The sequence below is a fragment of the Euphorbia lathyris genome, chromosome 4, assembly GCF_963576675.1.
Source record: "Euphorbia lathyris chromosome 4, ddEupLath1.1, whole genome shotgun sequence".
In the NCBI taxonomy this organism is placed as follows: Eukaryota; Viridiplantae; Streptophyta; class Magnoliopsida; order Malpighiales; family Euphorbiaceae; genus Euphorbia; species Euphorbia lathyris.
In genome coordinates this window covers 52,653,361-52,725,449 of record NC_088913.1, presented here as the reverse complement: position 1 = coordinate 52,725,449, position 72,089 = coordinate 52,653,361, and the positions used below count along the sequence as shown (strand labels likewise).

The following is a 72,089-nucleotide window of genomic DNA, read 5'->3' as shown; positions in this document are numbered from 1 at the left end:
CAATGACTGATTTGGCATATCATAACACTCTCTATCTTTTTTCGACTTGTCCTTCTTTATGCAACGTGCTGTCTGCAACGAATTGTTTGTTTTATTTATATATAGTTTAATTTGTCGAGTTTTGGATCCTGTGTGAAATTGCAAAAATTATAGAACCCTAGTTCTCTGAGTTAAACGGGGGTATTACTGTGCTAGTCACTATAGCCACCCAATCCCATATGACTTGACTGCCCAAGATTGAAATATTAATCAGCTTAAAAATCATGAATTGATTAGTTTTGCCTAATGATATTATAAACGTGTTTCTATCCTCGCTGCTCCACTTAATTTTAACTTTCTCCCATAGAATTGTATATTTTAGTGAAAAATGTGGTATCTATACCTTTGGGAAGTAGTTGTTTTCTTTGTTTTCGTATTTCAAACTTCAGATTTGCTACATATACAACAATAGTTTTCTAAACCTGATAAACGAAACCCACCAGGTACAATTACTTGATCCATAGAATGAAAATTTCAGCTGACAAATCATATTGCTAGTTTTATTGCTTGTAGGAAGTTGTGTTGGACTATCATTGATGTTCAATTTCAGTCATCCTAAGTGAACCATATCACCCATATTCTGAACCGAGCTCTTGTTCTGCTAGGGCTTATATCTCTAATATAGTTTCTCATTTAAATTTTTTTCAACTCCTAATGCCCCTTATCATGAATTATTTCAGTTTCCTAATTATCCTCTCCAGTCATATCATAGAAATCCACATTGCTTTGATCTTCTTAGGAAGATGACACTTTAAGTGCATAAGCAGTTTCTCAGTAAAGATATGAAATTTCTAAATTTGGTTGTTTGGTCAAGGCCCATAGGTCCAGGGTCTAACTCTATTATCTGGAAATTTTCAAGTAAGAAATTGTATGTTCATTGGAATTGTTAAATAATAGTTGTCAATTAATTAATTCTTAATAAAAATCCTAAAAATTCATGTGAACTATTTCAGAAAAGAAATTACTTAACCGTTATTTGAAAATTATGTTAGATATGCAATAAAGAAAGAAATTTCATGCGCTATCATCTGCTTTAATGCTTACCTTATACATTAGCTTATGTAACCAATCTTCCACTACTTTTTGTAACTAATTTATGGTACTATTTCTATGTGAATTACTTGTCATTAGATTGTCAAAAGAGGCTCATATATGCTTAACACTTCTTTCTTTGAGTACCTTTTGATAGGTATATAAGGTTTGGTGTTTTAATAAGTCTCATGCTTGAGAATGGTGTTTTGAGTGATTCGGATTATTAACTTTGATGGTTAGAGTTGGGCTCAGGCATTCTGTTTTAAGAACTCTTCCCTATATATTCTGATTTTTGTGTTAAGTGAATTCGATTAAATTGTGTAATGGTGGTGTTATTTGTATTTAGCATTTAAATGATAATGTATCCTTTGTCTGAGCAATTTGCTATAAAAAAATTACTTTTTTATCAAGATCCCACATTACGTTCTATCCATGTATATATCCACATGCAAGTTAATGACCTTTAAATGGATTACTTCGAACTGTGAGGAAAAATTGTCATTGGTTTTGATCATTAAAACATAATGGATCTAGTGGCCTCATTTTATTTTATTTTCTTGATGCTATTTTTCTTTGTTATATGCTTTGGCAAGTGTCAGTAGAACTTGTTTTCGGAAGCTGGACGCAAGGCCTTTTTACCAGCATCACTCACATTTAAGTTTGCCATGTCAAGAGTGTCTGATCTTGAGATAGCAAGATAAAACCATACTTCATCCTATTGGCAAGTTTGACTATATGGCCATGCATAAGCTTACAACTAATTTTAATTAGGCTTAATACATGAATGCACCCTTCAACTTGCAAAGCTTTTGCTCTTGGCACCCTCAACTTTCACTTGAACCTATTACACCCCTGTACTTGGCTAATTTGAACCTCCACCACACTGAATTGTAATACAATATTTGTACATATGGTGTGTGATCTTCACGCACAACTAATATTTAAGGTGTCAAATTAAAAATAGACATGTGGAATTAAATGGACACATCAATTAGAAAAAAGGTAAATTAGGGATTTGTTTTGTCTATAGTTTTATCATCTCTTACGTTGTTCATCTTCAATCTTCATCCCAAAATTCCTAACTTAATCTGCAGCAAATCTATCAAAGCCATCATCAAGAACCCACATTCAAAAACTGACCCAAACCCAGAAATCAAAGTTACCACAGTTAAAGCTACCAAATTGACAATTCCTACCTCCTCAATCTTTATTTGCGATTTTAATGGCCTACTAGAGAGCCAAGGCCATTAGGCTAGAAAGTAGGAAGAAGCTGAGAGAGTAAACATGGAAGGAAATAAGTTCCTCACCGATTGAAGAGCTGGCGAGTGCAGGGATGACCATTGACGAAGCTGGTAGGTACCATGTGAAACCAAGAAAGAGTGCTAATGAATAATTGACATCAATGTTGTACGAACACAGAAAAATGGGCATGGACACGGAAAAGGAAACGGACACGCGACATTATTTCTAAAACATAACCTTCGTAAAATAGTCTAGAAACGAAAATAGACACGGACACGAACACCAAACGCAGAAATGCTACTAACTAGAAGTGTCCTTGCAACATAGATTGACATTTACAATTCCATCTAAGGCCATAATCTGTAATTGGGTAGTGAGTTAATGGGTAGATAGCTAAAAAAAAGATAATTTTGAATGTTAAATGAATTGTTTGATATAGACATGTTAGCTGGGTGTGTAAAGAAATCAACAACAAAAATAAACAAAGAAAAAGAAGAGCATGAAAGGGAATTGGTAAACTCAGGCGCCACAATTTTTAGTGTAATTCCACATCGGCTATTAATTATGACAAATCATCAATTAAGTGTGCAAGAGGTTCAATTTAACCAAGTACAGGGGTGTAATAGGTTCAAGTGAAAGTTGAGGGTGCCAAGAGCAAAAACTTGCCAAGTTGAAGGGTTTATCTATGTATTAAGCCTTTTAATTATAGGGGAAAGTTCAAATAAAACCCCTGTGGTTTCACTAATTTTCAGATAAAGGACTGTGGTTTACTTTTTGTCAAAACGAGGACTGAGGTTTCGCACTTTTAATAATGCTATTAAAACTATTTTTAATGACCTGAAAATGAAATTTTTCAAGAATTAAAGTTGTTCAATGTCATATTTTCTATGGAACTACATTTTCGATTTTAGAAAATCATCTTTTTTGGAACTTTCTTTCTCTAAACATTAACTTTCTCTCTCTTTACCAAACATCATCTAAATAATCTCGAAATAAAAAAGTTGAAGAATTAAAGTTGCTTAGAATATTAGTAGTTCTTAAAATATGTCATTTTTGAAGTTGTTAAGGGTGATTTTAATAGTATCAATCGAAAAAGTCCTTATTTTGCTAAAGTTGAAAACCTCAGTCCTCGTTTTGATAAAAAGTAAACCACAGTCCTTTATCTGAAAATTAGTGAAACCACATGTGTTTTATTTGAACCTTACCCTTAATTATATGTAGGTTTCCTTTTTGAACTGTAAGTTTAGTCTGACACTCTTAACTGTAAGTAACTCTTTCCAAGTTCTCAGTTGCATGCACAAAACTGGTTATTGTATGAATTGGCAAAACCTCAGGACAACATACTCCCAAAAGCTAGTTGTTATGAGGGGAGTGATAAAGGATATTTTTAACCTGATATAAAGGCACAATCCACTTTCTAGATTAGGTAGCCTTTTTGAACAAGTATTTCGGGTGATCCCTTTCCAAGTGCTGACTTCTAATTGGTTTTGATATTAATTGGAAGTATGACTAGAGAACTTTCTTCTAAACACTAGCTGCTAGGATGAGAGAATCCAAGAATTTACTTGGGGGTGGCAATTTCTGACATGGTAACAAAGATTCACAGAGACAACTCAACTGTCACGACACGATTATCATTTTTCTTGCATTATATCACATATATATGGACCTGCAGATAACATAACACGAGTTTGATACAATAACCTGAAATCGCCATTCTAGTCACATCAACTTTTGCATGGGATGATGTGTGATTTATGTCTTAGGGTATAGTTGTTTGGTAACCTCATTCAACACTTCAAACTAATAAGTCAAGTGCTTACTGGTTTTTAGTCTGTTTCATAACACCATTTAAACGATTCAGGTAAGTAAAACAATCACTTAATGTAAAAAGTCAAAATATTTAACTTCAAATTTTAAGTTGACCAATACCAGTAATAATATTCTAAAATAGTATAAAGGGTGGCCCGGTACACTATGCATCCCCGCTGAGCGAGGGTCCGGGGAGGGGTCCCACCATAAGGGTGTAGTGGGAGCAAGCCTTCCCCTACCAATTTATTTGGCAAGAGGCCGCTCCTAAGACTCGAACCCGTGACCTCTTGGTCACACGACAACAACGTTTACCGTTGCGCCAAGGCTCGCCCTCTAATATTCTAAAATAGTATATAGAAAAATAATTTGTGTACTCTTCTAATATATAAATTTTATCTTAAAATATCTTTCATATCCTTGAATTTAGTACTTTTTATTGTTTATCAAACAACTCTCGTTCAACAAGTTCAACATTTATAATATTCAATACCTTTCAGTATTTAATTTTTGGCAGCATTTGTTTTTTAATTTGATCAAACATCTAAATGTGTCAACAAGTATGCACGTGAATCAGCAGTATAATAATTTAGTTGTAGTAGTCAGCTAGCTTTTTTGGTGAGTTGGAATCCAATTCTGGTTCATGTCTGTGCTTATTGCAGTTTTATCGAAGAAATCGTATATACAAGGAGGAGGAGCGGCAGCTACGAGCAGCTGCTCGCAAGGCTGAGGGTGGAGAAAGTATTGACAGCCATCACAAATAGCCTACATTGATTATGTTGAAGTTCTATTAATAAAAATATGCCAAGATGATGTATTTTTGACTGATCTGGTATTCAAACTTTGTTCAGGTGATTCTGTTTCTGGTTATTTTCAGAGTAGAGATGTGATAGTGCAACTTTGTGATTTTGTGAAATAAAGCTGAAGTTAAATACTTCATGGCATTTTTTCACGCAAAATGCTGTTGTTATGTCAGTTAAATGGGGCTTTCGTATGACACATTCAATTGAATTTTGAATATTCTTTTGGGGGGATCATCTCTTAACCTTCTTCTGTTGGCGTTGTTTGATATGTATGATTACAGGCTTCTCTTCTGGTGGTGTGGTGTTGTTCAAATTCTGGACTAAGAAATCATGTCATAATTTTTTTAAGGGTCAATTGTTTGAATGCAGCGGTTGCTGTTAGTTATTGCAGCTACCTATTTCCGGCAGCTATTACTATTAGTTGTTGCTGCTATCTGATTAATAAGTAGTGTTTGTACAATGAGTTATTCTTGTTAAAATATCAAAAAGACTAATAAGTGTATGTTTTAAATTAATATATAATAATTATATAAATTACCTAGATAATCATATAATTAGAAAAATCATAAGTGATAACTTTATCAATAGATGTCTATTATTTGTTCAAGTTTCGCATAGCTATGTGAAAAATATCTTCAATTTTTGTTTTGTTTTGTTTTTCATAGACTAAAAATAATTATATCTCATCATGTATTCATTCATCTGAGTTGATAATTTCCAAAGTTAGTCTTTTTAATTGTTCCAAACCCCTCCTACTAAGTGCTACAACCCAGAACCTAGATTTCTCCACCACTGAGTACTTAATACCAAGTACTCAGCACAACACTTAATATTACAATTGAAAACAAACTTGTTCTTTTTCAGATAAAGAACACTTTAGATGATTGCAAAACAATCAATCTAGCATTTACATAAGGAATAGAAAGTTGGTGTAAGATCTCTTTTTGTTTTTGAGTGCTTTGAATTTGTATCTTTCTCACTTGTATTTTCTGTGTCAATCGGCAATGATCCAAGAGGATTGCTTGTCCTTTTATAGTTGTATTTGAGGATCAAATGATTTGAATTTGATTTGTCCGTTGAATCCAAAACGGCTCTTTTGGGGGACAAACTTCTGGTCAGCTTCAGATGTGCAGACCAATCTTGTTTTCTGATTTCTTCAGATGTCAGGCTTGTCTTCTTCCTACAGGCTTTGTCTTCTTGCGGCAGTTTGTCTTATAGCAACGAACAGTTGACCCATGTATCTCGGAATTTGGCTTTTGCGTAATTCTAAGGCTTCAATTATTGGTGCAGACAGTTGTCGGATTTGTCTTTTAGCTAACGGATCATTCATGTTGTCCTGAAGATCACTCAGCTTCACCTCGATAGTCATTGTCTTTGATTGTCACTAAATCTCATACTGAGTTCTTTTTCACTCAGCTTCCATGGTCAGCTTCGTTCTGCAAGATCTAGTTCTGAAAGCAGACTTCTTTTATGCTAAGCTTCGTTCCACTCAACTTCTTTGATCAGCTTCATTCTTAAGCTGTTGTTTTGAAGATGACTTATCTTCTCGTGTGCTGAGTTGCTCTTCACTCAGCTTGTGTTGTGTTCTCATGCTGACTTTGTCCTGTCTTAATTTTTATTTCCTTTTGCATTTATGTTTATACTCAATATTGAACAAACAGATTAGTACAATTAAATCAAAGCACTTAAATTTAATTGTCTCTTAATCATGGATTAAACTTAAATGATTTTGTCAAATCAAAATCTTGTGGAAAGGTGTTTCAACCCATGCCCGAAACATGTTGAGAACCCCCTTCAATCCAAAACATCATTAACAAACCAGGTGCAACATCCAGAGAAGATCAGCTTGCTACAGAAAGGGGAAGCTGGACCTAGTAAAGCTAACCAGGAACCTAGTAGCTTTTCTTTCAAGACTACAGGCCCCCGGGGGAAGAATTCCAAACCACGACTAGCAACAAGTGGGGGGGGGGGGAACCTCACCCCTCTCCTAATGCGTTTGGGACCCTGTTGAATAACGTGAGCGATGGGTCGATGGACTTGGACAAAGCGCGGATGGGCAAGGAAAATACCTTGGTGACTGTAAAATCTCCAGGAAGAAGTAAAAGAAGCAGGCAAAGCTTAATTTCTCGGGCTCCCTTTTCCCTTCTAGATAATTATGTTTTCAACATCGACATGGATCAGAGTAACGGTATCCAAGGGCTACCTCAGTAAGAAGAGGTTTCTGGTGCGTTTTCTCTTTATTTTTGTTATGATTATGTCATGGAATTGTTTTGGAGCCGGTGGTAATGAGTTTCACCGGGCTCTTTGTCATCTTCTCTCGATCCACAAGCCTGAGGTTTTGGTCTTGCTTGAGCCTAGACTCCCGTCAGCTAGGGCGGAAGGCCTACGCCATAAGTTAAACTTCTCAGAGGTAGCTACAATCGATACTGACAGATTTAGTAGAGGCATTTAGCTTTTTTGGAACAATGACAGGTTGGATATTCAAATTCTGGCCCGCAACAGACAGTATCTGCATACGAGGATTACTTTTTCTAGGGGAGCTCTGCATCACAGATCCTTCTGTGCCACATTTGTCTATGTGAGACCTCAGATGATTCACAAGAGGGAATTTATGGAGGATATGTTGCTGCTCCATAATGGGGTTCAGGGACCTTGGTTGATTACATGTGACTTCAATTGCATTAAAAGCAGAGAGGAAAAACAAGGGGGTGCGCCAGGGGTGCTTGACCGTTGCTCGATGTTCGCACAATGGATTAATAATATGCAGCTGATAGACATGGGATTCCAAGGTCCGATTTTTACCTGGTACAGGGGCACAACCGCGAGGACCCGGGTTGCCTGCCGGCTTGACATGGCTCTGTGTAACACCGACCTCCGCAGCTGGTTCCCGGACGCTAATGTAAGGCATCTTCCGCGCAACAAATCGGACCATGCCCCCATTCTGATAAATCTGAACATTGTGAGCTCAAGTCCTGTTAATAAGCCCTTCCGTTTTGAAGCGGCGTGGCTGCAGCATAGCGATTTCAAGAGCTTCTTTCACCAAAAATGGAAAACCAATGCCCAGATTAATGAGGTTATCGCTGCTATCACACTAGAGCTTAAAACTTGGAATCAAAATGTTTTCGGGAATATCTTTTATAGAAAACAGTGGCTGTTCAGACGTATCGCAGGGGTTTAGAAGCTCTTGGCAAGTCGGTTTACTCAGGGACTAGCACGGTTAGAGAAAAAACTATTGCTGGAACTAAACTCGATGTTGCTGCAGGAGGAAACTCTCTGGTTTCAAAAGTCCCGAGTGAAATGGCTGAGATTTGGTGATAGAAATTCATCTTTTTTCCACACGTCCACAGTTATTCAGCATCGGAGAAACAAGATCGAGGGTCTCAGGAATGAATCATGAAGTTGGGTCTGGGAGAAGGTTATGATACAGGAGCACGTCACAACTCATTTTGCTACTTTGTTCACCGAGGAATCTAGTGATCGACCTTTATTGCATACCTCTTGCACGTTTCCGCAGCTTCCGACGCCCCTGCAGCAACAAGGTTCGTTCCATGCTCTTGAAGTTCGATCTGCCCTATTTGCAATGGACCCCTTCAAAGCTCCTGGCCCTAACGGGTTCCAGGCCGGGTTTTATCAAAAGCTTTGGCAGACGATTGGTGCACAAACCACTTTCCCAGTCCTTGAGGCCCTGAATACATGCGTGATCCCTACAAGCTGGAATGACACCTTCATCACGGTGATCCCGAAAACGGCTAATCCGGATAGGATTACACAGTTCCGTCTAATCAGCCTATGCTCAGTTTTATATAAAGTGGTAACAAAATGCATTGTGAATCGGCTGAAATCCCCGCTTCGCTCTATCATTGGCCCTACCCAAAGCAGCTTTGTACCTGGAAGACAGAGATCTGACAATATCATTCTCTTGCAAGAAACAATTCACTCATTCAGAAGGAAAAAGGGCCGCAAGGGATTCATGGTGCTGAAGCTGGACTTGGAAAAGGCATACGATAGGATTTCCTGGGATTTCTTATGTCATACGTTGATTGAGGTTGGTCTGGACAACTCATTGATTAAGCTAATTATGGCCTGTGTATCGGGGTCGAATATGAGTGTCATGTGGAATGGGGAGCCCTTACCAGCGTTCTGCCCTATTAGGGGACTCAGACAGGGCGATCCCATGTCGCCTTACTTATTTGTGCTCTGTTTAGAGAGGCTCAACCATATGATCTTGGATGTAGTTAATGAAGGGCAATGGAAACCGGTTAATCTTTCTAGGGGAGGCCCAGCCCTATCCCACATCTTCTTCGCGGATGATATTGTTCTTATGGCGGAGGCCTCGGTGAACCAAACATTGATAATCCGTGATATTTTGAATAAGTTTTCTGATTGCTCCGGACAAAGAGTTAGCCTCTCGAAATCTCGAGTTTTCTATTCGAGTAATGTGTCAGAGCCTACTAGCCTGGAGATTGGAAGAGTTCTGGGAATTGCAAAAACCACAAATTTGGGTAAATACCTAGGTATGCCTATCATTCATCAACGAGTTAACAAAGAATTATATGGATCTGTTGTAGAAAGAGTGCAAAACGAGTTAACAAAGTTGGTCTCTCATATTTGAGTCGTGCTATTATCGAGGTATCCATAGTAGTAAATTGTCCGCTAATCTTTGGTAGACCGTTCATGAACACGGGACGTGCTCTAGTTGATGTGTCGGAAGGGAAAGTAGTTTTAAGAATAGGCGATGATAAGATTGAGTTTGATATGAATCAAGCGATGAAATATCCTATGGAGGATTTCGCTTGTATGAAACTTGATTTAATTGAAGAATGTGTAAATGACATCGTTCAAAAAGAAGAAATAATAGAACCTATAATGAGTGAGGAACTAGAAGATAAGGACCCAGAACCTTTGATTCGAGAAGATGGACTAGTTCCGCCTTCAATTATAGTTCCACCTAAATTAGAACTTAAAGAATTACCAAGTCATTTGAGGTACGCTTTCTTAGGGGAAGGCGATTCTCTACCTATAATTATCTCTAACAAATTAACACAAGATCAAGAAGAGAAATTGAAAGAAGTTGTTAGAAATAGGATAGGAAGTATGGGTTGGCAAATTTCAGACTTAAAAGGTATCAATCTGAGCATCGTAATGCACAGAATACACTTAGAAGAAGATAAGCCACCTAAAGCGGATAGGCAAAGACGCCTAAATCCCAATATGAAAGAAGTAGTAAAAAATGAGATTACTAAACTTCTGGACAATGGAATCATCTATCCTATCTCGGATAGTGAATGGGTTAGTCCAATCCATTGTGTACCTAAAAAAGGAGGCATAACAGTTGTAAGGAATGAAGAAGGTGAATTAATACCTACACGAACCACCACTGGATGGAGGGTTTGTATAGATTATAGAAATCTAAATAAAGCAACTAGGAAAGATCATTTTCCCCTACCTTTCATTGATCAAATGATCGAAAGGATAGCTGGTCATGCTTTCTACTGTTTTCTAGATGGTTACTCCGGATTCTTTCAAATATACATTTACCCGGATGACCAAGATAAAACAACCTTCACATGTCCTTACGGAACATTTGCATATAGGAGAATGCCCTTTGGTCTATGTAACGCACCTGCAACATTTCAACGTTGTATGACTGCGATTTTTAATGATTTCATTGAAGATATCATGGAAGTTTTTATGGACGATTTTTCAGTTTATGGAGATTCTTTTGATTCATGCCTAAAAAACTTGGATAAAGTTTTGTCTAGGTGTGAAGAAACAAATTTGGTATTAAACTGGGAAAAATGTCATTTCATGGTTGACGAAGGAATTGTTTAGGTCACAAAATATCTGAAAAAGGATTAGAAGTGGATAGAGCAAAAACCTCAGTAATAGAAAAGTTACCCCCTCCAACTACTGTTAAGGGAGTAAGATCATTTTTAGGACATGCCGGTTTTTACAGAAGATTTATTAAGAATTTTTCTGTAATTTCCAAACCACTCACTAATCTACTCATGAAAAATTCCACCTTTGATTTTAATGAAGATTGCGTTAAAGCTTTCGAAACATTAAAAACAGCTTTAGTCAGTGCACCTATTATTGCTAAACCCGATTGGGATTTACCATTTGAAATTATGTGTGATGCAAGTGATTTAGCTGTCGGATGTGTTTTAGGTCAAAGGAAGGATAAGAAACTTCATGTCATTTATGATGCAAGTCACACACTGTCCGGTGCACAATTAAACTACACCACAACTGAGAAAGAAATGTTAGCTGTAGTTTTTGCATATGATAAGTTTAGGTCATACTTGTTAGGTTCGAAAGTTATTATTTATACTGATCATGCATCATTAAGATATTTATTTTCTAAAAAGGATGCAAAACCACGTCTAATTAGATGGGTTTTATTGTTACAAGATTTTGATATAGAAATAAAAGATAAAAAGGGAGTAGAAAACCTTGTCGCCGATCATCTATCGAGACTTGAAGATGAGAACGGTCCTATAGGTGAAACTATCGGTATACGAGATGATTTCCCTGATGAACATCTCTATCAAATGAAAAGCGTCATGTCACCATGGTATGCAGATATTGCTAATTATCTTGTAGCCAATATTGTTCCGGAAGGATTAAATTTCCACCAAAAGAAGAAATTTTTCTTCGACATTAAACAGTACTTTTGGGAAGATCCTTTTTTGTTCAAAACTTATGGTGACGGAATAATTAGGAGATGCGTTGGTGAAAATGAATTTGAATCCATAATGTCGGAATGCCATTTTAGCTCTTATGGAGGACATAATGGAGCTACCAAAACAACAGCTAGAATATTTGAATGTGGTTTCTTTTGGCCTACGATGTTTAAAGACGTCCGTTCATTTATTACTCGTTGTGATAAGTGCCAAAGAACAGGAAATCTAGAAAGGAAAGATGAGATGCCCCTCACAACCATATTAGAAGTTGAAGTCTTCGATATGTGGGGAATAGATTTCATGGGACCTTTTCCTCCTTCTAATGGTAAAACTTACATATTAGTTGCCGTTGATTATGTTTCAAAGTGGGTTGAAGCAATTGCAACCCCGACGAACGATTCTAAAGTTGTCGTTAATTTTCTTGACGATATATTTTGTAGATTTGGTTGTCCAAGAGTCATCGTTAGTGATGGTGGTACTCATTTTATAAACCGAAGTTTTGAAACGCTTATGAAAAAATATGGAGTACGCCACCGCGTATCAACGCCATACCATCCTCAGTCAAATGGTCAGGCGGAGATATCAAATAGAGAACTCAAATGGATTCTAGAGAAAACAGTTTCATCCTTAAGAAAAGATTGGTCTTGTAAACTAAATAATGCGTTATGGGCATACCGTACTGCATTTAAAACACCAATAGGAATGACTCCATACCGCTTAGTGTATGGGAAGGCATGTCATTTGCCAGTCGAATTAGAACATAAAGCCTATTGGGCTATTAGGGAACTTAACTTTGATTTACGACAAGCAGGTAAGAAACGTTTGCTCGATTTAAATGAGTTAGATGAGTTACGCCATCTATCTTACGAAAATGCAAAGATTTATAAAGAAAAAGTGAAAAAATGGCACGATGCCAAAATTAAAGTCAAACACTTTAATGTTGGGGATAAAGTGCTGTTATTTAATTCACGACTTCGTTTATTTCCAGGAAAACTTAAGTCCAGATGGATAGGACCATATTTAGTCGTCAAAACATTCGATTATGGTTCTTTAGAACTGGAAGGTCCTAACGGAATCCGTTTCAAAGTTAATGGTAATCGATGTAAAATCTATTACGAAAATATTTCACAAATAGAAATTCCGTTCGTAACAAGATTATCCGACGTATAAATCACTCAGTTTTTCAATCACAGTTTATTTTGTTTTATTTCTTTTTTTGTTCATTTTTATTTTTATTTTATTTTATTTTTCCAAATGCCGATTTTTGTGATTAGATGACTTTATGTTATGATTTAAATGCATAAAATATGTTTATTTCATGATTTTAGATTTATTTTTAGGAAATTAGAATGAAATTGAAGTTTCAGGCAATTCTCTGCCGAGAATTTGGAATTCTCTGCCGAGAATTCTATATTTCAGATTTGTCCAAATAGGTTAGATTTTCTCTGAACTTACCGAGAATAATAAATTCTCTACCGTGAATCAGGACATGGAATTACGACGCCTGATTTCCGCAAGGAAATCAGCGTGTCGCGACCGCGAATTCAGAATTCTCGATCGCGACACGCGTAATTCCTGCACATTTAAAGTCTGAAACATCCTAACCCTTTCGACGAACCTCTTGACAAACGAAACCTTAAGTTTCTTCGTTCCCGAGAGGTGTAATTTTATACCTTTTCATGATTAAAACAACACCTCTTTTCATCTAAAACTCTTATAAATTAATCCTAGAGGATTCAAGTTCTGTTACAATTCTTTTTATCTTTATCAGACCTCTGATTTCTTCAAACCACCATTTTTTTTAGTAACAGAAACTTTGTTTCCTTCTAACCAACACCATGCCTACCAAATACAAACTTTCAAGGCACAATGCTGCCTCAAGTAACAAACGCCCAGACTTATCCAAGCGATATGGGGCGCCTTTTCCTATCTTCAATCACGATGAAGGTAGGCGTTATTGGAATCTCCGTTACAAATTCTTCACCGGAATGTTGTATATGGATGAATTTCTTAACAGCCAACTAGGCATTACTGATGACATGAGCCGCTATATGGAACGCCTAGGGTGGACAAAATTCGCCCAAATGCGATTTCCAATAATAGGCGACTGGATACTCGAATTCTTCTGTACTGTGCGTTTCACTAACAAACGACGAGTACGTCTCAGTTTTCGTCGAGAAGGTGAAATCTTCACTTTCGGTTATCCCGAGTTGCATGCTTGGTTTGGTTTCCCCCCGAGGGATACAATCAAACGTCATCCTGGAAGAGACATGACATCCACGGATGTTTGGAGAATGCTCACTGGTTTCTGGCGATTCAATTCAAAACTCGCCTATAATCACTCCTTTCGCTCCAACTCTATGCTGTATCTGCACAAATTCCTGTGTCACAGTTTATTTGGTCGCACATTCAGTAGTGTGGTCCGTGACACAGATCTTTATATCCTTGGAGATATATTCCAGGAAAATGCAGTAGATTCTTCAAAGATTCTGATGGAGGGTCTTGTCGCCGCTTCTCGATCCAAAGATGAGAAGATTGGGTTCGGCAATATAATCTGTGGAATAATTCTTGGTACAAAGGGTACCATTGATGTTCCCTGGAGTGATGATGAATTCTTCCCGACAATTGACTATGAATTTCTCGAGCACGAAGGACTTGTGAAACGTGTCTTTCGAGCAGGGCCTCACTTTCTGTCTGCACCGGAACGTGAAACTTTCGTGCAGTTTCAAATTGATCGTATTAAGGCCAGAAATATCCCGCTTGATAGGGATGAGTATATAGAATAGTTTAGGTTTATAGTTTTTCTTTTTGTACATATTTTGTGTGTTTTTGTATTATTTAGTTTCATTCTTTGTTTTTATAATTTTGTTTTATTCAATAAAGTTCTATTTCATTTTAGTTCATTTATTAATTTTCCAAAGGTTAGATATATGTTTGTTTCCATTTCTTATATAATCATGGTTAAATCTATATAAAATCTATAATATTGAATAATCATGGTTTTCTTAATTAATACATATATTCACACTTAATCCAATTTCACGAACTTCATTCATTGAGTTTAAAACATTACTTCATTTAATTGATTAAATCCATATTATTAATGTATATTTATATGCACTTATTATGCATTTAATATGATTATCTTAACTTATATGCATAAATGACCATTTAAGTTTCATTAATTCTTCATAAATCAATTTATTACACTTTAATTCAATTTATTAAGGATAAACCTTTGGTTTTCCTTGCAATTAATGTCATTTATTTTAGTTTTTAAGTGCAGGGACACTTTATATTAAGTTCAGGAACCAAATCATCAACAAAATTGCACAAACCAAGTCAATAGGCATCCAAATAGGCCATTTTGACCAATTCTCTACCGAGAATTAATAATTCTCGGTATGAGCAGCAAAAACGGACGAATTTCAAGAGGAGAATTCCCTAAAAATCGCGTGCCGCGGCCGTGGCTTTGCTATTCGCGGTCGCGACACGCGTAATATGTGCCCTTTTGATTCCGATTTTGCCACAATTTTTGCCTATTCCTATTCCTATTCTACCTATACATTCACCTAATCACCCTATATAACCCTACCTCTTACACAAACCTCACATCACCTCTATTTTTACCCAATCCCTTACTCCAAACTCTTCCCCAAAAACCTACTTTTACTCTTCCCAATTTATTCACTCCAATTTCTATCCTCTTTTCTATTTCAATCACTTCCACCCAAACTCATCTTCAAGTTTTACTCTTTCTCTCAATTCCTTTTTCTTCTTCTTCTTCTTCTCAAACCCTAAACACACTAAACACCATCACCATGGTTAGGACTAAGCATGTTGGTAACAAGCCCGCTGTTACGGAAGCTAATCGCCTTCGGGTTCAATGTGGAGCTTATTTCGACATCGCTTCGGAGGAGGAAGCCGCTCGTTTCAAACATTTTTCACAAGCCGACCGCCAATTTGTGGATATGCACTTCTTAGACTTCCATTCGGTAAGAACATTGAATTTCTCTACTTGAATTGATGCTTTTATTGAGGCGTTGGGTTGGCAAGAATTCGTTAATATGCGTTTTCCGCGTATTAATGAATATGTGGTGGAATTTTTGGTCACTTTGAAAATAAACAAAAAGAAAACCTCAATCTCTTTTCGGAATAATGGTATCACATACACCATTGATTATGATGCAATGGGAAACATGTTTGGTTTCCCTACTTCTGATTTATATGATAAGCCTAAAGATTTTGATAATGATGCTGTTTGGCAAACTCTTTCGGACCAAGACTATTTTAATTCCAAAAACACTTCAAGCAAGTTGATTAAGGATAATTGTGTGTTCTTCTTTCACAAATTTTTGAGTTTCTCCTTGTTTGGGCGTGTGGAGAGTTCAAAGGTTCAGGTTCGGGATTTGTATGTTTTGGATAGCTTGTTTAAAGGCTTGAGGATTGATAGCATTGGTATGTTGTTTGATAATTTGTTTCGTGCTTCGAGGGCTACTACCATTCAGATCCCTCTTTGTAATTTTATCACCGCTATTGTGTTAGGAGCTCGGGGTGAATTGGCTGATTTTGACATGTCCACCTACCGTGGGTATGTTCCACTCTTGGATATCTCGGCTCTTGAGCGGGCTCATTTATTGCTTCCACAAGGTCCCCCCGTCTTTATTTTGTATGCCTCCCGTATTGCCCACCTTCGTGGCACTATGGGTGGTGGCGCTTCAAGTTCTCAATTTGCAGGTACCGAAGGCGGCAGAGAGGCGGAAGGCGAGGAGGATGAACCCCAAGCTCAACCACAACCCCACGCACCTCAAGCGGATGATCCGGTGGATTTGCGGAGGATTTTGAACCAAATCAATTCCAACAATCGTCAAATGAACTTAAGAATTGATGATTTGGTCGAAAACAACATGGTGATGAATGCCAACCTCAACCTTTTGAGGCATGAGCATAGATCGACTCGGCATCGGATGCTTTCCTTTTTCCGACGCCGAAATATGGAGACTTCACCTACACCTCCGGATTCCCCGCCTCAAGCATAGGTTGTTTTCTTTCATTTTATTCATATCTTGTTATAATTTGGTACAATTTTAATTTTCCTATGTTTGGTACATTTTCTATTTTTAATTTTATGTTGAATGTTTAATTTCCTACAATTTATATCTTTATTATAGTATGCCTTATTTCGTATTTACATTTTTATGTTTTCTCACTTTTTGCACCAATGAGGACATGGTCCAATTTTAGTGTGGGAGGAGATTTACATATATCATTTCCACATATACGAATAAATGCAACGAAACTATTATTTTAAAAACGAAACATACAACACTAATATATTGCAACACATTTTTCATATGTTCATAAATTAACCATAAGTTAATATGATTATTTGTTTAGGTTATCATTATCGTTAGAAAGAATATTTCTATACGTATACGGGTAATATTTTTCAAATTTTTCATAAATCTCCGATACGATTTTAAGTAAAATTGTCTCGAGTTGTATTTTAGTTTCAAAAATTCTTTATATTCAATCTCTATTTTATATCATGCAATTCATGATACAATAAATCTTATTTTAAATTTTCAATTAGGTTTATAGGCATTAAATTAAACTAAAATTTTTTAGCTCGGTTTGATTTCGTCTTACATTAACACCAATTGAAGTTTTTAAGGAAACTTTAGCCATAATACATGTTGAATTTTAAGTCAATATAGGATGAATGTGCTATCTTTCTTTTTCCCAAGTTACAATTTAAATTTCATGTTTCATATTAATTAATCAATTAGTTAAATTCTTAACTTTTGGCCACGATTGAGACCAACCTTATCACAATCGAGGTATGAAAAGAAAGAAAAATTAAGTACCGTTTACTTTTGGCCACGGTTGCGACCACCCTTATCACAATCGAGGTATGGAAGGAATGTTAAAAGCAAAAAAATTATAAGTGTGTATAAGTTTAAAGTAACGATTGCGTCCACCCATGGCATGGTCGGTACCTCTTAAGCAAACACAAAATAAAAATACGTATAAAGTTACGATCAAGACCACCCTTATCTCGGGCGTAACTAAGCAAATAATTGACCCAAGTACTTATTCAAATATATAATATATCTCACATATTAGTTTAGGTTTGGGAAAGGAAATTTTGTGCTTTGAAATTCCTTGAGACGAAAGACTCAATAACATGCGTGCTTACATTGTCCCGAATGCTTCAATTCAAAATTGGAAATACAAGACGAATGATATATCGTATTTATACTAAGTTAGATTGATATTTTGCGTATAAATTTGCCATGCGAAGTTAGTCTTTTCGGCTTAACTAATTTAAAAGGTAATACAGAGATATATGTTTTATTTTCATAAAGAGATTAGTTAAAGAATAAATTCAGAAATTTTTTGCTCGGGACTAGCAAAAGATTAAGTGTGGAGGTTTGTTAAGTCCAAAATATACCTAATATATCATCAATAATTACATCAATATTGCTACGAATTTATGTTATTTATAACTGTTTAGAAAGCTTTTACTTTCGAATATGTTTCTTTCTTGTAAGGTACACAAATATTTGGTAAAATCCAAATAGGAACGAAAAGAGCTCAAAAACAGAAGAAAAACCCCACAAAAGGAATCGAAGACGATAGAAATTAATAACGCCAAATCAAGGACGCGAACGAAAGCAGAAGAACTGAAAAATGTTCCGTGCCGCGACCGCGGCCCCCATATTCACGGTCGCGACACGCGTTCCTCAGTTTCCCCTTCCTTCCGTTTGAAGACCAATTGATGCTCTCCAATTCTCGGTAGAGAATTTAATATTCTCGGTACGAGCAGGAGTTTGTAGAGGCCTAGTTACACACTTTCGTTTTCGACGAAACGCGATCGTTCGGGTGGATAAAGACGTCCTTTCGCAATGGATACGATCCTTCACAACGGACACGACACTTCAATCAAGGCTCTTCAACATCTATAAATAAAGAGTTGATGGAGAGTTGAAGAGATGTAGAAAAAAGAGATTAGTATAGAATTTATGCAGAAATTCCGAGTCAAGTGATTCAGAAGTTAGATTTCGATTCTGTAAAAAGAAATATGTTGTACACACATTGTTTATTCAATAATAACAAGTTTTAGTAGCGTTCAGACATTGTTCCAGTTTAGTTTTCATTTTGGTAGTAGACCGACCCAGTCTCTATTACGAAGATTCAGCGAGAAGATTGAGTAGAGGATCCGCCCCGGAGCCTGACAAACTCTAACGAAACCCAAGGAAAGGATTGACAACCCGTTCACTTGCAAGCCGTCGAATGTTTCCATGCTCCATGTTCTCTGTAAACTTGTATCAATTTATATTTCATCTAATAAAGTCCGTTCTATTTGATAGATTTTTATGCAGCACTTATGGTAACCAATCCACTAACGTGACTGCTGGTGTTTTCATTAAAACATATTTAATTCAAAATCTTTACAAGGAAACTTTGTTGAACACTTAGGCAAATTATTATCTCGAAAGAGTTTTAATTTGATTAAGGGCAATTATCCCGAATAGGGTTTTGTCATGTTCAAAGCCAATTAATTAGAGGTTCCGTCATTTATTTCATCTTTATAATTCGTACAAAGTTTAAAGTTGTTTTCTTTGCTTAATGCAAATAAATACATTTGTTTACTTTTCTAAAAAGTACTAAACGTTCCTATCTTGCAAATTCATTCTTAAATCAGAGTATTTTCTAACGTTTTCATAATCTAATCTAATTCTCATTCTAGTAATTTCAAAACCAAAACCGATTAAACGATTTTCCATATTATAAACCTAAAAGTAAATTTAACCGATTATAAATAAGTTTTGTTCGAAAAACGTTCCCTGTGGGATCGATATCTTTTATTACTACAAGCGTATACCGTGCACTTGCGGAAATCGCTCAACACTTTCCCATAATACCCCTAACCTTCCCACTTCCCACCACATCGCGAATGGTCGCTCCCCCTATCGCATTGGTTACGCAAAAAGTTGGCTCCTCCATTAATGATTTCAAGACTTTTGATCTTCATTTCTTCCTTTAAATTGCACGAAATCTGCACCATGTCACCAAATCACAATGAATTTCTCTTTTTCCTCTCTTCATCTCTTGATTTTGCAACTTCCTAACCATAGAAAATGAAGCCATGGTTCTTCATCTTCCTGTTCGTTACTTGGTTTCTTTCTTCTTGTTACCATTAATGGGTAGCGTGTGCGGTAGAGCTCTACAATGAAATATATTATGATGAGTGCGTTACGACTATGGATGTGATCTTCCTAAATGCTCTATCTCTACTAGACGCTACTACTTAGGGGCAAGTGTACCCCGTCGTATCAAGTAATAATCCGGTTAAGACCGGGTATCGAATCCATGGGATTTATAACTACAAGTATTAAACGACTCGGTTTTATACGTTATCTAAGCGGTGAATACTTTGAGTTGATTCGGGGAACAACTACAAACTACTCCTAACTACGGGTGAGACCAATTTATGTAACAAAAACTCTACGAAATGATATGGATGGCGATAAGTTATAAACATGATAAACAATGACTCCCAATATATATACAGTTAATGATTTACTCATGCAATGACGACTACGTGTGGTGTGACCGACCCGTGAAGTACTTAGACTACGTGGTTCCTAGTCAAGGCGTGTCTAATGCTTGGGATCAGAAATTAGGGCCCGTAAGTTCCGTGGTTTGTCAATTCCTATGGTTTCCGGAGCGTCCCTTCTGGTGAGGCAACACCTATATGAATCCTTAAAGATAGCCCGAATGGCGTCGGAAATCGTGTTCTCCTACACAATAATCAATTATGAGTATCAAAACAAGTAACAAACATCAACACATATATAGAAAAAGAGATTATGAATCATAAATTATAAATATGGAGAATGTAAATATGGAATACAACCAAGCCTAGTACATAAGAAGAGTACAAGCTAATTAGCAAGTGAAAAGGGAAGAATCCACCCTCGGAACTAGCTAACCGGACTCAAGGCCGTCTCTTAGGACTTGGAGGTGGAACTCTCGAGCTTGGTCAACGGAGATGGAACGGAACTTTGACGGAATGCCGGAATCAACGAACAAGCTCTCAAGGTGATAGAGTTTTGCTATGTAAAATAAAATCTCAAACTATATAACAAGAGCTTAATCTATAACAAGAGTTTTTGTATATCAAAAGGCTTACTAAATGAGTGCTAGTCACTCCTATTTATACACATCAAGCTAGGGGTAGAATTGTAATTTCACAAGGTACAAGCATGGAGGAACATGATTTTCTGCAGATTTCCCATGACACGCCTCACGTATGGTGGAGTACGCCCCGCGTATTTGCCCATTCCGTCAGCAATCTCCTGTATGTGGACCAAATCCAGATCTTGTTGTCTCAACCACGCCCCACGTGGACTGGGGTTCGCCTCGCGTAGTTGAGTTTCTGAGATTTTATTGCTTAAATTGGGTCTTTTACGCCACGCGTAGCTGAAGCATGCCTCGCGTAAGTGAGTCTCTGGTTTTTTGGACTGAAGAACTTCCCATACACGCCCCGCGTGTATGGTTGTACGCCCCGCATATTTTCAGTTGACTTAGAAGATCTTGCAGTCTGACATTCATGATTGAGACATTATTGCTTATCATTGCTCATACGCCCCGCGTGGAAGGTAGGACGCCCCGCGTGGCAGTGGACAAGTTCCACGTGGTGCCTGCGGATTGAGCAATTATTTCTGACACTGTGTTCCACGCCCCACGTAGAGGGTGATACGCCCCGCGTATGTCGGTGGATTTTTGCTCCTTACTCGTACTTGAAATACAATTCTCGAGAGCAGAGTTAGCTTGACGTTTTTATTTATAATTTAATCAAAAATAAGGAAAATTAACCGAAAGTACGGAATTTATTTTTATTTCGTTATTTTATTAAAACATTATATTTTTGCAATTAAACTTATTTATTTCATCTCAAATTAAACCGTAAATCACGCTAAAAGATAGGGACGAAACGTCCCTATCAAATCTCCTCGGACTTTAAAGTTTTACTTGTCCTCAAGTAAAAGAAATCAAAAGACAAGGGATTGAGATTATTAAGAAACAAACCGTCGGTTGGTTTTACCAAGTGCGTGATTCTGAAGCTAAAGTTTTATGCAAAGTTTTCGGCAAGTACCTACGCAAACAAATGAGTGACCAAAAATTGTTTGAAACCCCCATGATCAAATTTAATAGGCAATATTAACGGGGGTCGATTATCTTTTGAGAACCCGATAGCACCTCACCAAGGGATTTCACTCTTACGCTCAAATTTTGGTAGGTCGGTGTTTTTGCACTCTCCTTTGCACTTACTCGAAGTCACTTTGAGTTTGCATTTTCATCCGGGTTTTTCCTCCTATGTTATGGTCTAGGCAATATTAAAAATGAACCCGGAGGGGGGTTGTAACGTGGGTGGCTTTTTAGTGGTTAATTTTTGGAAACTCGAGTTCAAACACCATTTTGATGATCGCACCGTGTTTTTATTTTGGCCGTAGTAAGTTCGTAAAATATAACTCGAAATTGCTTGGGTGGAGCTTGAGAATGCCTTTTGCTCTTTATCTTTTTCTTTTTGTTTTGAGAGCGGCACAAAAACGATTTCGACAGCTTATGGTGCTTACTTATCAAGGCTTTGGCTTATTTCGGGTAGCTTTGGTGCGATTTGATTTTGTTGGTGTTTAGACAAGAGAAAAAAGGGTTAATTGTTAAAAGGGTATTAACAACAAAAATCGGTTAATAGGCTCGAGGGGGTTTCCTAGAGGTTAATGAAAACGAGAAAAATAATTTAAGAAAAGAATTAGCCTAAGTGGGTTCGTTTTATCGTCTATTGCCTATTTTTACCAAAATAAGTGTACTTAACCCGGTATTAGGTGCAAACTCTATGAGTCGAGTGAAGTCAAAGCTCTTGAAAAATTATGAAAGAAATAGAGTTCTCGTACGAACTCTTTTAGGCTCAAAAATATCTCACAAAATTTCGGGTTAAATTGTGTACGTTCAAGTTCTCGTCAAATTTTCAACTATCCCGTTTTTATTGCCTTTTTAAATTTCATTATAGAAATAACCTTTGGGTTAGGACTCAATGCTTTTGTTTAGTACGAATCTAGGCTTTGCATAAATTCTATAACTTTAGAATCAAGACTAAAATTTCTTAATCAAACCGATCCTTTGTGTTAACGTCTTTTCATTTAAGAACAAATAACGGAACTTTTAATTAATTTCTAAGGGAGGTAGTGTGTTGGTAAAATTTAAGAATCAATAAATTAGTTTAATTATTTTGTTGTTTATTTAATTTTTTTATTTTTTTTTGTTAGTGCAAAACAAACGGTAAGTGCGGGGTTGCACGACCCTCCATGTGATTAAAATGACGTCCATTCCAAGGACGTCGCAAAAGAAAAGAAAAAACAAAAACAAAAATAAAGATAGAATATTAAAAAGGACCCTTAAGGTCAGGTCCTATGCATGGCGCACCCAGGGGGCGCCCCGGGTAGGAGGTGCGTTTTAAGCTTATGGGGACCAGAGACTCAGATACGCGGGGTGCACTAAGAGGGGCGCCCCGCGTAGTCATTCGTTCGAACTTATTAAAAAGATCAGAAATTTGGCTACTCGGGGCGCACTGGTGCGTACGCTTCGCCTGCATTGTCAAAATAGGGTCAGAGACTCGGCGGCGCGGGGCGTGATGATGTGTACGCCCCGCGTAAGAGCTTTGGATTAGCAAGGGATTTGTTTTTTCGTTAATTTTTTATTTAAAAAAAACATGAAAAAGAGATAATGTATATGAAGAAAGAACAAACAGATATGATACATATAAACACAGGATTTGGGGAATGCAAACCGAGGCTACGTTTAGAGTCAGAGTAGCTCGACTTTCTCATGCGGCGGCTTACTGCAGGCTGTCCAAGTTGGAACTCGACGGGTCCAAACTTCTACTATTCAGGAGGGTTATCGCCTGTCCGGACTCTCTATTTTTGCCCCGCGGGTTCTGCTCGGTGTTTGCCGGAAGAGTTCCTAACGGCCTTTCCTGTTACTGACGATTCAAGTGGGCTACCTGGCGGCTAAGGTCCCTGCAAAACACCTCACTATCAGCAAGACGGGTTAAGATATCCTTTAACAAGGACGTTACTGACTGGCCATGCACATTATCGAGAGGTGGAGTGTTCGATTACCGGGCATGGTTTGCGATTGCCCTAGCCCATTTTCCCGATATTCTTGATCAAAGTCGAATGGGGGCCTCAATACATTATTATTATTGCCATACGACAAGTTAGGGTGTTGGTGCCGAGGCCTCCATCCGTTGTTATTATTATTGTGGTGGTGTGAGTAGGAGTTCGGGTTAGGGTTGTACCTTTGATTGCCTCCTATTTAACTTACATTTTCGGTATCGCTGGCGAAAGGGCTACCGGCTTGGCAATTAAGTCCGTCATGATCTCCACCATAATGATTGCACATCAAGACCTGTGCAACTTTGGTAAGGCTCAACTGGGCTATCAAAGCGTCAAGTTTTTTATTCATTTCCGCCATGGAACTTTTTGGAGCCTCTTTCTCCACGGCGAACGTTTGATGTCGTGAAGGTCCGGCAAGCCGATCTTCTTGCCACTGTACGCTTTTCCTTGCGAGCTCGTGGATGAGCTTATATGCTTCACTAGACGACTTCCTAAACAGGTCCCCACCTGCTGCGGAATCCACGGTGGCACGATTAGTAGGTGTTAATCCGTGATAAAAAAAGTGCTTACCAAATCGTGCTTGGGGATATCGTGGAGCGGGCAGCTTCGAAGCAACTTTCGGAATCTTGCCCAAGCTGCATGAAGGGCTTCGTGTTCGAGCTGCCGAAAGGTGGTGATGTCGTTCCTCAACTTAACCGTTTTGGAGGGCAGGAAGTAGTAAGAAAGGAACTCCTTCTCAAGTTCCACCCATGATGTAATCGAACCCGCCTCCAACGAGTGCAACCACTCCAACTCTTGTCCTGTCAAAGAGAAAGGAAACAACTTTAGTCGGACGGCCTCAACCGGTACACTGTTTTGCCGAGAAGTTTCGGCACACATAAGAAATTTATCTAGATGTTCGTTAGGGATTTCATGGGGTTCTCCTCCGAACTGGCCAAGTTGTTGGATGAGTTGGATCATGCTAGTCTTGATTTCATATGTGTTGGCCGGGATGGCGGGGGCAACGATTCCGTTGCGGTTTTGAGGACGATGCGAATCAAGAATCTCCATCATTGAGCGCATGTCATTGCCTCCACCATTGCGGTTGTTATTCACGGGTTGCACCGGCGGCCTTTGGTTGACCTCGGGTTGGTTAGCTTCATTATTGAGGTTTGCCATTTTCTCTCTCCGAATCCTACAAAGAGTACGTTCAATTTCAAGATCAATAGGAACGAGAGTATCACTCCGGGATCGGGTGTGCATAAAATAAATAAATGAAATAAATTATAAACAAGAAAGAATGTTGTTAGTAAAAAGTATATATAAACGATTTATACAAAAATAATGCGTAGACTAACAATAAAACGTTTTTGTCTAATATTGCAAGAAATTATAAATTCCCGACAACGGCGCCAATACTTGATGGAGCGTGTGCGGTAGAGCTCTACGATGAAATATATTATGATGAGTGCGTTACGACTATGGATGTGATCTTGCTAAATGCTCTATCTCTACTAGACGCTACTACTTAGGGGCAAGTGTACCCCGTCGTATCAAGTAATAATCCGGTTAAGACCGGGTATCGAATCCACGGGATTTATAACTACAAGTATTAAACGACTCGATTTTATACGTTATCTAAGCGGTGAATACTTTGAGTTGATTCGGAGAACAACTACAAACTACTCCTAACTACGGGTGAGACCAATTTATATAACAAAAACTCTACGAAATGATATGGATGGCGATAAGTTATAAACATGATAAACAATGACTCCCAATATATATACGGTTAATGATTTACTCTTGCAATGATGAGTACGTGTGGTGTGACCGACCCGTGAAGTACTTAGATTACGTGGTTCCTAGTCAAGGCGTGTCTAATGCTTGGGATCAGAAATTAGGGCCCGTAAGTTCCGTGGTTTGTCAATTCCTACGGTTTCCGGAGCGTCACTTCCGGTGAGGCAACACCTATATGAATCCCTAAAGATAGCCCGAATGGCGTCGGAAATCATGTTCTCCTACACAATAATCAATTATGAGTATCAAAACAAGTAACAAACATCAACACATATATAGAAAAAGAGATTATGAATCATAAATTATAAATATGGAGAATGTAAATATGGAATACAACCAAGCCTAGTACATAGGAAGAGTACAAGCTAATTAGCAAGTGAAAAGGGAAGAATCCACCCTCGGAACTAGCTAACCGGACTTAAGGCCATCTCTTAGGACTTGGAGGTGGAACTCTTGAGCTTGGTGAACGGAGATAGAACGGAACTTTGACGGAATGCCGAAATCAACGAACAAGCTCTCAAGGTGATAGAGTTTTGCTATGTAAAATAAAATCTCAAACTATATAACAAGAGCTTAATCTATAACAAGAGTTTTTGTATATCAAAAGGCTTACTAAATGAGTGCTAGTCACTCCTATTTATACACATCAAACTAGGGGTAGAATTGTAATTTCACAAGGTACAAGCATGGAGGAACATGATTTTCTGTAGATTTCCCATGACACGCCTCGCTTATGGTGGAGTACGCCCCGCGTATTTGCCCATTCCATCAGAAATCTCCTGCATGTGGACCAAATCCAGATCTTGTTGTCTCAACCACGCTCCGCGTGGACTTGGGTGCGCCTCGCGTAGTTGAGTTTCTAAGATTTTATTGCTTGAATTGGGTCTTTTACGCCACGCGTAGCTGAAGCACGCCTCGCGTAAGTGAGTCTCTGGTTTTTTGGACTGAAGAACTTCCCATACACGCCCCGCGTGTATGGTTGTACGCCCCACGTATTTTCAGTTGACTTAGAAGATCTTGCAGTCTGACATTCATGATTGAGACATTATTGCTTATCATTGCTCATACGCCCCGCATGGAAGGTAGGACACCCCGCGTGGCAGTGGACAAGTTCCACGTGGTGCCTGCGGATTGAGCAATTATTTCTGACACTTTGTTCCACGCCCCGCGTAGAGGGTGATACACCCCGCGTATGTCGGTGGATTTTTGCTCCTTACTCGTACCTGAAATACAATTCTCGAGAGTCGAGTTAGCTTGACGTTTTTATTTCTAATTTAATAAAAAATAAGGAAAATTAACCGAAAGTACGGAATTTATTTTTATTTCATTATTTTATTAAAACATTCTATTTTTGCAATTAAACTTATTTATTTCATCTCAAATTAAACCGTAAATCACGCTAAAAGATAGGGACGAAACGTCCATATCAACCATCAAAGAAATGATTATTCTACGTTATTTCCTTCGTTTTTCCCATGTTATCATATTGTTATTGTCGCTTTTAAGGGTGAAAGGGGCGAAAAATGTATCTGTTGTTTTTTCTGCATTTTTTTCATGAATACACTTCGTGAATCGATGGTTTCGCGAATATTTGCGAAGAGAAAGAGCTTGGAAAGTGACGATATACTTCGTGAATCGATGATTTCGCGAAGATCTGTGAAGAGAAAGAGTCTGAAACGTGTGGATCTACTTCGCGAATCGATTAGTTCGTGAAGTCTGCGAATAGATCGTCACGTTTCAGACCTCGCAGACTTCGCGAAAGCATCGATATGCGACGTAGATCATCACGTTTCAGACCTCGCATACCTCGCGAAAACATCGCTTAGCGAAGTAAAATCACCTCTTTCCCTGCACATTTACATTCGCATGCTTCGCTAATCCTCATTTCGCGAAGCCAAAATCGTCTTTTTCGCTGCCTAACACGATTAATTTTTTCTGAAGGTGGTTGAATACGTAACATCCCTTTCTGGAAGGCGGCGTACTGGGCTGCAGGGGAGATAACTTTCCTTCCTATATAGGGATGAACTTCCCTCAAGATTGACACATTCACTCCTGAAATGGTTAGTTAGGAGAGATTGTGCCATTAATCCGGTACCAATTTTGAAGCAAATGAGTAATTTTGGTGTGCACCATGGGACACATCCATCCCAAAAGGTCTGAACTTCCATTTCTTATCCTAAAAGGTCTGGACTTCCATTTCTCATCCCAAAAAGAAATGGAAGTGCAGACCTTTTGGAATGAGAAATGGAAGTCCAGACCTTTTGGGATGGATGTGTCTCACGGTGCACACCAAGATTACTCATCCGCTTCAAAATTGGTACCGGATTATTGGCACAATCTCTACTAACCAACCATTTTAGGAGTGAATGTGCTTTGTTAAGAGTTTATTGTGGCAATCTCGTTGTAAATTTTGAAGTTGTTGTGATTTTAATGTTGTTATTGTGGCAATCTTGTTGTAAATTTTGATAATGTTATGATTTTAATGTTAAAATCCGTTGTTGTTTGCCATTTTTTGTTATATACCACTTCGCGAATTAGCTTCAAAACATATACAGGCTTCGCATATGCGAACTAAATTCATCAAGTAAACCAAACATTAGCTTCGCAGGCTTCACATATAAACCCAAACATTAGCTTCGCAGGCTTCACATAATATGGAATTTGCGAAGTCAGACTGGAGGAGGCGAGACGCGCGTAAATATTGAGGGTATTATGAGAAAGTCACACAAAATCAGTCTAGATATATAGTAGGTTGAGTAAATGGGTTAAATATGTAAATGTGGCTCCCATTTGACCCATTTTTGTAATTAACCCTAAAAAATATTAGAAAAAAAGAGAGTATATTCTAATCCAAATGGGTCGGGTTTATCAGTGGTTCCCGACCCGTTTCAAAACAAGAACAATTTTGTGTACACTTCCTTCGTTTTCGCGTAGGTTTACTACGCTCGAAGAAAACAATTGTACTAGGCAAACAGAGGATTAGACTAATGAAAGCTTATTGGTATTGCACAGATATGGTCAGAACGTTCAAATTTTGGTTTTTAACGGGATATTTATCTATCTGTTAACATTATCTGAATTTGGTTTGCTGGATTCTCTGAGCAGAAAAAACCGCAGTTTGACATGGCTTGATTCCTGCCGGGTTGAGTAGATGGCTGGAAATACGAGATATGAATCCAATTCAGCTGCTAGTCCAGAAGAATTAGGTTTTACAGGGAGCTATCCAAATGGGCAGAAGGGGAATTATCCTACTGCTAGTTTGGATAGGTCCGGGAGCTTCCGGGAAGGCAGCGAAAGCCGGTCCTTTGGTTCTGGAGCTAGTACACCACGAGCTAGTTCTTCATCAGAAGTAGGTTCAATTCTTCAGTATCTGTTGCTGGATCCCATAACAATGGGGGATCAAAAATATACTAGGTCTGGTGAGTTGAGAAGAGTTCTAGGGATTTCTCTTGGGAATGCTGCGGAAGATAATTCTTTTGGAGCTGTTCTTTCTAAGCCTCCCCCTCCTGTGGCAACAGAGGAACTAAAGCGCTACCAAACAAGTATATTAGAAACTGCTCAACGGGCCAGGTAATTTGAATTTCTTTGACTTCATTATCGGCCAAATATGGAAAAGGATGTTTCTTTGTAGTTGAATTCTAAGTATTTTGTTCTATAATTAGGAGAATAAGTATATCAACTTTTCATAAAATACAGGCGGTAATCACTTGTTATTTGAATATTTCTTTCTCTGCTGAAGATTGAAAATCTGTTTTGTCAGGTCTAGATATAAAAGGTTTAACGAGTCCTTGCTAAAATTGAGTAAGTACTGTGAAGCATCAACTTTGAAGAAGCAACATCGAAATGAGATGCCGATTAGTGAAAGATCAGGTACATCAAACTTTATGAAGATGGGAATTCAGATCCATCGAAATGCTTCTGATCTTGGAACTCAAAGATTAGAAGAACGGAATAGGAATGTTGTTTTGAATAAGCGTGTTCGATCTTCTGTAGCAGAGTCTCGGGTTTGTACATGAACTTTTCCAGTATCACTCTTTATTTGAGAAATAATACTGTCTTTTATGTTACAGTAAGCTACACTGTTGCATGCTGGCTAAAACTATTAACTTGATATTTGTGTAATGTTGTTTTCATCCAATCTGTACTATCTATTATTTGTCCTTTGATGCTTTTATCTGCCTTGTGAACAATATGTTGCAAGAAGCACGAGTTTGCATATTTTTAGAATTCCATGTTGCCTAGGACTAAATGAAACTAATTATTGAGCTATTAGTCACAGCTATGGGAATTGGCCAACCAAGTCTTCCTATATTAAGAATTGATGACCTATATCTTGTCAGGTTGAATAATGTTCAGATACTTTGAAAGAGGAAAAAATATAGTAGGATTGTAGTTACATTTGAACTGCACAAGGCTTACATAAAACCACATTCTTATAGAATTTAAACCAAGCTGACCTCAACGAGGTTTGAAGGATAATTTGAGCTAAAAAAAGGTCTACTTTAGTTGAAAATTCATGATAATTGAAGTCTTCTTTGCCATGGATGACCCTCATTATTCTATGATTAACATGCTGATTTGCATTAAATGTTTGACAAGTTGTGGATGTATATTTTAGTCGTTTTATAGATTTCAAGGGTTGTGCTTTGAGCGCAGAATGTTTCTCTTAAAATGGTTAAATTAGTATGTCATGTATGTGAAAAATGTTCCTTTTTGAGAGAGACGGGACTAGTACTTAGCAGACTAGTATATAGCCCTAATATATATATTATGACTGTAACATCAATTTGTGACCATTATGTAACTATTATTGTGTGTTCTGTGAAGGTATCAGTTGCTTTATATCGATTATGTTAGTAACAGTATCCTCTTTTTTCATCATTTTCTTGACTGAAACATTTAGGCTGATAGCCGAAGCAATACTCTGCCAAGACAACAAATGGGAAAAGATAGAGAGATACTTAGGAATGGCAGTGAAGGTTCTGATTTACCTGAAGAAAAGGTTAGGAGACTGCCTGCTGGTGGGGAAGGGTGGGACAGAAAGATGAAACGGAAGCGTTCAGTAGGTTCTGTTTTTGCCAGATCCACGGATAGTGATGGAGAGACTAGACGAATCATGCACCATAAGCTTAACAATGAACCTGGTCTGCAGTCTTACGATAGCCAAGGCTTCAGGTAATTCCTTTGCTTTTTCCATGTTATTTTTACTAGATCAAAGCATTGGATTTCCAATTAGACGTGGGCATAGTCATTAAAGGCGCAAGGCACACTAAGGCGCTAGGGGATCCTGCGCGCCTGATGAGCCGAAGGCACACGAAATGAAAGAAAAGATACAAAATCTAATTTTCAATATTTTATACTAATGTCACTAATACTCCATTAAGGAGGAGGGATTAAGATATCCTTCAAATCTCATTTTGCTAAGAATGTGTTAAGGCATAAGTTACGATGAATTAAAACACACACTTATTATAACCATACAGACAAGACAAAAACCACATAAAAATGTAATATTAAACGTCAAAAACACCAAGTTAAGTGTTGACAGTAGAGACTAAGATACTAGAATTGCAGCAGACCTCAACTGGTTTCTTGCGTTGCACTGAAGAAGAAGGAGCTCCTCTCCTTTACGTCTCTTACTCTTCTTCCCTCCCTTCTATTTTTACGTCTCTTCTTGTTCTTTTTTACTTAGATCAACGGTTTAGTTTAAGTTTAGTAAATAGGTAAGCGGTTGAGATTGATCAACCTTTTATTTTAATGAGAGCATTAAAAAAAATTATGAACCTAATCATTAATCAATATGCAGAATTGGCGTGCCTGAGGAGAGCCTGCGAAGCCCATGCGAGAGCCTTTTTAAATAGAGCCTCGCCTAGGACTTATTAGGTCCAAGACCTTGAGCCTCGGGTGTGCCTTTAACTATAACAACTATGGCTGTGGGATATGTTAATCTTTTTAGTACTAGCAATGATTTTCAAGTCTTGTGATTGTCTTCAGATAGTAGCTCTCTGTTAGTTCTTGGTAGATATAATTAACTGAGAAAATATTGTAAGAAGTAGGAAAGGAGCCTGGTAATATGATTCTCGGAGTTAAAGGATTGGATGCGTTGATTGTGTATGGATGATGGTTTCATCAATGTTGACATTTGGAAGTTACTTGTTTGACATCTAGGGATTTAACCATCTTCATGCATGGTGTGCAAAAGAGACTATCACCTCTTAGTGTGATGTGCCTTTGATATGGCAGGTCAAATATTGTTCCTGATTGGGAAGATACTTCATTTGGAGGGGAGGAATAAGAATAGATTTTACTTTTTTGGGACTTTAATGTTGATGGGAAGTAAAAAGGAGGAGGGATTAAGATATCCTTCAAATCTCATTTTGCTTCTCAAAACCAATCCTGCACAATTAGAAATGCTTCTTAGATATGACTACTTTAACCATATTATTTAAAATCCTTTTCTATCTCTTGGATAATAAGACCTTATTATTTTACTTTTGATTTCGTTGAGTTAATCACCAGTCTGTCCTTTTCTTATCTCTAAACTCCAAAGCAGAGTAGAGGTTTAGGAATATCTTTGGTTAAAACAACTAATGCGTTTGTTACAGTTTTTCAGTAAATAAAATTTCCAGCAATTGCTGCTGTTAAACAACTCTCTTCTTCTTCTTTGAATTATTCTTCTTATTCTCTACAACATAAAACGTAAACAATACCAGCATATATAGAGGCTCACACATGGAAATCTGATTAATTAAAAAACACAAAATAGGACCAGTTAGACCACTAAGACCAACCAACCACTACAACATTACAAACTGAAATAGAAAAACAGACTTTGAATCATTCTTCAACATTATTAACCTTTTCTACAAAATAAACAAAAAGTTCCAACAGTAGTTAATTCAAGATCTTGTAGCTTAGGAGTTTCAGTATCCTCCGTGTCATACAAGAAAGTGGGAATACATTAGCCTATGTGCGTAGATTATAGAAACCATGATCAAGACCAATTTTATTTCTACTATATTTATGCATAAAGAAGTTAACTGCCCTAAACCATAAACAAGTTAACTGCCTTCACTATAGCATTCTATTGTGGTTCATCTTGTAAGAACGTAGATGTTTTATGTTTTCTATATATCTGCTATAATATTGATGCTCAATATGTTTCAATAATCCCTGTCTTGCAGCACAGGGTCTTTGAATGGAACTTGTGGGATTAGTAAGTTAGATGGAAGTTCATCTCCAGCCTTCTCAAATCCACGAGGTGTTCTGAAGAATGAATCTGAAAAAGCTTCTTTGGCGAGGGATTTTTCAGATAGTGTGAATAAGGAGCGACTTTTGTCAAAAGCAAATAATAAGTATGTAATGATTATATTCACTTCTATAGGTCTGTCATTGTATTATATAGTATTAAACATTCTTATGCTAGGATTATAATAGATATGTCGTGAATCCCACCTAACGTTTATGATATTCTAATAATTCTGTTTAATGATGTTTTAGGTTAAATTTTCTTGAAGACAATCATACCGTTAGTCCAAGTTCTGTACTGAAGGGGAAAGCATCAAGAACACCACGAACTGGCTGCGTAACCACCACAAACTCATCCCCTAATTTTTCTCGTTCATCTGCCCCCACTGATGGTTGGGAACAACTCCCAAGTATGACTAAAGTCAACTCATTTGGAGGGGCTAGTAATTGCAAGCGTACAATTCCTGCTGGGCCGTCCTCCCCTCCAATGGCTCAATGGGTTGGTCAGAGACCACAGAAAATCTCTCGTACTAGAAGAGCAAATGTGGTATCTCCTGTCTCAAACCATGATGAAGTGCAAATATCATCAGAAGGGGGACAAGGATACCCTTCTGATTTTCGATTAACGTCTGTTGGATGTAACGGATCACTTCTAGCCAAAGATATTGCCAATGGAAATCAGCTAGCTAAAGTGAAACATGAAAGAGTTTTTTCTCCAGCCAGATTATCTGAAAGTGAAGAATCAGGTGTTGGTGCAAATCATGAGGGTAGGCCCAAGCAGAAGGGAATTAGTAATGGAATAGAGGAAAGATCCGAAAACACGAATATCGGTCCTTCTGCAGTGCTCATGAAGAAGAATAAAATATATAACGGAGAAGATACTGGTGATGGCTTGCGGAGACAAGGTAGGATGGGTCGAGGTGCATCAGTATCTCGGTCTAACATCTCGCCATTAAGGGAGAAGTTAGAGAGTCCAGCAGCTTCAGCTAAACCAATTAGGAATATGAAGCTTGTTTCAGAGAAGAATGGAAGGTGATGGATATTACTATATAAGAATAAAATGCTATATATGGATTTTCTTTTTTTAATTTCTGGTCCAATAGTATAACCATAGTGATTATGTTAATAGGATTTCATTTTTAATATAATTAACATGTTTCCTAGTTCAGCAAGTCAGGCCGTCCTCCTCTTAAGAAAATATCAGATCGCAAGTCCTTTATTCGTGCTCAAACAGCAACTGGTGGTTCCCCTGACTTAACAGGTACATTTTCTGAATATCTCATAGAAGTATCCTTCTGTTTCTTCACTGCTCAGCAAATATAGACGTCTCAGATCATAATTTAACCAGATAATGTAATATAATCAAATTAATGACAATGGGTAACTAATAATGAAATGTGTAATCTATATCATAGTTTTCAAAATTTTGTAAAAGTAATTTATCTTGAAAGTTTAAATAGCGAGACTGCGAGATGAATTAAGAAAAAAAAATCTTTATGGAGGAATTTTGGATCGGAGAAAGTGATTTTTTTCTTGTACCCTGTGATCAAATTAGAGGGCTAGCCTTGGCGCAACGGTAAACGTTGTTGTCGTGTGACCAAGAGGTCACGAGTTCGAGTCTTAGGAGCGGCCTCTTGCCAAATAAATTGGCAGGGGAAGGCTTGCCCCCAGTACACTCTTGTGGTGGGACCCCTCCCCGGACCCTCGCTCAGCGGGGACGCGTAGTGCGACCGGGCCGCCCTTTTTTACCCTGTGATCAAATTAGAATGACTTTGTGCTTTGGATAGTCCCTAGAAATTTTCTGATAGATGCATGATTCCCGTAGGGTATATGTAAGCTAAATCTTTGCATCAAATATGCTTCAAAAAAATATTTTTTTTGCATCAAGCATATTACTGTACTTGGTGATTAAAAGTTAAAATGATGCCTGGATGAAAAATGATTTGTGCAAATGTAATGATTCCTTCTTTGTTTGATGTGCCAGTTGAATCAGGTGACGATCGAGAAGAACTTCTAGAAGCTGCTAAATACGCTTGCAATGCTAGCCGTATGTACCTGACATTAGGTCTTCTTAGTTTCTAATCTTTTCTGGAAGTACATGTGCTAGACTCTCTAACCTGTTGATTTTCCAGGTCTTTGTTGCTCAAGTACATTTTGGAAAAAAATGGAGCCATTTTTTTCTTCCCCCAGCTCAGAGGATGTAGCTTACTTGAAGCTGCAGGTAATTCCTTTCCTACATTCTGCTTCTGGAGATATGAGCTATCCTTTCATCCATGTAAATCTTTTTAGTTTTTAACCATAATTAATAGGGTAAATTTCAAATAAAACCCCCGTGGTTTCACTAATTTTCAGATAAAGGACTGTGGTTTACTTTTTGTCAAAACGAGGATTGAGGTTTCGCGCTTGGATTAATGTTATTAAAACCATCTTTAACGACCTGAAAATGAAAATTTTTAAGAATTAAAGTTGTTCAATGTCATATTTTTTATGGAACTACATTTTCGATTTTCGAAAATCATCTTTTTTAGAACTTTCTCTCTCTAAACATTAACTTTCTCTCTCTTTACCAAACATCATCTAAACAATCTCAAAATAAAAAAGTTGAAGAATTAAAGTTGTTTAGAATATTAGTAGTTCTTAAAATATGTCATTTTTGAAGTCGTCAAGGGTGATTTTAATAGTATCAATCGAAAAAGTTCTTATTTTGCTAAAGTTGAAAACCTCAATCCTCGTTTTGACAAAAAGTAAACCACAGTCCTTTATCTGAAAATTAGTGAAACCACAGGGGTTTTATTTGAAGTTTACCCTAATTAATATATACCTTTCCTTTCTTATGCTGATTTTTATTTGTGATCAGTTGAAATCTGTGAAGGAGCTGCATCAAAGCATATCTGACATGTCCAACCTTAGCAGTAATATTTTGGTGATCTCTCACTCTCATTCTTACTCTTACTCTCCTCTCCATATTTACTTTTTCTTTTCATTTCTATTCTCTTTTGCTTTTTTTTTATGCTTCAAAATTAGTATTTTTTCCCTTTCTCCAATAAATATGCAAAGGGGATTGTTTGTTTATTTTGAAATTCAGCTGCATTTGCCTTGTCTGATGCCTACAGTATTGTATATTTGCAGGATGATCTTTTATATCAAGAAGATTTGAAGTCTCATCTTGCTTTTGAAGAAAATGAGAAATGCTTTGAGGATCATGATTTCCCTAAAAAGTTAACAGATAAAAATTTGACAAATCAAGTTTTGGAGAATGGTCCATCATGTGAAATGTTGGAAGGAATTGACCAATTGACTCCACTGTATCAAAGAGTTCTCTCTGCTTTGATTGTGGAAGATGAATGTGAAGAAGAATTTGAAGAGAACAATGAAGGGAGAAATATCTCTTTTCAAAATAACAGAGATAGGCCCCCTGGTGATTCTTACTTTGCTATTGAATTTGATCCTAGAAACAAGGATAGAATGGACTTTCATTATGACTCCATGTTGGGTTTGGGTTTTCAAACTGATAAGCTATCAGCTGTTGATGATTTTTCTTGTCATGGAAATGGTACTGTTAATAGGGCCAGCTCTGTTTATCACAATCAATTGCATATTGATGATTGTTTCCAAGGAGATCAGGGATTTCTGATCTCAAAGCTTACAGAGTTCCCTAAGTATCTGGGTGACAGTAACGGGATGCTATCTGCCGAGACAAATGCTTCTGTCATTTCTACTTTTGATTGCCAATATCAGCAGACTTGCTTGGAGGAGAGACTCTTGATGGAACTTCAGAGTATTGGCCTACACCTAGAAAAAGTGGTAATTTATTTACTTTTTTTCCTTTGTTTTCTACATCCCTTTTTCAACAGTGCTCCTGCTTTCTTGATTATATATAAGTGCGCTCAAGGAAAACGCAAACACTTCCTCCTATGATATGATATATCTGGTAGATTAATACTAGAAGATATTTTAAGATTATAGAAAATCCAAAGCCAAAATTTCTTGATTAATAAATATTTCTAGTAGAAAAAAGTTATTCAGGGTTTAGCAGTCACTTAAAAGAAAAGGGAATACTGACCAGAAAATCCAAGGGCCATGTCTATGCCTCACATTTATTTATTTAGGTACACAGCATCATACATGACAAATTAATGTATGCTAATTCCACTTGCATTTCTCATGCCTTCCTGATTAGGACATTTAAGTATTCTCCACAAAATGAAATTTCTGAAAACCTCAAGTTTTTAACAGGTGAAAACATTATTCTTCCACAAAGGTGATTGTGGGAAGCTTTTGGCCTCACCATGCATCAAACTTATTTCTACTCATCTATGGTTCATGTGTTGGTTAGTTGGTTATTGTCATGGAACCAATTGAACTAAAAGTCAAAGCTGGTAGTTAAAGGCCCAATTCATATTAATATCTTACCACGTGTTGAAATTAAATTAACAAATGGGTTGTCAGGAATCGAACCCTTAATCACTTGGTCAAAGATGCTCTGATACCATGTCATAGAACATAGATAAAGACCCAATTCATATTAATATCTGACAGTTATATATATATATATATCCCCTCTGCTTATTCCTTGTCATTGCCCTAATACTTTTCTGCACAGTTAGATGTACGTAGTATTTTACTTACAAGTATTAAATGTATATGCAAGTATAATTTTGCATCATTTTGTTTGCTTTTGCCTTTGGGGCTTCACACTCTGTATGGGTGCCTTGTCCTAGCCTGATTTAACAGATGGAGAAGATGAAGAAATAAATCAAGAAATCATTGAACTACACAGGGGATTTCTTCAACAGGTCCCCCCCTCTCTCTCTCTCTCTCTCTCGCTCTCTCTCTCTCTCTCAAACACACACACACATAAAAAAACCCAGACAGAAAAAAAGGGACAAATAACACCAAAAATAAAAAAAAAAATCTTGCAGATATAACAAATTTCTGTAATAGATCGTGTATATATTATTTATCATTGGATCATTGAGTATTATTCTTTTTTAGGTGGCTAAAAAGAAGGTGATTTTGAACAAGCTAACTAAAACAGTGGAGGAAAGCAAGACAGTAGAAGCAGGGTAAGACTATGAATATTGAATATGTTGTGATACTATGGCTCTGGCTATCCAGAATGAAACATCAATGCTGAGATAGTTTCTTAAATTTACTGAATATTTGTATTATATGATGCATTTGCAGGGTCCTTGAGCAGGTTGCACTGGATAAGCTTGTCGAGTTGGCTTACAAAAAGCTGCTGGTACATTACTTTTTTCTGTCTATGTTGTTCCTCCTATATCTGCAGTTGTATTTGTTGTGCAATCTTGAATTCGTATAACCTATCAAATAGATTAATCCAAATTATAGCTAATAATTTTTTTGCTAATAGATATTCTTGTTTAGATTTTTTATATTTTCCAGGATCATGTTATTGCAATAATGCCTTTTGAAGGCATACTGATCTAATTACTTAATGCTTCTTCTAACTATCATCTAGGAGTCAAATGAGTGTATTTTCAGTGGGGTTCTCTGGAAAAAGCAGGGAAAAGACAAATTTTTTATGAAGTTGACGAGTGTCGTTAAATGGACCAATTGGGCACAGGTCAACTGTTACATCTCCACTTTGTGGAGGTGACTAAGCTTTGGTATCCAGCCTATTCAATGTCACTTACAAATAAAGAAAAAAAGAAAAAAAAATGTATATTATCAGTTTATGTGGGTCATTGCTTTCTTGCATAATATATCGATGAACTCATACTTGAAGCATTACTATTGACATTAAAACCAGACTTTGCTTTAAATAAGTGATTTTACCATGATGCATCAGTGTAATCATTTTGGCTTTACCCTGGTAAAACTGGCAGGCTACTAGAGGAAGTTATGCTTCAAAATTCGGTGTTGCCAAGGTTCCCAGACAAGTAGCTGTAGCTTTTATGAAGAGGGCTCTTGCTAGATGTAGGAAATTTGGAGATACAGCCAAAAGTTGCTTTGGTGAGCCTCCACTGCGGGATGTCATTCTGGCTGCACCTCCTTGTAGTGGAAATCACACAGAATCCCCTACCTTTGCTGGCCTATCTGTTCAATCAAATATGCACAGTGGAACACCCAACTCTCGACATGACCCTGGTAGCTCAGGTTTCTACTTATTCTCTTTCGCTGCACATGCTAGTGATTTCAAGCATGTAATTCATTTTTCTTTATCTTTATACTTTGTCCTTTGATCGGTAATAGTTGAAAAGTGACATTTGTAAAAACATAAAGAAATTGAAACACAGGGAAATTGTGTAAATAATGAAAATATTCATATTTATAAATTTTAAAAACTATAAGGAGGCAACTGTTAATCCTTTTATATATATAAAATGACAGTATTAAATACAAGTTGCAAGGGGGGGTCATTTCGAAAGCTTCGAGAAGATGATTTACACAAAATTAGAGATATGATGTGTATGGTGAATTGATTAATAGATTGCTTAATGACCTAATCTGCTTCTGCATTGCATTTTATTTTAATAAACAAATTTCTAAATTTCTAAAATTACAGATATAGGTAAGGTATAATTACAGAAATTTCAGTGGAGAAGTGGACTCTCCGAACCAAACTTTAGTGCACCATGAGCATGAGGCACAGTTTTTTTTTGTTCACGGTAAAATTGGGTAATTAGGGTTTAACAGAGCATAGGCAAGAGTTGCTGAAGAGTGTTTTCTGCTTAGACAATTTTCTATCCCTTTTTAGTTCTTGTGAGAAGTTAAATTTCTGGTTTTTGTGGCTAAAACAACCTCCTGTTTTTGCAGTTGCAGGGTCTTTCTCCAGTAAAGCAGATGATTTTGGTGAAAGTGGGCCATTATTGAGCAGAGGGAAGAAGAAGGAAGTGCTGCTAGATGATATTGGTGGTAATGGTTTGTTGAGAGCCACTCCATGTCTTGGTAATGGAACCAAGGGTAAGAGAAGTGAGAGAGAAAGGGACAAGGACAAGAAGGACGCATCAGCCAGAAATCTGGTGGCCAAAGGTGGGCGTGGCACGAAAGGTGACCGCAAAACAAAATCAAAGCCGAAGCAGAAGACTGCTTATCTTTCAAGTTCAGGAGACAGGATGAATAATAAGTTGAAAGATACAAGTAGTAATAAGAAACAAGATTACGAATATAATCCTCAAAATTCATCAAAACAAAGCAACAGAATAACAGAAATGCAGGATTTATCTGTAGAACTAGGCATAGGCGATGATGATATGGGAGGGCATCAAGATTTGAGTAATCTGTTTAACTTCGAGGAGGACGGGTTACCGGAAAATGATTTAATGGGGCTTGATATACCTATGGAAGGGCTAGAAATACCTATGGATGACCTTTCAGAGTTGAATATGCTTTTGTGAAGAAGAAGAGTGATTGTATAGTAAAGTATAGTGTACATGTGCTTTTGCTTTTGCTTGGGACTAAGCTGCTTATATAATTTTATGTCCCATTTGTAATATAGTCAGTCTATTATTTTTGTAAGCTTCTCTAGAAAAGCCCAAGAGAAGTCGAGAAATTTTGTTATCTATCTGCTATAACAAATTACCTTTTGCTTATGTTAGTCAAAGATTCAATTTTATACAAATTACAAGTTTTTTATTTTTCTATCATTAATTTATCTATGTACTTCAATCATATAGATTTTTTTTTTAAATGTATGTATGACATTAAAGTAGCCACACAGAAGGCACCTAAAGTAATAATATTATTTAGTGTATTTTTTTTTTAACAGAAAGATGAAACCTTTTATTTATGAATTTGGTATAATACCGTCCTTAACAATAGCATCTATGAGTCAATGTGGCACAGATGAAGAACAAAAATCGCTAGCATTGGAACAGGCTTGTCTAGCCGTAGCATGAGCTGCACCATTCGCTATACGATGAATAAAAGAAATTTTAAAACCCGGATGACTACGAAGAATGACAATACAATCTTGAATTAAATCTCCAAACTCGGACAAATTGAACCTTGATGAATTGATGTGGTCAACCACAAGTTTGGCGTCCGATTCAATCTGGACCTGTCTGTATCCCAATCCCACCATCCATAATATGCTCGTTCTGATCGCGAGGGCCTCGATGGTTTTCGGTTCTTTTATTCCTGCTATCATGCTGCTGCTGCTGCAGCATATGAAATTGCCTTGATCATCTCGCACTACCGCTCCCATTCCGCTTGTCCCTTCGTCTTTGAATATCGCTCCGTCCACGTTGCATTTGACGAAACCGTGCTGCGGGTGTTGCCAGGGAGTGCCTTGTCTGCTGCTATTTCTGACGCTACGAACAGGGGCAGCCGTGTTACTAGTCCGGAACGCCCGCCAATCATTCATATTTTCCCGAACGAACCTGCGGCACTGCTTAATGTTCTGAACATTGTCTGTCCATATCAGTTGGTTCCGCCTCTTCCAAATTACCTGCAGACTGATTATAATCCGCACCAAAGCGTTGACGGTCGAGCACGCCATTTGAGCGAGGAGCCAATCCGCTAAATCCGCATTCCGTAATATATATACTATTGAATGTTTTATTTATTAATTAAATAAATTACACGTTAATTCATCATTATTATTTTTTTTTGTCACTTAATCATTAAAACTAAAAATTGATGAAACAACTAATAGTTAATTAATATTATATTTTTAAGTTAAATCTTCATAATTGATTTTTTTTTATGCGTATTTTGTAATATACCAATTTATCGATCATGAAAATAATGTAATATTGACTATGTAGTAACAATACAAATTATTTAAAACCACTAAAATGTAATTTATACATCATACAAAGTTGGCTGTTAATTTTATCAAAACTCAAAAGACTATAATATATTTTTGAAATGAAAATACGGACTAATATGACATGCATAGACACAAAAGTAATAAATTATTTACGAAGTTGTTTATATATAAATATGGCTTCATTTGGCGTGTCGTAATGCAATGTAATGCAATCAAAGCTGTAATGTAATTAAAGTTGTAATGTAATTGTATGGAATAGTGATTCTATTACCATGTTTGGTTGACAAATAAAAAAAAATATGATGAAATGTATTTACCATTATAATATGTTTTTTTTTTTTGGTAGGAAAAGGAAAGGAAAACAACAAAGCAAAAAACCTAACCCGGGATCAGTCTAGGAAGGCTGACCCCAACCCTATCTTCGAGAAGAATAGGCAAAAGGAAAGGAGGAGGAACAGAAAGGGTAGAAACACCTAACATCCCCCCATGCCCAGCAGCAGCCAAGCGATCCGCCACGCGGTTTTGCTCCCTATAAATATGGGAGAAACTAAGAGACTCGAAAGCAGGACGAAGCCTCAAAATAGCTTTGATGAGGTTCTGGCTACTAAGACAAAGGGTCTGGCCATTAGATATCCTGTTGATTGCCTCCAGATTGTCAGACTCCACCGAAAGCCTCTTGACCCCCAAGCGAATGGCAAGCTTAATACCTGAAAGAATACCCCAGAGCTCCGCAGAAAAGGACGAGCCAATCCCCAAGTTATGGGTAAACCCAGCAAGCCAAGCGCCACCAACATCCCGAAGAACACCTCCAGCAGCAATTCTGCCATTGTTCAGGCAGGAGCCATCCGTGTTCAGCTTAACAACCCCTTCTCTAGGCACACTCCAACCCACCAAATGGACAACTTTAACCGGGGAGGGATTAACAAGGGGGTTCCCAACATAGCTACTTAAAATAACCGAGAGCTTTTTGGAGAAGAAAGCAAGTAAGTCAGGAATAAGGGTAGTCTTCTCGGCAAATAACTCTTCATTCCTCCATTTCCAAATTTGGTGACAGATAATAGCGAAGAAAATGTCACCGTGCTCAATGTTGGCCAACAGCTTTCCTTTGACACCATCAGAGAACCAGTCAACTTCAGGATAAGCCATGAAAGAAGGAAGGGTGTGGTAAGGGAGAATCCCTTCCCACACCTTTTTGCTATTAGGGCAATCCCTCAAGGCATGGCACAAGGATTCCACATGACCTCTGCACCTACTACAGGCTCCTGATTCAGCCAAGTGCCTTCTGTGTCTATCAGCATTAGTGAGCAACCTATCCTTGACTCCAAGCCACAGGAAACTCCTAATACGATAAGGGACTTTAAGAGCCCAAATGGTCTTCCAAATCTCCAAAGGAGGATCAGCCCCATTAGGGGAAAAGGCTTCATAGGCCGATTTACAAGAATAGATACCATTATTAGTCAAGGTCCAGCAGTGTTTGTCTTTATCCTCATCTTGATTGCTAATTTTAACTCATCGAATCTTCAGGAGGATCTCCAGGCAAAGGAAGGAGTCGAACTTAGACCAGATCCAGTCTCCATCCGAGTCCACCACATCAGCAACTTTCCAGGAACGGATCTCATTAGGCGGAGGAGAGCTACACAGCTCAATCAGCGGCTTATCCCCAATCCAGATGTCATCCTAGAAACTAATAGATTTGCCATTACCCAATCGCAAAATTTTATTTACATAATTAAAATCAACAAAAAAAACATGAAAAACCTGAAATTAGTATATAGTTTTCCGTGTTTTTTGTAGATTTTTTTTTTTACATTTTTCTCATTTTTTCGTTTTCCATTTTCACCGTTTTTTTCTATTTTCTCATTTTCTCTCTTTTTTTTTTTTGCTTTTTCTTTCGTTTTCAGTTTTTTTAGTTTTTGCAATTTTGAGAATGATGAGAAGTGAAATTTGACAAATGAAATGTTAGATGAAACTTTAAAGATAGAAATTAGGATTACATGCTAATGTAATGAAAATTCAAGCCATTTTTTTATATAATGAAAATTACAATAGTTGTTAAATAAAATTTAATCTATGGATTTCTCATTCTATTACAACAAAATTTTAATGTGCAACCAAACATGTAATTTGCTTTTAATGTAATGAGCATTCCATTACAAAGCTCTCGTTACGTCTTACCAAACGGGCGCTAAGTGCATTGTGTAGAGTGCAAGAATTGTGAATAAACAAAGCATAACAGACAACACTTTCTTTTGAATTGTAATCGGCACTTGTTGTCATTATATACATGTCCATCAACTTGAACACAAATTTTATAATTTTCCTATTAGTAGGAGTAGCTATTTTGATCAAGGTCTATTGCTGGTATTCATCTGTTTCTGGATGCATATTTGAGAAAGGAGTTGTTCAATGGTTCGTGAAACAAATTTTACATTTGGAAGAGAAAGACCCTTCTCGTATTCCTCTTCATCAAACTCCACCCGCTTTATTGTTTTCTTGTAGCTTCCAGCAGCTGCTTTTGGAGGACCCCTAGCAACACAGACCTGCAATTCCATCCATGGAAACCACCTATCACCATCTGCTACTTCTGAAGGGCCAAATTTACCCTTTATTTCCATTTCATGTATTCAAAACTACAATTTGTTGCATATGCAAATTTCATCCTAGTAAAGACGAGCAATTGTACAAGCAGAGAATCATTCCCATATTACAAATTTCTCATCAACAACATCTCTCTCTCTCTCCTTTCTTAAATGCTGATCCCAAGGTATTTTACCAATTTTCAGAAATAATAGAAAGATTGTACAAGTATGCATACTTTTGAGGGCTACAAGTTAAGAAACACGAGGAGGAGGAGGAGAATAGCCTGAAAAACAACTTACCCAATGTCGTTTAGGCAGGTAAAAAAGCCAAAACCTCCATTCATTCATATGCTTTCCATCAACTTTAACAAATATGTTTGTCCAGTTATTGTGATGAAACTCTACTTTGTTCAATTCACTCGTCAATCCACTCCCTATAGCTTTGACAAATGCTTCTTTGAGACACCAGTATCTATGTAAAATGATGTTTAATCAGTACTATTTGACTAGCCAGACGCAGTTATATGTAAATTCAACAGCAACACTTGAGTTCATGAATTTTTTTTTTTCTTATTGTGTACCTGGAAGTACCACACTACCTGTAAAACTCAAGAAGAATTTCATCAGAGGTGTGAGAATTCATTATATTATTCCACTCGAAAGTTGAGAAGTAAGAAGTAAAACTGCACAAAAATTCTTGAATTGTCTCTTTCTGGGGTTTGACACAACAAACAATGTCCACCCCAACAATGCACACGGGTTCAGATGCTATTGCCACAAAGTCTCCATGATGAGACACATTGAAGTTGAAATTGGGGAAGTCTGGGAAACCTTTAGCAGAATCCTGGAAAGCATGGAGAATCCACATCACAGAGTAAACATAATTATAAACCAGAAGTAATAGGAATGCACACAGGAAAAAGAAACATTTCTACAGGTCTTCATATACAAAAATTAAGTACCAAGACATAAGAAGGGATAACATTGACATAATTCACATATACAATAAATGGAAATTCTCAGCACACCAATGGTTTAGATATAAATCTACTCAGATCAACGGTTTAGATTTAACTTAAGTTTACTAAATATGATAAGTGGTCAAGATTAATCAACCTTTTATTTTAATGAGAGCAGTAAAAAATATAAAATGAAAACCTAATCATTAATAAAAACGCATAAGAGACAGCCTGGGGAGAGCCTGCAAAACCTAGGCAAGGCACATTACGCGAGAGCCTTACCTTGGACTTATTAGGTGCAGTACCTTCAGCAAGCCTGAGGTGCACCTTTAACAACTATGTCTCTAACATGCTCCCTAAAATTTCTTTCGAACATTATGTTCTTAACTGCTATGTTTACTTTATTTTCTTGTGTACCAAATGCACAAGTTAGTCCAAAATACATCTGAGGAGCATGGACCTTGTCAGAGATAAATAAAAACTATTCTTGGGTCTTACTTTTAAACTTTTTGGTTAAATGGTTCATAGTCCCTAGACGGAAAGAGGAAAGGATCTTTGAAGCAGCATTATTAATGCACAGCATAACCAAAAACCAACAGAAGAAAATAAACTAGCTAAAAAGCTTCCAAACAATGCAATTGATAAACAAGTAGAGTATGATGGCCATTAATCTTACAAGGTAGGGTTTCCCTTCTATTGTACGCTTTATAACAATTTCATCATATGGAATGCCCAAAACTTCATGTACAATAGCATATTGAAGCAACCTGCTAACAAGTGCTCGTTTTTTATCTTCAATTCTCACATATCTACCAAACAACCACAGAATAAGTCATATAATCTTACAGTTAGAAAGGCAACTTAAATATTATTATTGTCTTCTATGCTTATATAATCAGCAATATGAATAAAACCCTAAAATAGAAGAGAATTACTTAAACCAAAATTTCTCTGAGAATTGGAGAACCAGGTCTCTGGAATTTTCAATTGTTCAATCTTTTTCCATCAAAGTAATATCCTTTTGTCCAATGTCTTATTAAAGTATAATATTCCAGTTTTTCTTTCGTTTCTCAGAAATTAAAACAAGAATCTGAAACAGAAAATGGAAAAAAAAAACCTGGTAACGGAGGAATGCTCATGTTGAGGAAGGAGGGAAAGGAAAGAAGAGAAATGAAGGATAGATGGGTCCCACTTTGAAATGTCAACTATCCATCGCTGTACGCCTTTCTCCATTACAAAGATATGACCTAAGCACTAAGCTTTGTTCTCTCAGATACCTGCCTGCACCAGCACCCTTTAATGAAATAAAAAGCCGGCATTTTTTTGGGTCTTACTGGTTAGAGCATCTTTGGAGCGTGATTGCCACACGCCCGAGTAAGACGTGTGGCTATCAGGCCGACCACGCGGTGAGGTGTGATAGCCACACGTCTGACCACGCGGTGAGACGTGATAGCCACAGCTTGCATGACGGAAAGGCAAAAAAAAGGTCCGTTAAACCCGGAAAGGCAAAAACTACATAATTGTACTTAAAACCTATAAATACCATACATTTTTAACTAAAATCAGTAACAATAATATAAGTTTATGAATAAATATTATTAATTACAACACATAAACTAATATAATCTAGTCCAAGCCGCTCTCATTTTAGCGTATATATTGTCCAAGTGACGAACACTCGGATCACGAAATGTATGTCATTGGGTGGCAATGGGAGGCACTGGAAATCCAGGTCTTAAATAAAGACGTATGTAGTGTTGATAACTCCCCAAATGACAAATCACAATCTCTCCCTCTGGTGGTCTTCCATCGTCCGAACGCATCGGTAGTATAGTGCAACATCCTAACTGTGATGTAGTAAAAAGGAATATTACTGCATTCAATACAGATGCAGCAGCATATAAGTCATCCGGACTCACCATCCAGTGGGACTCACCACACCCCGCTCCTGCCCATCTAATACGCGTGAGGGCAGCACCGAATCCGTTCCAGAACACTGGCGCATACAGATCACGGTGTGCCCGCATCTCATTCTCTATAAGCACTCTAATCAGCTTCCACTCCTCCTGGTTATATGTGATGGCATCGGCTAAAACACGAAATCCACATTTACCATCTGCTACAACATCATGGTATCCAGTAATAAATGGTACGATGAGCCCTTGAACCCGATGTAAATGGTGGTAGCCGGCGATATCCGCATCAAATCCGGCCGAAAATATTAATATATGAAATTCGTGAGCGATAATATATTTACTTTAACTTCAACATATATATTACTAAAATAAAATATACCCAGCATCTCGTTGTTATGCACAGATGAGGATGAGGATCGGCCTCGACTACGACTATTCCTCGAAGGAGAGGACCGTGCACGACCTCGTGGTGCCTGACTGTACTTCCATGCACTCGGATTCCGTTTCGTTGATGAATTCCCCTTTGGTCTACCCTTAACAGTGTCTTTGACCTCAAGTTCTTTGAAGCCACTTTGATCCGGGTTTATCTGATCATGAATCATCATCGATATGCTACGCACCATTGAATGATCTAATTTTTCAACCTTTTCCACAAGAGAGTGAAAAAACTGGTGATCCTCAGACCCATCAGCATATACGGGAGCAGTAACTGGTATGTCACTCAAACCTTCAAACGCAAGAGATCTCCAAAAAGGATGGATGCGGTCCGCACGGACCGATGTGTCCGTGTCAATATACGTTTTAAGCTCACATGCACACGGAATGCCATGAGTCATGGGCAACACGCATCCACATTCACTTACCACATCCATACTCAATCCGCGCACACGCTTGAGCTCATCAAGAAGTTTTTGTTTGAAGGCGTCATTCCAATGATCTCAAAGAATGACATCTTATACTTGTTTGTTTTATACGTTGAATCCATACTAACAAACAAGTAATAAGATTGGAACAGTGTGATCGATGTATGATGTGTCATAAATAAGTGAGTCACAACATTGCTGTCCGGCGCCGCTTGCGTCCAATGTATGTATTCTTTATCTATAGCAAGCTGATAAAACTGACCGATTACATCCCTACCCTCAAAGCTCTCAGTCCTGATTTTTTCCCTGTAGTTATAAACATGTCTTTGTGTCGGGCAATCCTCCGGATGTTTTTCTTTGATTGCAGCAAAAATAGCACAAGGCTTAGCTTGAGCTGCACTCATTTGACGAACAATTTTTTTGGAACCCGAACTTATCCGCTCATCTGTCTGTAGCCCTAATGATATACAACCAACTGATGACAGTGTTGTAACCACCTAATTCAGCGATTTCTAGAACCTTTATCTGTAATTTGTAACCACATTACTTTATTTTTGTATTCCTCCGTACTACTTTCTCCATATCCATATCCTTTTTCCTTCGATAATTCTTAATACCACGAGCACATTTAATCAATATCCATTTTGACTTGTTCCCTGTCTTGTCGACGTTGTGGTTAACTCGAAGCCGATCTCAATTCCCGTCTGTTTTGCCCATTTAACAGCTTCATGATATGTTTGAAACGGATCTCAATTCCCGTCTGTTTTGCCCATTTAACAGCTTCATGATATGTTTGAAACGTTTGTTCGGGAAAAAATTGCGAACTGTAATCAATGTCGTTTCCGCCAAAATCTTCAAACGAAACCTCCTGCAAATGATAAATAACGAACATTACATTCCAATACGCGACATTTCCACAACGTTTCAGTGTCTAAACCCAAAAATGCGCCAAAAATAAGCTCGGGCGTGTGAAAATCACGTCCCACCATGTGGTGGGGCGTTTGTATTCAAACGCCCCACCACATGGTGATGCGTGATGCTCACACGCCTGCGGTCCGTAATAGCGATTTTTTTGAATTTTTTTTTACAGAAATCAATGGAAGTTCAATCGGAAAAATACCTCGACTGCAGGGACAGCGTCATTCTCGGCTCTTCCCGGTGATAACGGATTGCTCACCATGAAACGTATTGTCTTTGATTTCGGAACAAAATGTATTTGGGAGAGTTTGAGAGAGTTTGGGAGAGTTTGGAATTTTCAATTTTCGACTAAAGGGTGGTTACGTCTTTTTTCAGGGCTGGAAGTGTGAAATTGGGGCTAGGTATAGTAATTCACAAAAAAAAAAAAAAAATGATATCAAGTACCTGGAAGAGCCACCGCCGCTGGTGGAGGAGATTTTCTAGGTTTTTTTTTCAATTAGTATCACCGGCAGGGATGAAAGAAGAAAAAGAAAGATTATAAAATTTGGGTTTTTTTTCCGGGTTAATGTGCAGAAATACCCCTAAAATTTTGGGTCAGGAGCAATTTTACCTCTAATATTTAAAATGGTGCAATTTTACCCTATTATAAAATACAAATATTTTTTTTTCTTTATTCTGTACTAATTGCATATCAACTCGTTCTAAAAAAAACATTTCATGTTTTTTATAATTTAATAATAGAATTGAAGATTAATATTTATAAATTCGGTGAATTTTTTGTCCAATTTGTAAAGACAATATTTTTTTTTCATATCTCAACATATGTTTGTGATTTATTACTGATAGAATGACGCACGTGTGAAGTATAGATGGCAAGATTCATGATCGAGAAAACAGTTTGATGAATTGTTTCTCAAATTGGCTCAATTTATCATTGTTAGGAGTAAAATTGGTCTTGGCTTCCAACATTAGAGGTAAACTTGCACAATTTTAAACGTTAGGGATAAAATTACCCATGACCCAAAACGTTTGGGGTATTTTTGCACCTTAACCTTTTTTTTACTGATCTAAACTTAATTTGGATTTGAGTGTGATGTTTACTAAATTTTTATTTTTTAAAAAAATAAACCGGGGTGAAACCGGTTCATCGGATTGATTCCGGTTCGCCGGTTCATTCAATTTTTTTTTCTAATATGGAATTCCATATTAGAAAAAAAAAAATTGAACTAAGAAAATATTATGCTAATAATGTTAGTTAGATATGATTCAAACGGTGGTTTTCACATGGTCAGTGATTGACCAAGTGAATTTGGTCAGTGACTGACCAGGTGAAAATTACTGATGATTCAAATAGCTAAGTTGCATCCGCATTGTCAAATATATAACTTCCTATATATATATATATATATATATATAATTTCATATTAGAAAAAAAAATTTGAATTAAGAAAATATTATACTTCAACAAAAAAAAAAAAAAAAAAATATTATACTAATAATGTTAGTTAGATATGATTTTTCGTTTATGTGGAAAAGTATTTATAGAATAAGGTAGAAGAGAGAGAACTTGTGTAAAATATCAATTCCTCATATTAGAAAAGTAACTGTTACATACAATAGCTACAGTAAAACTGAAACGAATTAAGTAAAACATCCAAAGTATTGTTAATTGGAATGTAAAAGTATTAGGAATTATAGAATTGATTTGGGCTAAAACAAAACGTTTGTCAATAAAGACATCAAAATTGCCGCAAATTTTACGACCTTTGTTTCCTTTCTCGCCAACGAAGATCTCCGTCACCAATCCTCCCAATTCCGTTCGATTTCAAAAAATAGGAAATTCATTTTTATTTTGTTTATATTTAATAATTATGATCTGATTATAATAAGTGTAAGTAAAATTATATAAATATTCGCAAACTTTACAAACAAAAACAAAAAAGTTGGATAAAATTTCTGAATCAACAATAAAATAGTGTGTTTTAAAGCTTAAAATTTAATCCGATCCAAATTAATTTGGAACAACATGCAAGCACAGTGATGCTAAACCTAGTGCATCTGGGGATACCTGGCCCCTCCGGCCGCCGGAACCATCTAAATCCAAAATTCCAAATTTTTTTTTTGACATGTTTGACCTCTCTAAATCCAGAATTCCAATTTTTTTTGGACTGTTAGGCCCATTGGTTAGATCCTTCTTAAATCTTTTTTTCCCTAAATCCGATTTTTTCTATTAGACACAACTTTTTTTACATGTTAAGAATCTTAAACACAATATAACTTAATTTTAAAAACTTTTACATTTATATTTAAAAATTAGTTCTTACCACTCTGATTATAAAATTTGAACAAGCTCGATTAAACAAAAAAAAAAAAAAAAAAAACACCACGTGTAAAATTGACCCCCCAACCGAACAATCATGTATTCACCACTATCTATTTGGAAGAAAGAGAAATCACATGGTTTTGCAAAAAAAAAACATATCCTTTTTCAACATAAGATTCCGTAAGCATATTATTGAAAGATATCATATTTATGTTGGTTGCTTTAATACTGTTTTCTTGTTCAATATAATAATAACTGAAATGTCAACACAGACAAATTGCCCGTGATCCGTGACAAATATCTTCAATTCCTATACAAAAATTTATTCATTTATGACTACATCAGACCTAAACTCATCCAAAGTTTAAATGAACACCTTATTTGCCTCATCAATATGAACAACTTCACTGCACTGCAAAAACAAGAATCAAAACCACCAACATCAACCCAACACAAAAACCATCGTCACCAAATGAGATGTTCAGATCGGCACAACAATAAATAAACAGAGCTGCAATGAATGTCACATCACTTGGGAAGTCCAGTTTTAGGGTTAAGAAGAGCTTGACTGTCATCAAATAGCAACACAGGACCTCTACCCGGTCTCGTGCAGATGAAATAACTAACATCCCCTTTGTATCTTGGAGCATCCTTTGATTCTCGAGGTGGCGGCAATGATTCTATATCCTTCATATCTTCAATCCCAGCATCCTTTAAAATAGTTTTGTCACCAGCAACATAACTGGAGCACATGAAAAAACAAAAATAGAAACTAATTATCACAGAAACATTGCACCTGGGATTTTCACCATCTCTCCCATCAACAAACAGTGTAGTTGCCAAATAAAATAAATAGTGTACCTGTTTATATCAGTATCAGAATTTGGAGGAAAATAGTAAAGCAGCTTCTGCATCAACTGGACAGCAGACTTTCTATTACGTGCAATTAGAACCGCATTAGGCCCAGCATCAAATGTATATGCAACCTGTCAATTTTCTCATCATTAGCCAACTAATTTTGAGATACAACACTATTTGATCGACATGGCTCTAGTCAATCTATGCTGGATGACTGATCATGTGAATGGGTATCCTCCAGTGGTGCTTTGGTCTTTCTTTACTACAAACCAAATGATATGGGAAAAAATCTTAATAACCTATCCCCTACTCCAACTTTTTTCCCTATTTTTCACTAAAATGTTGTCTCTGAGTGTAAAATTTTACCTCCTAATTGTTATTTATTGTTTGCCAAATAAGAAATGTAATAAATGGATGCATGCTTGGGCTGCTAAGGCTGCAGGGGAAGGCTTGCTCCCAGTACACCCTTGTGGTGGGACCCCTCCCCGGACCCTCGCTCAGCGGGGACGCGTAGTGCGACCGGGCCGCCCTTTTTTATCACAGCCTAGTTTGGCTTTTGTTCTTTGGTTTCTGGGTTGAGTTTCCCATAATTTATTTTCTATGTGAAGAATCAATCTCCGTTTCGTCTGCCCTAGGGAGCAAATTGGTTTTGGGTATTTTCTGGTCACTAGGTTCTACTTCTCCATCCCCAATCTGCCTATCCGGTTTGTTCTTCTGGGTTGTGTTTCCCAGATTACGTTTTATATCTTAAAGAACTTTGAGTTTCTTCGAGTGATATTGTTTTGTGAGCTATGTTTGAGCATAGATGCTAAGTTTTGAGTTTTTTCCTCAGTTGTTCAATTCTGGCGAAACAGTCAATCATCGCCGGAGAGGAACCGCCTTGGGACGGACCTGCAAGTTGTTACCAAGCTGAGCATGATGATATCCATGCTCTAGCTTGAGGGGAGTGTAATAAATGTAAGCATGCTTAGGCTGCTATGTTTGCTTAATTGTAGGAGTAACTTAGGAAGAACCTTGTACAATATGTGTATTCATCTTATTCATCTTAAGTTTAATGTATATTATGTAGTCTCTCAGATTACATGTTATCCCATGTATTTCTTTTTATTTACATGGTATTTTACAAGAACAATCAAACAAACCTCGGGTGTTTCTTCAGAACGATTCCATTTCTCAACGCAGTTGATTATCCTGATAAAATATCACCATGTCAGAATTATACTCCGGAATATAGTACCTCATTCAAGACATCAAGCAATAAAGGAAGCAGCTCAAAATATCCATGCAAAATAATCAAGGAAATGGGACTTGCTTGTGGGATGTATCGTTCATGTAGAAAATTGGAGGCTGTGTATCTAAGCAGACAGCATGGAACTGATTACTATCAGCACATGTCAAACGCGCAAAAGATGCAAAATCTCGATTTTTGATGGCTTCTTCCATTTGTATAATGCGTTTTGGTACAACCTCCTATGAAATAAAAATAAAATGTTTTGCCCATGAATAACATTATCAAAGAAAAATACCATAAAGAAATGGATAACATTTCAATAGAAAACATGACATACTAATAATTTTATCGAATAGATTGCTTGCAGTTATAAGGAATAATCATGATATACTTATAGTTTTATCGAATAGATTGCTTGCAGTTATAAGGAATAATCATGATATACTTATAGTTATACTACAAGACACCAACCCAGATTGAAATCAGAAAAGTCAAATATTGAGAGAACTACAAATAGGAAAAAACAAAGAACACATTTTTATGAAAAAGTAGTTGCCCGAAAGAGAAAAAAAGGAAAACAAAAGCACCTTAGCTCTATGTTGTAAAAGCAAGCTAGTCTCCACAGTATCACGCATTCCTGTGGTGCTACTAGTTTCTTTCATTCGTGAACTTACCTGGTAAACATAACCAAGAATGAGACAAAATATGATAATAACAATAATAATAAGAACAAGAATAATAAGAAGATGATGATAATAATAATAAAAGCTAAAGTGCTAAACAAGAAAACTGAATGAACTGTTAATCCTCTAGCATATAACATTATTAAGAATTAAGCAAACTTTCAATGTTACAAAGTTCAAATAAAATAAATAATTGATCCAGAAATTAATATAGTATAATTGAATCAATATAAACATGACCTATTCCCTGTATCCCACACTTCTGCAAAGATAAAAAAAGAAACATACCACAGCGATAATAATAACAAGATCATCCCAATGCTTCTCATCAACAAGTTGAATAGCAAGGCTGTCACTTCCATTGTCAACCTTGATTAATTAAAAGTGTAAAGAATAAACTTAATTCGTAAACATGGTGAACTAAATCTTTGAAAGAAGACATGAGAATAAACCTCAAAATGAAACTTACTTTTCCCATGGTCCACTTCACAAATCCACCAAATAAACTGCGACAAGCACTGCCTGAACCTTGCCTGGAAACAGAATTAACAAATATCAAATGTCCGAATCCTTTGCATAGGAATATCTTGACATATTTAATACTAAAAATATTAACTCAACTATATAATAATTTAGAAAAGAAGTAAATGAAGGAATTTCCAGTTTTACTTGTTAATGTTTATAAAAAAAAAAAACTGTGTTAGCATCAACAAATAATGTTCATATGATACAGGAGTACTAAGCAACAAGTTAAAATGGAGAAGACCAACTAAAATTCATTACATCAATAACAAAATATATCACATGCATGACCATTGACCAATCAAATATATAACTGCCAACGATTCCAAAATGATCTCAGCATCTGTTCAGTTAATTCCAACAACCACAGCCTTCACAAGATACTTCCTTCGCACGTGCTTATACAAAACCATCTCATTTCATTGGATATCTTTGCAAAACTCCCATCCTTAATCATTAGCAATTCATACACTAAATCCAATCTTGAACCATGATATTTGTGAAAAAGAACTAACAAACACTGCATTTGATCATTAGTTAGAATCCAAAAGTTAATGTGTAACAGTGAGAGATCTGCAGTTTTTCAGAAAACATCACTAGTGCACATACAACTTAACTCAGACACCATCAGATTTCCATAGTCAAATTCCTTTTTGAACTTGAAAATCTTATTTTTGAAACAAGCAGAACAAAACCAAAAGAAATTTCTTACAGACAAATTTAGAAGAAATTGCTACATAAACTAAGAAACTAATGTTTGAAGAAAACAAGTATATTACTTCAGAATAAGTAACCAAGCTTTTGATAACAGGGTAGACCCACAACTTCAGCTAGCTCATAGAAAAGGGGGAAAAAACCCAACACCAATATCATTCACTGATAGAACACATTTAATTTAGGTGCTAAAATCAGTTGGTTAACTGTTGGCCAAAAGCGACAAGAAGTCTGCATCAACAACCAGAGCTCATGGCCAATAGCTGGCATAATGTATTCACAGCTGAAAAATATTGGATTCAAAACCAAAGATCATCCATTTGAACAGAACTGAGATTCTGGACACGGGAAGAATCATCTCTCAACATAATAAGTATATACAACTATCATTACCAGTTGAAAGCAACAATCCTAACACATAGTTACAAATGGCAACTTTGTTGACAACCTTCAAGATATATCTAGAAAGAAGTCTTGATCTGCTCTATATTGCAGTTAGGCATCATGAGTCTCATTCTACGCATGTCCCAATATGAGAGAGGGGGAGGGGGGACTCTAGGCCATACTATAAAGCCAAAAACTAGGACTCTGATGACATCTCCATTGGTTCTAAGGTTTACTGTCTAGCCAATCGGCAACGCAGTCATTCAACAAGCACAGCTAGAAGAATTAGGACTTAAATTAACACTTAAGAAATAATACAGCACCACGATTTTAAATTGGATAGAGTTCAAGATACCAAAGTTGCCAAGGAAAATGATGAAAAAGTCTATTTTTACAACATGGCTGAAATATTCCCTATATATATCACACCACTTCTTTCTATTTTGAAAAAGGAAATTGCTCATACATTTCCAAAAGAGCACCCATTGATTGATCAATGAACTATAAATACATGATGTTAGATCCATAATTTGTTCTTCAGCATACTTGGTTTCAGTACTAACAGCTGTATAACCACAAACTATGTATGAATACTTCGAGTTCTTATAAGTAGCCTTTTGTGTGGGTGTACTAAGATCTTAGCAAACTCAAGGGCAGTGAGACAGTTTATTAGAAGTTGCTTGCCATCACTTCTCCTTCTAAAGAGATCCATTTACATCGCCAAGTATCTCAGGTCCTCTAAAACTCTATGGTTTATATCTCATTTTCGATCTCTATCCAAGACTCAGTAGTTTCCTTTTCCATTTCAGCACAAGCAATTTCATGAAAATTGATGTGGTTCCCTCCCATTATTCCCTAAATGAACAATGTATTATGTCAATGGCATGTTCCTCCTTATTCTTCTTGTGTCACCGATTAAGGAGAAAAGTAAGTTGTGTCAAGTGTGCATTAGTTTTAGTGAACCTGATGTCTATTAGACTTCTCACCCATCTCTTTGCTGCTCTGTAGACAAGAAAAATTAAGTCCGAAGTTACTGATGCCCTCTTCCAAGTAATTGAAGAATCAAAACTCATGTCACTCATATTCTCAGAAAGCTGTCTACAATCTCGAGTCTCTTTTTCACAAGAATCACACTTCTCCACATTACAACTCTTCAATTATTTTTCTACTAGTATAATTTGCATAAATTGGTGTAAAAAATTGCTTAATTTGACATTATGTGAAGGACCATATGGTATTACAAAGTTGTACACTATTATAAGTTGTTTTCCGCAGTGTATATATATATATATATATATATATATTTTTTTTTTTTTTTTCTTTTTTTAATTTTATTTCACTTCTATTAATTATCCCTTGATATATTATGAATCAATCATCTAATTTCAGTTAAATACAAAAATAATGAGTATGAACAGAATCAAGTCATATCCCGCACAAAGCACGAGCCTAAAAACTAGTAATATATATTTACCAAAGCCATGAACTGTGTAAAATGACATAAGAAGTTAGATTTTAGCAAAGTGAGCATGCTAGGAAAAATATCAGCTGAAATCTTGACATTATTCAACTAAAAAATGTAAATTCATCAGCAGAAAAGTACATACCTTGCAATAGCAGAAAGCTCACTGTTATCCTCCTTAGCATTCATTAGCTTTGCAAGAGAAAAAACTGCATTTTAACATTAAAATCAAATATATTCACAATATATTCTATCTAATAAAAATATCAGAAATTAGAAAAATGGTTCTGTGCATGAAAAGCTGCAACAAAATAAAGTTGTAGATTGAAAAATAACACTGCATTGCCAGACACAGAAAGCAAATTATCCCTAGTTTAATCTCATTAATATTCTATTAGGTACACTTTCACTTATTGTAATCTAGCATTTTTTGCCAATATTTCGGCTCAGTCGGCAGATGGATAGGGACTCTTAAAGTGTCATAGAAACAAATCAGCAAAGGAACAAAACAGGATCATATGGAAAACAGTAAATTTATGCAACACCATTAGTGTCAGTTATTTCAACCACCCAAACTGTCAAACAAAACCTCCAGCTTTGGCAATTGGAAAAGAATTTGTAGAAAATGAGCACTCCCTTAAACATATTACAATACTCTAAAAGCATTTTGAATCTTTAACCACGTAAAATGAATGCTATTTAAGAATCAAGATTCCTACATACAAAAGATGATAAGACCACATTTGGACTAAGACATAAGGGTCAAGCAAAAATTACTGAGGAAATATCAACTGTATTGACACATCAAAGTTAGCTTTCAAGATATGGACTCTAGAGCCACCCAGTTTTTCAAAATGCATAAACTAAAGACATGTACTAGTGACACAATTAGTATAGTAACCTTAATCCTTTAATATAGCTGAACCAAGGAATCAGTAACATTCACAATAAAGGTGAAACATGAATCTGATAGTCATATTCCCAAGATTCTGAATTCTGTAAATTGAGGCCATAGTCTGGGCCAGCTCTCCCATGGCCAAAGGATATGACATGTTTACACGAGAAGAAATACAGGGAAACGTGGATGATGGTTATTTGGGATGCTTTTCTGCCCAGTGCTTGGTTGGTCTATTTAGGGTAGTTAGTACTGTTTGTAAGGTCAGATGGTTATTTTGGTTTTACTGCCTAGCAGAGCGCAGGTGGCACTGTGTCCCTGGGTTGCTGGTTACAGTCTCATTAAATCAGGCCTCCGGTATCTTAGTTTGATATTATAAAGATCTTAGCTCTTCCATCTTTGAATATTAATATACAATCTCTTTCTCTCATTTATTTCATACTGTCATTTCAGTTGCTGAATACTTTGATCTGTTTTGAGCTGCTACAGCGTACTGGTGTTTTTGGTTCTCTAACAAAGTCAATCACATTATAGTGATCAGAACAATATATATTTTAAAATCATGCAAACCAAATAACCTTGTTTTCTGAAAAGAGTAACCCCTGTCATACTTGACCTCAAAAATATATTTCAAAACCATACACTTGTCAACTGCTTTTGGAAAGACAACAAAAACAGATGAATATGCCAAAAAGATAGCAAATCGAATTTACCAAGACAAGCAAAACCAGCAGCTGAAGAAGCCAGTCCAGCAGCTGTAGGGAAATTGTTATATGAAGCTATATGTAAATGTAATTTCTCCCAATCCTTCTTTGCAATTTTGATACACTTCTCTTCATCCTCAACTTCACAAGCTCGTGCACGAATTTCTTTCAAACAACTTTGAAATCTGCCTCCAGAAAGGGAAATCTCCTACACAAACCAGCAAAATAAAAACAAACAGATATTTAAAAAAATGGAGAAGGAATTCAATCCTCACTTTGACAAATAACAGAACTTTGTATTAGTTGCAACGAACAAACTGACATTTTAAATAGTGTACAAATAAGACAAACAAGAAAGCATTTAAAAAAGAAAAAAAATCATTTGAGATGTAATTCTCTTTTCCTCCTTTTCGTGTCCAATTTTTCAACATTTCATTTTAGTTTTACGATCTTGTCAAACTTAATTTTCCAACAATATTTTCTCAAAGAAAACAGTCTACCAACAGTTTAAATTTGTCAGATCATCCATCCTTCAGTCCTCTCCCTTCCCGCCATCAGTATTAATCTGGAGTAATAATTGACACTAAGAAGACTTGGCTGACATCAGGCACTCATACTCAGACTCGGCTTATGACTAACCCGTTCTACATGTGATGCATTAAAAAAAACAATTGAATTCCCAAAAGAGAAAGAAAAAAATATATCAGCAATTGAAATGTGTGTTGTTGTTAAAGTATTTTCTTCGACAAACCCAAAATAAAATAAAAAAAAACCCAATTACAGATAAGAAGGAAAGCGAATGAATACCTTTCCATTAAGCCACATACGATCCTGATCGAAAGAAGGACTAACAGCAACAGTAGTGGTAGTACATAGATGATCAGGATCTAAAGTGACACTAATACTATCATTAACAGGCAAAATCAAGGTCTCATCCCTCTTCCCCCAATACTTGATCACTGCTATATTGGTTGGAGTCTGCGCAGTGACCATCCTCACCCATGTGTCCGCCATTACAACAACCACTAAAAGCAAATGCAGATGAAAAAGAGAAAGAGAGAGATGGAAGGGGAAAGAGGAAAGAGTAGGGAGAAGAGGAGGGAAGTTGGGAGTATATAAAATGAATTGAAGAGATGGATTCCACGTTTTGTTTTCACAATTATTTTTTCGGACTTCCCAATGAGTCAATGACTGGTCTGCTATTTATGGTGAGATGTCGTTCTCTGAGGATCCGCCGGTATTTCTGCATTTAAAATAAATAATGCATATCGAGCTCCATCTTAATAAAATTAGGCATAATACCTATTTCAGCCCCTAAACTAAAAATCCAAAATCAATTAGATCCCTATACTATTAAAATCAGCAATTGAGTCCTTCAATTAAACAAAAATCACCAATTAACTCCAACCTAACATATTAATAACAGTAACTAAATAAAGGGTCAAAAAGAACAGAAAAAGCCAACTAAATGGCTGGCATCACCGTTTCTTTCTCACTCCCTTGTTTTCAAAACCAGATATGGGCAAAGTGCATCACCAACAAAATCTCAATCAAAAGATACATTGAAAACTAAATTGACTTAATAATATCATAATCAGGTTGGAGAAGCCAGAGGAATTAATTTTTGTGGAAAGAATGAATCAAGAAACAATAAGATGAGAAAGAAGAAGAAGGCTGGACAAAAACCTCAATTAAATCTCTGCAATTTTATCCTGGACTTAATAGGGAAAGAAAGAAGAAATTGAAAGAAGTAATAAGGAACCCTAGAGAGAGCATAACTTATATGTTTGAGTGAGACCATTTCATTTACTTACTTTTATTTGGCTCTTTTTTTCTTTTTATCCTTCGATCTAGTTACAGTTAGTATATTAGATTGGAGTTAATTAATGATTTTTATTAAATTAGGAACTCATTTTTTGTTAAATTAGGGACTCAATTGCTGATTTTAATAGAATAGGGTTATAATTGACTTTGGGTGTTTAGTTTGGGGTCTAAATGATAGTTATGCCAAGGAAATATTGTTAAAAAAAATAAACAAAAAGCTAATGAATATGAGAACTGAATTAAAAAGCACAGGAAAGGAAAATTGGCGAGAGTTAGGGAGAAATTGCGAACCAATTGTCGGATGAGAGGCGTGATGTGAATTGGAAAGGAACGAGAAGTAAAAGAGCTGAACATCGTTTGGACAAGAATGCTGTGAAGAATTCTCTAGCCCACCTATGGAGTGGATTTCTAAATCTTCTTATTAACAACCTGTTCACGGCTCTGGTGGTCATCCGATCAGTCCATCCAGACCCGTGTTTCTTGGATCGGGCTTTGACAAAAAAAAATTATCTTTAAGTCCAAATCTATTAAAATCCGTCTATATTTTGAATGGGTTTGAGATTTATAAAAATAACATGGTCGGTCCAGTTTGGCCGCCTATTAATATTAATTAATAAATTTAAATATTTAAATATTAATATTTATTTTTAAGTATAAATTTTATTTATTTTTAGTAAAAATTATATATATGTGTGTGGGGGTTTATATGGGTTGGATTTGGAATTTAATTTTTGAACCCGAGTCCACCTAAATGAACAACGGACTCAATTAGGCATAGGCTGAATATTTTTAGATAAAACCCCGATGGATGCAGTCTGAACCCGACCCATTAAAATGGCAATTAACGAGTGGATCTGGGCTATAGGAAGCTTCCATTACACTAGAATTAAAATTTTAAGGGAATTGCACCTAAATATTATAAATATTATATATATATATATTTGACAAAAGGAACAAAAATATCATAAAATAAATATCATCATATTTTTAAAATGTTGTTTTTTCCATAATTTCTAAAATATTAACATTTAAGAAAGAAATTCATCTCTTATATTTTTTTCCACAATATAATTTCAACTACCTATAAATTCTCGGTAAATCACAAAAAAAAAAAAAATCTAATATTGATCATTCCATTACAAAATTCGATCTCTATATTCCAATAACAATCTATATTATTCAATCTATGTTGATTTCGAATCCACGTATTCAACACAATTTCAAACAAAATTCAGTTTAAAAAGAAATCACAAAGAAAAAATAATACAAGAAGTTACAATTCCAATACATCACAAAGGTACATGGACCGAGGAAAATGAACTCATAAACTACAACGTCAATAAACTTTTTTATTCGAGGGAACAACAGACTCAATAACTTCTCAGAAGCAACCAACCATAATCTATAAATCGATCAAACATAAAAAGAATTTAAAGTGCAATTCCAACTACATGAACGACAACAACTAATGATAATCAACAATGACATGACAGTTAGATTTTACCTCCACCTAAAGACATCTAAAGACAAGAAACAAGAAACTAATGGAGTATTCTTTGTGCATCACATGTGTGTTCAGAAAAACACCATTCATGAATACCACGACAATAGATAAACAAAACAAAGGCTCTATATCATGAAGAGTTTCAATCTCACTTGTTTTGTGTATGGTATTAATTACCTTTAAATAGAGTTTACACGATGATATGATATTAAATCATTTGGTTTTTTGTTAAGAGGACCTGCCATAATTTAAGGACTCTAGATGGGCTCTAGCCCATTCAAGATAAAGAATAATGTTAGTCTCAGCCGAAGCATTGACTAAGGTCAAAAGCTTCGGTCATCTTCATATTGCCGAAGCCAGTCTTCAGATGAGTATTTTGGAGACACGTGGACCAATCAACACGTTGGACTCTAAAATCATGCTCATCACTTTCATAAATATGTTGGCACGTAAAGATAGGATCCATTGACCTATCATAAGCTGTTACGTGTCTAAAGATACAACTCTAATTATCTATAAATAGTAGAAGTATCCCAAAAATCCAAGTATCTAATTTTTTAATCATTCTGATATATTTTATTTTTTGATATTATCTCTGTAATATCACAAACTTTAACATTGGAGAGGGTTCACCGGACTCCGGCCCCTTTTTGACGGTTATTGTGATTTTAGGTGATCGAAATCCTGATCAGTGACTTGTCACTTAGAAATACGGTAACATTTTGGTGCGGTGAGCGTGGATCGAACTTCGTAGCAATATGGTTTATGTCCATTCATCTGTTGTACGTCCCACGATTGAGCCTGTTCTTCAGCAGGTTACTCCACAAATTTCTCAGCTAATTATTCACTCTCCAACTCTATTCAACCAAAGAATGGAAGCTATACCTAGCTCTTTAGCTACTGTTAATCGTGGCTTGCTGGATTCTAGCAATCAGCCAATCCTGTCTATCTTTATTACGTCAGTCCTTGATCCGCAAATTGAAGCTTGTTTGGGGTCTTTAGATCCAGAACAATGTTGATTTATGGATAACCTTACGAAACAGTTAATCTACAACATGGGCTCTGTACAAGAATCAATGAACATTCTAAGGGCTGAGCATGCCTCACAAATGGAGACAATGCGTTTGGAATTATTGGAAGCAAGGAAGACTAGTAGAATGGAGGAGGGAGTTAGTTTCGTTGTTTGTCCTACTAGACATCACAGTACGAAGACATGTCCTAATAAGAAAGGTCATTCAGTAGAGTCTCAGCCTAAGAAGGTGAGAGGAAGGTCTACAGAAAGATCTGACAGCCCTCAGTATCAAAGGTATCATCACTCACCTTCTCCGGTGAGGCCAAAGTCGTTGCCTAGAGGAAGAAATTCAAGATCCCTAAAGAGACAAAGATATGATCATCGTGATTCTCCCAAATCACCAGTTAGGCATAATGACTCTCTCAAAAGGAGTTTTGAGGCATCTAAATCCCCTAATCATCGTGATTCATTACCAACGAGGCAAGTGCCAAATGAGCTTTCATTGAAGGAGGAAATGTTGAACCTCATTAAGGGATAACTTCGGGAGGCTATGAAAGATGAAGGTTTCTAGGCTAAAGGTTCGGTGGTGATAGAAACTGAAACTCCATTGAGTGCAGAAATTATGAGCCACCAATGCCTAGGGGTTTAAGTATCCATTGTTGAAAGATTACAATGGGATGACCGATCCTACGCTTCATGTCAAAAAAATTAGAGAGCTCTCCAAACTACCACGTCTACTGATGCAGTCATGTGCAGAATCTTTTCAACAACATTACGAGATTAAACTGCCTATTGGTATGATCAACTTTTGCCTGGATCCATTTGGTCTTTTAAACAAATGTCTCATGAGTTTTGTGACCATTTTATCACTTCCATTCTTAAAAGCAAAACCATGCAAGACTTGAATTATTTAGTTCAAGATCCGAGCAAATCGTTAAAGGAATGGGTTGAGAGGTTTCAGCGAGTGGCAATTCAAATAAAAAATCTGAACGTTGAGACAGTAGTGGAGGCCATGGCAGGCAACTACCGAAGCAAGGATCTATCCAAAGAGATGACAATGGGAAGACCTCATACGTTTCCAGATTTGATGAGAAGAGCTAGAGATTTTGTAAAATGGGACAGTCATCGTTTGAATCCACTGCTGAAAGAGAGGTTGAGTTCTGCACATCAGCCGAAGGAGGGAAAGAGCGACATGAGTATGGAGGAACATAAAAGATTCAAGGAGAATGTAGACCGCAATTATGTACCTTTAAATTCCCCTAGGAAGGAAGTTCTATAGTGGGTGGAATCTAATAGACAGCATATTCAGTATCCTCCAAAACTAAAATCTTCAGGCCGAAGGCACAATGGCCTACATTGTGAATTTCACAAGAGTGAGGGGCATGATATTGAAAATTATAGGCAACTAGCCGCTGAGTTAAACAAAATGGTTGAAGCTGGTAAGTTAGATAGATTCTTAAAGAATGCCATCAAAGTCAAGAAGCCTAAGGAAAAACAATAGGGAGAGTGAGCCCCGAAGGGTGTCATCAATGTTATAGTCGGGGGACCTGGGGAGGATCGTTCGGCTAAAAGAATAAGGGTAGAGAAAAGCAGAGAAAGAATTTCCAGTTCTTGAGCTAATTTTTCCTTCAAAAGTTTTAATCGACATGCACACAACGATGCCTTAGTGATTGAGATAAATGTGGAGGAATATAAGGTTCGTAGAGTATTCATTGATACTGGAAGTTTGGCAAACATAATCACTAGGAAGGCTTATGAAGCACTGAATCTGGATCATGATCGGTTAATTCCTACTTTATCACCATTGGTGGGAATATCTGGTCATATTGTACCTTTGCTGGGCAGTGCTCATTTACAAGTATCTATTGGAGATGGCCCAATAAAATGGAATTCCAAGCTGAATTCTTATTAATTGATTTGGTGCTTCCTTACAATGTCATTATAGGGCGTCCGCTCTTGTCTGAATCTGCTGGGCTCTGTCTATTCATCATTTGGTCTGGCAAATTCCAACTAAAGATGGTATATGAGTGGCCCAGGGTAACAAGGTGGTGGCCTATGAGACTTATTTGGCTTCGTTAAAAATAAAGCCAACACATGATCATGTGGAAGAAGAATGCGAGCGAGCCAAACCAATAAGGACGACTCTGGTATTGGGGTTTTTATCAAGGGCCCCAACGAGTATCAAACTTTGATATGCTGTTAATTTGGGGTTTGTGGCATCCAACAATGTGGCCGAATATGAGGCTTTATTGCAGGGGTTGCGAATCCTTAATATCATCAAACCTGATAGGGCTATTCTCAAGAATGATTCTCAGTTGGTTGTTTGCCAACTCATTAAAAACTTTGAAACTCGTTCAGAAACTATGAAAAATTATTTACCCTTGGTAAAAAAATCTTCTAAAAAATTGAAAAGCCGAAGGTCGCAGCTTAGAAGTCCAACGAGTCCCGGGGCAAGAAAATAAGGAAGTTGATTATTTAGCCAAAATGACTTCGACTCTAAACGGGTCCTGATTATATCAATGTCCTATCGAGCAAATTACAGTTGCCAGTATCAAGAAAGTTGAGGTCCTGGTCATAGATCTAACAAAGGAATGGTTTTATCCTATTTGTTCTTACCTTACTACAGGTACTCTTCCTGAAGAAAAGAACGAGCAAATCTGAGTCTTACGTAAGGGAGGAAGATATTTTATGGTTGAAGGGGTTTTATGCCGAAGATCTTTCGACAGACCATGGTTGAAATGTGTCGGTTTTGAAGAAGACGGGAGAATTTTATAAGAATTTTATAAGGGTCTCCATGGAACTCATGAAGGAAGGATGCGCTGACTACGAGTTATTGAAGAAATGTTTGGTGCATCAGTCTTTTGCTCCAATTGTTCAATCTCCATCCGCAGCTTTATAGGTTATTCAGCCAGCCAGGCCGTTTGCCATCTGGGGGATTGATATTGTAGGTCCTTCCCCGACGACCAAAGGATAGAAAAAGTTTTTAATCGTTGTTGTTGATCATTTTTCCAAGTGGGTGGAAGCTGAAGCAGTTGCAACAATCTCTTCGGCTCAAATCACCACTTTTATAGAAAAGATGTTTATTTGTCGTTTTGGGATTCCGCATACGATTATTACTAACAATGGCAAGCAATTTGATCATTCTATGAAAACCTTGGCATCAAACTTAGGTTTTCCTCAGTAGCCCATCCCCAAACTAATGTGATGACCGAGGTAACAAACTGAACGATTGTGCAAAGGTTAAAGAAGAGGTTGGGAAAAGCAAAAGGAGCTTGGATTGACCAACTACAACATGTCATGTGGGCATATAGAACTACTCCTAGAGCTACTACAAGAGAAACTCCTTTCTCTCTACTTATGGAGTCGAAGCATTTGTTCTAGTAGAAATCGGCTCCTCTAGCCCTAGAGCAACATATTTCTCTATTGATGGAAATGATGAGGCAATGTGCCGAAGGCTAGACTTTTTGGGAGAGTGAAGGGAGGAGGCATTAGTCAAGACAGCTGCATACAGACAACGTATCAAAGCTAGTCACGACAAATTTATAAGACCTCGGCAATTCTTTATGGGAGATTTGGTCATAAGGAACGCCAAAGCCTCCCAGTCTAGAGTTGAAAAGGGAAAGCTAGGAAGAAATTGGGAAGGACCTTTTCAAGTTGATCAATGTGTTGGCACACACACTTACAAGCTTCAGGATTTAGAAGGTAGATCGATTCCAAGAACTTGGAACACTGTCTTTTTGAGGAAATTTTATCAATAAACCTACCCTTTGGTAGTTTGTAATTTTTCTCTTTTGATCAGTATAACTGGTAAGTTTGTAAATTCCTGCTTTAAAGCAGTCGAAAGAAGAAGTTCAATAACAGTATAGTCTTCCTTTCTCAAAATCTTATTTAGAATCATTTTTTATTATATTAAAGATTAATCATATGCATGCTAAAAGGATTCTAGTCACAATCATTAAGTCGAAAATATTCTAAAAAGATACTGAATTTTATCTACACACACATTCACGCAATTGGATAAACAGATAAATTTTTATAAAATAAAATGTCTGTACATTCAAGGAATAAAAAGATAAAATACAAGGAAAGTTTAAGTTGGGTCAGGGAATTCCCCTTCATCCGGTAACTGTGGGTAGTCAGGGTCTTCGGGCGGAAAAAGCTGGGGCCAGAAATCAAAATTAGCATCAGGGTATTTTTCTCTTAAAGTTCGAAGAAAAAGGACTTTAAATTGTAAAGATCTTTTAGTCCCCAATTCATCCGCTTCTTCGGTAGCTTTAGCAATGGTGGACACTGTTTGTGCTTTCAAATCCTCAAGTGACTTGAAACTAGCTTCGAAAACAACTTTCTCTTTTTCAAGAAGAGTATGTTTCCTCCGAAGCTCAGTATTCGTCGTCTGAGTTAAAGTCATTGCTTTCCTAGCTCTTTTTGCCCGGTCTTTTTCAGCTTTACCTTCGGCATTGGATGAGTCTAGTAAAGAAACGACTTCGGCCATCTGGTTTTGGGCTTTGAGATATTTTTCAGAATTAGTCTTCAAAATGTCATGCTCACTCTAGAGAGTCTTCAAAGTTTGCAAATGCTTTCAAATAATTTCATCCTTAGTGGTTATGAACGTCTCAAGGTCATCAATTTTAGTCGATCTTTGAAGAGCTATTTTCTCATACTTTTCTACCACCGAAGCTCTTTCTTGAGCTTTTTCCAATTCCTCCTAAGCTATTAGTAGCTCACTTCTCACATTATCAATAGTAGGGTTGGTTTTGATGGCTCCAAAGCCTACTATTCTTCCTTTCTTGTCATCTCCAAAACTTACAGTACCACCTCTTTTACGTTCAGCTATGATGAATTGAGTTTCATCACTAGTCATATACCTTGAGCATATGATGTCAATATACCACATTTTCGACTGTTGTGCACATCTCAGGCCAACATGTATCAATATCAAGGTTTCTTAGGTACCCAAGTCATTTTGGGTCCTTTGTGGTTAGTTCTGACATGTTTAATATTTTCATGTTTAGTATAGCCATTTCTATGCTAACAATCCTTAGTGGTGTGGCCATAATTTCCACAAAAGTCACACTGGACAGTCCTCTGTGGATTCCATCCTTTCCTACTGGAAGAACTACTTCCAATGTACTAACGATGGTGGCTATTTTGATTTGAAGTCAAGTGACTCTGAATAGATGTGATATCCTTCAAAAGGCTTTTAGATTCCTTCTGAACCTCAGGACAAACTTATGCGTAATTTTTAAATTCTCATCTTGCCTAGTATTGTCTTGAAAGAGATGTCGGATGTTAGAGAGTTTGACTTCCTCGATCTCATCACATCTTCTACTGAGTGCCCTGATCTTCTTATTGCACTTTTTAACAAATGCATAAACATTATAGAGGGCATTGATCATTTCTTTTCTAAAACAGAAAGAGATGTTACCTCTAGGTTCCGATCTTCATTTTTAGAGGCAATTGATGCTTCTACTTCATCAACACTCTGCTCTTCTGTCTCTATAGCCATGAAGCAAACATGAGCTATCTCAGCAACATCAGCTTCTAAGGAGAAATACTCGTCGATATCACTCCACGTGGCTACTATAGTCTTATTCCCAGACTTTTTTGTCCTTCTTCAGCACTAGACAATTAGACTTGATGTGTCTAAGTTGATGGTATTCAAAACACGTGATGGGTTTGGAAGATTCCTTCTGAGATTTGCTTTCACCCTATTCTCTTCTTGGTTTCTTAGACTTCTGTATGGCTTCTTATACTAATCACTCTTCTGAAACATCTGTTTCATCTTATGAGTGAACATTGTTATCTCTTCATCGTTAATAGTGCTGTCTTTTGAAGAATCAGCTTTAAGCATTATTACCTTCCGTTTCTTATCTTTTGACTTCTCTTTGGCTTCGAAATTCTTCACTGATATTTCGTGAGTCAGAAGGGATCCAATCAGCTCATCATACTTATATTTTGTTAAGTCTTAAGCTTCTTCAATGTCTGTCTTCTTTGCCTGCCAACCTTTCGAAAGGCTTCTAAGAATCTTTTTAACTTGCTCCTCATCTGAGAAGACTTTTTCAAGTCTTTTAAGCTCATTTATGATGTTAGTGAATCTAGCATTCATGTCAGAGATTCCTTCACCTTCCTTCATCTCAAAAAGTTCATAGAGCCTCATATTCTGATTGACCTTTGACTCTTTAACCTTGCTGGTTCCTTCATAGGTGATCTCCAGCTTGTCCTATATCTCCTTTGCTGACTCGCATCCTAAAATTTTATTATACTCTGTAGAATTTAGAGCATAATGAAGCATATTGATAGTTGAAGCTCTATTTTGGAGATTCTTCAAGTCAACCTCTGATCACTTATCTTCAATTTTCAGAGTTTTAACTCTTTCAACTGTTTCATAAGGTTCATAGGGGTCTTTCACTATTGCCAGCCAGACACTCATGTTCTGAACTTGGATGAAATTCTTCATTCTATTTTTTCCAGAAAGTATAGTTCGATCCAAAGAACAATGTAGGTCTGGTTATTGACAACCCTTCTTGGAGGATTTGAGTTACTTCCTCACACTTTGAACCTTGCTTGTCCTCAAGCAAGCCTTAGACTCAAAACAAACTCTAGAATACTCACTATAAATAATTCACACAATAACACGATTTACTTCACTTGGCATTCATAGATCTCGATTTCACAAGTTTGGATGAAAAACAAAAGGTTTGGACGCTAAAAGATTCTAATCATTTCTCCGCAAACCAACACAAGCAGACGTATCTTCAATCATATCACAAAATCAAAAGGCAAACTATTTTGGTACCTCACTAGTTGTCACTCATTTCACTCAAGTGTTTAGGTGTAAACTTTGTCTCTCAAGCTCTATACTAGCTTTGACTATGGTGAATTTGCATTGTCATCCAATCGTTACCATTATGCTTATCTAGTCAGAAACAAGATCCCAAGGTCTTTTACGGGTTGTAATGTTGGTTTAGGGACAGGTTTGGATAAGGAAAATATGTGGGAAGTGAATAAACAATTAATTGTGCAAAATAGATACAATAAGACTCGAAGCTCTTCAAAGATTAGCCGATAAACATAACATGTGCTACTGATGAGAAAACAATTTTTTTCCTTCATTTTCTCCATTAGGTATTGATTCCAGAACAAGACCAGAAGGAAGAGTTCCATAAGCAAGCACATGAGTATCGCTTTCCTCTTTTTACCCACTTCTATCTCCAAGATTACAACCAGTCTCACAATGTTGAGTATTCATTTGTTTATCCTTGTTCTTTAACTTATGATTACAGATTACAGTTCCTTCCTTCGAATGAATGTTTTTTTAGATCGATTGTGCATGAATCTCCACCTCGAACTAAATTATTCAACTAATGCTTTCTCTTTTTTTTTTTTTTTTTTCTTCTTTTTTTATCTTTTGAGCTTTTTTATTTTTTTTTTTTCTTCTTTTTTTTCTTTGCAAAAGCACATAAAGTAGCAAAAATAATTCTTATGTAGGCTATTTTCCACAAATTTTGAGCTCCATAAAACATTCCTATTTGTGCATAATAATTATAAATTCACGGGTGAGAAAATGGTATTTAAGACGTTTAGGAGTTTGTAATGTGGTGAAACAAAGAAAGTGGTATATGTAGGCTTCAACGGGGCTTAACTAAACACGATGTAAAAGGGTTTTGGGTTAAACAAGGAAAAATAAGTTCTAACATTAACAAAGGGCTACACTTAATTGCATTGATCACGCCAAGTTCCAACTAGATGCACGAGGTGTCGACTAGCATTTGATGCAAATTCTATAGACAATAGCAAGTATGAGCACACTCAAGGAAAAAATAAACCGAGCAATGTGTAATAAAATGCTCAAATAGTTGGTCTCAAAATCTCACATATGTTCGGGTTAATATTTGTACCAAAAAGTTTAACCAAATGACAAGTTCAATGCTTATTTTCAGTCCACAAGTGTAGTTTCCGGAACTCCCATTCTAATCCAAAGTTCCTCAGTTTTGTAATTCTATAAAAAAAAATGTAATTTCAAAATTTATGACTGCCATGGTGAAGTTTCATCCTATTAAGAGTCAATTGTTTACGAGTTTTCTTCCTAAGTCCATCTCAAATTTTTGAAAAAGTGAAGACAATGATTTTAATATGTAAGGAAGCATGCAACTAAATGAAATTATCCTAAAAAACAATAAACACAAACGTAAACAATAAATAATAAAAACTTAAACTAAGATAGATAAAACCATTTTTACCCTTCCTCACACTTTAGAGCATGCATTTACTCCAAAAAATACGATAAAAGGTAAAGTGGAAAAATAAAAAGGGTTAAAGGAAAAACTCCCTTAAACCGAATGTAGTAGAGGAGATAGGATAGTTCAATTCAACTGTTGGACCAATTTGTTTGTTTTTCTGTTTTTTTACCTGCAAAATAAATAAACAAATAAATAAAACTTACTTAAAGAATTATTGTAAATAAAAGATAAACTAAGAGAAATAAAAACTCGGGTTGCCTCCCGGAAGCGCTAAGATTATAGTCGTTTAGCTTGACTACAAACCTCCATTTTATGTAAATGAATGAAGCCTTATAAGGAATCCAAATTCTTTAATAAATATTCTATAAATGCAAATTGGATTTTTAGCTTCAAAATGAATCAATAAAATCCATGACATAAATTTGTAAAAATTATGTAAGAGTTTATATGTCTCCCTTTTTGACTATTTTGGTAAGTCATATAACACGTAAAATTCTTCAGTCGGGGTTGTTTCAAACTCTTCAATCATGGATTTCTGCACCACAAGTTCGGGTGTGCTCTTCTCATCTATTCGGGTGATGGTACTTTCCACTTGATTTGAAATTTCCAGCTCTTTTTTCTCTATTGATTTATCTTCACAGCTTATCACCAAACATATTTTTGAACATTCCTCAAGGACTTCTTCATATTGAGGTTCAATCAAGTTATGTGCTTCACTCGAAAAATCTGAATATGGTTCTTCAGTTGACATAATTGCAATCATACCATCTATAGTTTGCATCATATTTCTTTGAGGAGCAGCGATATTTTTGCAAGAAGTCTCGAATGAAGAGAATTTATTGTTTATATGCTCAACCATTTTTATTATTTCATTCCATTGTGGATCCTCCTCCTGGTCAAAATTTGGTGATAAGGTTTGAAAATCTTGGTGACACCCATAA

General features: G+C 36.6%; 4 protein-coding genes across 5 annotated transcripts in view; 2 read left to right on the top strand and 2 right to left on the bottom strand.

Annotated features, from left to right (window-relative positions):
• The window catches only part of LOC136227627 (NADH dehydrogenase [ubiquinone] iron-sulfur protein 5-B), a 5,417-nt gene extending 361 nt beyond the window's left edge, over window positions 1-5,056 (top strand). Inside the window, exon 2 of the mRNA XM_066016342.1 lies at window positions 4,785-5,056. Coding sequence (XP_065872414.1) covers window positions 4,785-4,886 — 102 coding nt within the window. The 3' untranslated portion in view covers window positions 4,887-5,056. The remainder of the gene's footprint in view (window positions 1-4,784) is intronic.
• Window positions 5,057-28,469: 23,413 nt separating this feature from the next.
• Window positions 28,470-40,427, top strand: LOC136225995 (uncharacterized). Of its 2 annotated transcripts, none has more exons than XM_066014237.1 (16): window positions 28,470-28,589; window positions 28,678-29,142; window positions 29,333-29,576; window positions 30,476-30,747; window positions 32,757-32,927; window positions 33,073-33,852; window positions 33,990-34,081; window positions 34,805-34,867; window positions 34,953-35,041; window positions 35,678-35,743; window positions 35,950-36,624; window positions 37,542-37,616; window positions 37,816-37,886; window positions 38,008-38,065; window positions 38,670-38,940; window positions 39,601-40,427. In XM_066014237.1, the coding sequence occupies exons 2-16, from the start codon at window positions 28,724-28,726 to the stop codon at window positions 40,179-40,181; spliced, it is 3,927 nt and encodes a 1,308-aa protein (XP_065870309.1). In that variant the 5' UTR covers window positions 28,470-28,589; window positions 28,678-28,723; the 3' UTR covers window positions 40,182-40,427. The 2 variants fall into 2 exon arrangements, with proteins under 2 accessions (XP_065870309.1, XP_065870310.1); XM_066014238.1 differs by having other exon boundaries at window positions 28,551-28,573.
• Window positions 40,428-43,663: 3,236 nt separating this feature from the next.
• LOC136225725 (uncharacterized) lies at window positions 43,664-46,395 on the bottom strand. Its single transcript, XM_066013829.1, has 5 exons — window positions 46,213-46,395; window positions 45,772-45,904; window positions 44,736-44,980; window positions 44,437-44,608; window positions 43,664-44,097 (listed from the first exon to the last, which is right to left on the bottom strand). Exons 1-5 carry the CDS (start codon window positions 46,326-46,328, stop codon window positions 43,903-43,905), a joined length of 861 nt encoding a protein of 286 aa, XP_065869901.1. The 5' UTR covers window positions 46,329-46,395; the 3' UTR covers window positions 43,664-43,902.
• Window positions 46,396-51,302: 4,907 nt separating this feature from the next.
• LOC136226045 (diphosphomevalonate decarboxylase MVD2, peroxisomal-like) lies at window positions 51,303-59,781 on the bottom strand. The gene is made up of 10 exons (XM_066014331.1): window positions 59,376-59,781; window positions 58,578-58,776; window positions 57,115-57,178; window positions 54,357-54,420; window positions 54,176-54,256; window positions 53,792-53,878; window positions 53,286-53,443; window positions 53,116-53,164; window positions 51,977-52,101; window positions 51,303-51,857 (listed from the first exon to the last, which is right to left on the bottom strand). The coding sequence occupies exons 1-10, from the start codon at window positions 59,580-59,582 to the stop codon at window positions 51,644-51,646; spliced, it is 1,248 nt and encodes a 415-aa protein (XP_065870403.1). The 5' UTR covers window positions 59,583-59,781; the 3' UTR covers window positions 51,303-51,643.
• Between the last annotated feature and the right edge of the window lie 12,308 nt (window positions 59,782-72,089).

Coding starts and splice junctions, on each gene's coding strand:
- LOC136225725 (XM_066013829.1), bottom strand. CDS start 46,328: ATGGAGAAAGGCGTACAGCGATGGATAGTTGACATTTCAAAGTGGGAC. Junction 45,905..46,212: donor GAGCATTCCTCCGTTACCAG/GTTTTTTTTTTC, acceptor GTTGTTTGGTAG/ATATGTGAGAATTGAAGATA. Junction 44,981..45,771: donor TAGAAGGGAAACCCTACCTT/GTAAGATTAATG, acceptor CATGCTTTCCAG/GATTCTGCTAAAGGTTTCCC.
- LOC136225995 (XM_066014237.1), top strand. CDS start 28,724: ATGGCTGGAAATACGAGATATGAATCCAATTCAGCTGCTAGTCCAGAA. Junction 34,868..34,952: donor ATACGCTTGCAATGCTAGCC/GTATGTACCTGA, acceptor TTGATTTTCCAG/GTCTTTGTTGCTCAAGTACA. Junction 37,617..37,815: donor ACAGGGGATTTCTTCAACAG/GTCCCCCCCTCT, acceptor ATTCTTTTTTAG/GTGGCTAAAAAGAAGGTGAT.
- LOC136226045 (XM_066014331.1), bottom strand. CDS start 59,582: ATGGCGGACACATGGGTGAGGATGGTCACTGCGCAGACTCCAACCAAT. Junction 58,777..59,375: donor GTATGTGGCTTAATGGAAAG/GTATTCATTCGC, acceptor TGGTTTGTGTAG/GAGATTTCCCTTTCTGGAGG. Junction 54,257..54,356: donor TGAAGTGGACCATGGGAAAA/GTAAGTTTCATT, acceptor TAATTAATCAAG/GTTGACAATGGAAGTGACAG.